The sequence below is a fragment of the Mangifera indica genome, chromosome 17, assembly GCF_011075055.1.
Source record: "Mangifera indica cultivar Alphonso chromosome 17, CATAS_Mindica_2.1, whole genome shotgun sequence".
Taxonomy (NCBI): Eukaryota; Viridiplantae; Streptophyta; class Magnoliopsida; order Sapindales; family Anacardiaceae; genus Mangifera; species Mangifera indica.
Window position 1 is genome coordinate 2,819,760 of NC_058153.1, and position 69,417 is coordinate 2,889,176.

The window sequence follows — 69,417 nt, forward strand, 5'->3', positions numbered from 1 at the left end:
CCCAATCAACACAAATTTAATTTATAATCAACAACCAATTAAGAATAGGTAGCACGCATAAACACCAAGTTCAGTTCATCAATCCATTCCAAATTCAATATAATAACATAATCATCGCCGAGAACAACACCTTCTTAATACAAAATTGGAAATATAAATTAAGTAAAATTGAACACACAAAAAGCTAATTTGAGCATAAAGTTAAAATCTTTTCCTTCTAACGAAACTATGAAACCAACATCAACCAGACCCATCAGATTTCCACCGCAAAAAAATTAGACGATCATCCGAACACAATAAAAAGCACAAACTTTACAATGATCAAGACTGGGAAATCCGGTATCATCACCAACACGAGAACACCAAAAGAAACCTAGTTAGATGTCAAAAAAATCATCACCTTTTCACTGATTTTTAAACGAAGCCCAGTAACCATAGAAGGCAAGATGACACTAGATAAACTTGCATATACACATCGAGCACATAACCTTAACAGATGGTACAAAAATCGAGACAATCAACAAGCTTTTCTATAATCTCCTTTCACTCACCGTAATGGATTGCTTTTTTATAGGAGAAATTCTGACGGTCGGTGACTCAGTAGTGTATTGTATTTGAGAAACAGGTCATGGGAGAGACGGCGCACGATAGCACGTTGACACGTGTCTGTTTTTAACTGAATGTGTGCATATTGCAGGCGTTACTGGGATCGCGTGGTGGGGGATAAGTGTGAGATTTCATACGCAAGGGGTGCTAGCACGCGGGGCCGCGTCACAAGGGGTTCTTTGGAATTTTCCACCACTGAAGTTTTTTAATTTGAGGGGCATAGTGTTTTTTTTTTTTTTTCTATCTTAAGAATTTTGGTTGGATTTTCTAAACAAGGCATGTATTATGAAAATTTTATTTTCTTTTAGAAAATGGCTTCAAAATATATTAGAAAGAGTTATGAATTTGAGTTGAATTGAATTATTAATTTGAATTGTAAATTCGAGTTAAATTAAACCAAAAATTTGAACTATTAATTCAATTTATAAATTTAAATTAAATCGAATCAAATATCACTTAGCTTAGGTTTGACTTAATTTAAAAAATAAAAAGAATCTTCTAACTTAAATTTGGCTTAAATTCAAATTAAACAAATTTGAGTCAAATGAAATAAAGTCGAGTTAGATTCAAGACTGAATCAATTTGATTCAGATTCAACTCTAATTGATAGACAAATTCTAAAATTTTATTAAATATAATAAGTAAAAAGATACTTTATAAATTCCGGTGTAAAATTTGAAAAATATCAATTTACTCAAATATAGTAAAATATCAACATACATGGACAACAAAAAACAATGCTTTTGACAAATATCAATTGACCCCCCATCCACAAGATAAATTTCAATAATCCCTATATAATTAAATATCAAATAACGTCATTTAGTATAATATCTGTTTGACCTTTACATAATCAAATATCTAATAATCTCGTATTATAAAATATCACTTTATCTTATATATGGTCAAATATCTAATAATATCTCAATATTGACAAATTTCAGTTGTGATATATTTTTGTTTATTGATGTAGGATTAGGGTTTATATATCAAGGTTGGGGGTAATTTTAATATTAAATTAGGGTTGGGTTATTTTTCTTTAACACCAACAAATATGATCAGTTTTCTTTTGGTATATAAAATATGGTTAATGTAATTAATTTCCCTCAAATAAATAAACTCATCAGTAACTTGCAACTAGATAGAGAGATATACTAGCCGCAACTTGACAAGGCTGGAGGCACGGCCCATGGTTTCTAAAGTGTGCTTTCATGAGCCCTTGGCGCCAACAAATTCATGTACGAAACCCAAAAAATTACGGTATGCATAATAAAATTATATTAACCCTTTATTAAGTTTAGTAAAATTATTTAACGACTATTATACATCAATAAAATTATATATAAAAATAATAAATATATTTTTTTATACTAAAAATGATATATTATTATATGATTAAATAATTTTAAATTACAAATATAATAGCATCCATTCATATAAAAATATGTTATTGTTTATATCTATTGTTTATGCACATAGTTGTAACATCCCCCCAACCCGCCCCCCACCCAAAAAGTGCTACCCTCTAGAGAAAAAAAGTTACAAATTAATATCTAAAACATTTATTTTAAAACAAATTTTAAAATAAATTCATCGCTAAAAAGGGTATGAAATTATTCTGAAAAAACTATAAATATGAAAACAAATAAAGATGTATATATCCCATATGAAAACTCATCTGAAAACATCTGAGATTATAGAGTAATCATGTACATGTCTCTAAATACAACTATACAACTATCTAAATAGGGCTAAAAGTTCACAATATCATATGCATGTAACAAAACCATAGATAACCTACCTCAGTGTGGATCTATCTTCGTTGACCTGACTCTGTCTCACAGCTACCTCGATCACCTGTACCTACAATCATGAAAGAAAAGGAAGTGAGAAATAAGAACAATCAGTAAAGGGAAAAAATTAAATAAACTATCTTCTTTCCTGTTATAAATCACTCTCGAGACTCAATCTCACATCATAATCTCCTCAAGAAATCGAAGAGATAATCTAGTTCATCCTTTACTATTTGAGTCACACTTTATCTCATCTGGTGTCCATTTGATATTTTCTGGAAGCTTAGTATAGGGATTTGACACTTTTTTAAGCTCGAGCTCTCTTCCTTTCTCTCACAACATTATTTTTGAATCTGAATTGGACTCTACTACAAATATGCTCTACTGCAAACAGACCCTACTACGGGTCTAGGTCTTACTACGGACGTGTCCTACTACGAACGTGCCCTACTACAGACGGTGTAGCGTAAAGTACCCATTCATAGTTCGTAGCATGCATGCGTGCGTTATTTCTTACTAATCTTGCTTTCATTTAAAACTATTCATAACCTACAAGACTATACTTTTAGGATGACCCTTGAATCCTGAGCCCCATATTCTTATTCTTATTTTTCTTTCTTTTCTTTTTCTCCCTTCATTTCCTTTCCTTTCTTTCTTTTCTTTCTTTTTCTTTTTCTCCTCCTTTTTTTTCTTTCTTTCTTTTCATAAACTATAAATTACTATTCATTAGACTGTTCATTTGGGTAGGGCAGTCATTTTGTTTATACAATTTAACAGTTTAAACAGTTTCTAATTCATACAAGCTATATATCATTAAAAAGGTGATTCAGAGAACTTTCTAACAAACTATAAAACAATCATGATTCATCAGATAAGACAATCAAAACATGAGACAAAATCAGTGACAAAACTATAAATATTATCTAACTCTCTATCATGAATAAAATCACACACATAAATACCCCAAATGGTAAAACAACATTTCTCAACTTTAAAATCATCATTTATAACATAGAGCCAAAGAACCAAAAGCATAAAATATGAAACATACTAAGAATAATTCCACTTACATTGTTTCAAGTCAATCTTTGTTAAGTTGGCTTCCTCCTTTTTGTCTTTCTTCTTTAATCACCAAAACCACCTTAAATCAACACCAAAACACACTAACATTTTCATATAACATGCATCCAATATATATAAACATAGGTAAAGGGAAAAGAAAAAAATTTTTTGGTTACCAAGACTCCCAAAGTGTTTCCTCTTCTTTTCTTTCAAAACCCTTCAAATCATTCACTTTCCTTCCAAAAACAAAGAAAAAACATGAAAAAGGTTGCTTTCTTCTGGAAGAGACGGGAGAAGATGATGGAAAAAGGCATAAGTTCTCCTTTTTTGTTTTTTATCTTTTTATATATACACATACTTTTTAATATATATATATATATATATATATATATATATATATATATATATATATATATATATATATATATATATATATATATATATATATATATATACACACACACACACACACACATTTGAACATATATATTTAAAATTAGAAATGTCTCTAAACGAGATTAAAAGACATAAATGTCCATGGAACATATATATTACAATAGCACTTTTTATTATACATTAAAAATCATTAACCCCCTCATGTACCATGAAATTACATTAACCCCCATTTCACATAGTTAAATAACATTAACAATTTAACACCTATTATCATAATGATTTTTTTCCTAATCCTGGGGGTTTTTGTAACTTTAATAAGTATGCATACAAGGAAATGATACGCATACTATTGAAATTCAATCGACAATTCACTGTGTTGCCCAATTTGCGTAAAATCAATTCAATCTCATACATATACATTCTATTTTCTTAAATTCCAACCACATTTACAACTAAATCGTAAAAACGATAATCAAATCCTTCAATTCAATCTATAAACCTAAAATCATAACTTTTTTAAAACCTTCAAACCTTAAATAATTTCATTAACATAACCAATTATCATAAATTTGTACTTTACCTTCAACCATATTGTAGAACAAAAATACTTTTGATGGTAAACAAAACCCTATTCACCATCCTCTTCAATCAAAAGTCTTGTTGGTTGCCAGCTTACATCTTCAATAAAAAATCTAGCAGCCAAATGCATATTTTGTAGACTCCATTTTTGTCTCTCAATCTTCACTTCATATGGACAAACCATAAACCAGAAGCGACAAACTACTATATTTAATGTATGTAGCATTTTGTGTTGAAAATGATTGTGAATTGGTCGATAAACCGTAATCGAGACCTTTGTTTTCTGGTTGAATCCATTGATTTTAACTAGAAAATACAAACTTTGTTTACTGATTACTCCCATATCAGGAGAAAAAAAAGTTAAATATGGCTTAAACTCATTTGTGTTACAAATATAACTGAATAAATTGTAAAATGAGTAAATTGCAAAATAAGAAATATAATTTCATTAAGCCAAGGATGGGGAAACAAAGAAGAAAGAAGCAAGAATCAAGAGGCAGGAAGCAGAAAGCAGGAATTTTTGGATGAAGAAGTGTGCGTATTACATGAAGAGAGGAGGGGGGTATTTATAAGAAATATTGTCGCCCCTCCAGTCAATAGAAATGGCTATCTTCAAAGCCAATTTTCCAAGGCATTTAATGCCTTCATATTATCTTTGGGCCAAAATTTCTTTCATGGGGTGGAAAATCCACCATTTATAACGGCTTGATCAATTGTTTAAAATATTGTTAAATAAATCTTTTGTTTAGCATTGATTCAACCAATCAACTTTTTCTAAGGGTTTATAACAGTCATATTGGGAGAATTTACAATATCTTTCAAAAATTATTTCAAAAATTGCCCATTTCTTTATAATATGTTGAAAAAAAAAAATTCATTTTGACTTAGATATGAGATTTTTTTCTATAATTCTATTTGAATTAGATTTTTCATTCAGGACTGAATCAACCACATCCGATCTATAAAATTTCGAAATGTCCCCCGCAATTAGATGTGAGATGTTAGTAGGTGCTAAAAGCATTCAAAAGTACTTCTTACAAATTACCCACCTCTCTTGAAGCCATAAAAAAAAGAATGGTGTATGAATTATAGTAATGAACTAATGATGGAGGCCAGTATATAAATTACATGGACAAGGAGAGGAATCGAGATACAAAAAGAATACAGTGATCATTTCATTTCTCCAACAAATCTAATGGAGGAGGTATGTAACTGCTAGAGCCACCATTAGAAGAGTGTAAGCAATTCCCTGATCGATCGCTGTACCTGTAATTATTAATAGTGTGAATTTCAACTCAGTAATCACCCCAGACCCAGATTCCATAAATAAACAAATGAAAGAATTCTAGGAAGATAGAACTCGAACATACCGTCGTTGGTTTGAGATGGGGCAGGTGAGGGAGATATGGTCTGTCCAAAGCCGAGTTGTAGCAGTGCCAAGAACATAAATCCGATAACAGGAAGGCCGTATGATTTCATGGCTGACTTCATTCTTGAGCTTGATGCAATCACGGGTCGATCAATTTGGGCGAGGAGAGTGCGTTATTAAGTTATTTATATGACCAAAAAAGCTAATGAATTGCGTGTGCAGTTTCCTGGAAATTTTGACAGAAAGGAAAAGTTGAGTGGAGTCGAAGGAGAAGGAACGCGTTGAGAATATGAACACGAGATTTTTGACTGGCTGGCTGGCGGCCATTGACTCACAAAGGCGTGCTTCTCTCATATCCTGCCACGTGGGGATAAAAACTTGACGTGGCATCGCATGCGAGTGTTTGGTGGAGCTAAAATTTCACTTTAGTACAAATTTTACTATTCAAAGCAAGAATCCAATTTGCTGTGTTGTCTGAAGGGATGGATTTAGAAACTTGTTACTCACGTTTAGTTTAGTTAATATTTTATTATTAAAATAAAAAAATTATTTTAAAGATATATTACTTAAAAAATTATTAAATATAAATGATTAATAGATATAAATAATTATTATGTTTATTAAAAGATAATAAAAAATTATTAATAAATTATTTTACTTAAATACACTTGAATATAATTATTTTTAAATATTTTTTATATTATTTATCATATTAATTAAAAATAAATTTATTTTTATCTCAAAAAATTAATAAATAATAATATAATTATAATAAAATTAAGATTACCTTAGTAATCTTTAAATATTTAAGGTAAATGTGGTAATCAGATTATCACATATATTATCTACCATGTCAATATTGATAATAGAAGATTATTGTAATCTTTTATTATTGACAAACTAAACAAAGAAATAAAACATAGATTACCAAGATAATCTTTAAAAACTAAAATCAAACGACCCCTAAGAGTCTATCAGTATTATTAACTTTCAGGTTTAGCACACGTAATATTACTCATTTATAAGTGTGTTATATTTAATTATTTTTATTATGAATAAAATTATATATACATATTTTTAAATATATAAATAATTATATATTTAAAATTTTAATTATAGGATAATATATTATTTATATATTTAAAATATATATATATATATATATATATATATATATAATATTACCATAATGTTATATATTCAAAGTCAAAACAGGAAAACACATGCCACCATAGACAAAAATAATTTAGAGCATAGTATAGACATTCTGGAAGCAAATTTTCTTAACTTCAAAGGGAGTAGATTTTTTTAATATAATAAAAATAATAATAATAATAATGCTGAGCGCATTGATATGCAAGCTTGGTTTGCTCCGTACGGTTGAAAAAAAAACTGTTATTATTTATATTCTTTTATAATGTATAAATATGATGTATAATATATACGATAATTTAGTTATTATTTTATTTTAAATATTAAAAAAATAATAATATAATTTATTTAAAATTAAAATATTTTTATTTTTAATTAATATAATAAGTAATATAAATATATTTTAAAATAATTATTTATATTTATCTATTTTTATCAAATTTTATTAAATATAATAATAATAATTTATACTTAATAATCTTTAAGATAATTTTTTTATTTTGATAATAAAATATTTTTCAAATTAAACATCGCTTAAAATAGTTCGATAGATTCATACGAGGGGATCACATAGCTTTAAACTAAAGCTCTTTTATGGTATGATGAATGATGGATCTAGATCTAGTTCTTGCCTAAGAGTAGGTACAAATTGAATTAAATCCAAATACTTTTAATTCGAATTTAATTTGAATGAAAAATTATCTCTCATAAGATTTTAAAGATCAATAAAATTGATAAAATTTTAAAATTTTAAAAAATCTAAATTAAAATTTATATTATATTTATAAAATTTTAATTTATCTAATATATTAATTATAAATTCAATTACTGTAACTCCATACCATAAAGTGAAAGTTGACCATTTGGGCGGGTGAAAGTGAAACCAATGAATAAGAAGATTAAGAATTGATATCTAATAAAAATCAGTCAAAGCTGGGTGGCAATTTAGACTGAAGATAGTCTCATAATTATTTGTCAGCATCAAAGCTTTAGTCATTAAAAAATGCAGATAAGATGGGATGAAAGAGTAGTCATGGACCTAAGGCTGGCTTTAATCGGTGAAAGGCAAGGGGTTATTTGAAAATATCTAAGATTCACTGACCCTAGTATAATGTATCATAATAAAGTTTAGACCAAAGAACTATTTTCCACTCAAAATATATTGATTTTCTAAAGTTTCTTCGGTTAACTTTACAAATCTTATTTACTTATCATGATCATTTAAATCTGTCAATTTTAAGGACAAAATCATCATATTATATTTAATATTAAAAACAAACTTAATATGATTTCATTTTTCCTCTCTAAATTTAAAAAATTAACTTTTCTCTCTAAATTAAGTTTGAAAAAATCACATTTCTCACATAGGGTTTAGTTTCAATATTCAATCACTCTCTCCAACGTTATCATCAGCCATCTCTCTCTCCCAATGATTCCCGTTCCTTCGGCGGCTTATCTCAACTTCATCCCAACCCTTTTGATGCCAAAGAGACGTTGCCTGGGAAGATAAATCATCTTCCCAGACGAAGACGAGTTGTTTTCCCTGAGAAAGACGAGTCGTTTCATCTTTGTCTGGTAAGACGACTCCTCTTCCCAGATGACATCTCTAGGGCATCAGAGGGGTTGAAATGGCATTAAAACAGGCCGTTAGTGGAATGGGAACCATTGGGAGGGAGAGACAGTCGATGATGGTGTCAGAGAGAGTGACGAGATATTGAAACTAACTCTAGGGGGGAAATATGATTTTTTAAAACTTGACTTAGGGGAGAAAATATTAGTTTTTAAACTTTTAGGAGGGAAATGAGATAAATTTTTCAGGAGTTAAGATTTCCTTAATTTTAATCGATCATGAGTGGGTAGATGAGATTTTCAAAGTTAATAAGATAAACTTGGGAAAACCAGCCACTTTGAGTGGAAAATAGTCTTTTGGCCTAAAGTTTATTTCTAATTTATCCAATTTATAGTATCGGTCTAAGTGGCTACGGACTCTCAGGGTTTATTGTAAGATTCCCCGGGTTAAAAAAGAAAAAAAACACACAAAAGAGTTGTCATGATCAACTGTTGCTGAGAGAAGAACATCAGACTAACCGGTGTGTCTGCCACATAGATACCCATGTTCAATCTGAATGAGATTAAGAATCGATTTGTTATCTAGAGAACTTTTGTATTATATTCTTTTTTTTCAAAAATATAAAAACTGAAAGACACTTTACTTGGCCACCTCTGTTTTGTCCTTCCTTTCTTTCCTGCTTCTGTAACCTTATAGAACACAGATTCTTTTCTTTTCTTTTCAACCACAATTTGGCAAAACAAAATAATAATACACGCAGAGGGAAAAGAGGTACAGATGTAAGAATGTGTTACCCGAGCGCACCTTTGATCAGCCAAAGGGGCTTGGTGCTGGTCCAAGGCCGATGGTTTGTTTTGCAAAGATCAAATATGGCAGTGCCAGCAGCGCCGGCTGAAGCGGTTGGGGAGGCTGGTGGTGGTTCTACCGGTGGCCCAATAAAGCAGTGCATTTGTTCACCAACGAGGCACCCGGGGTCTTTCCGATGCAGGCACCACCATGCTGAATACTCGTGGGGCGGTCGAACACCAAGAAACTAGTCGAGGAGTTAATTTGGAACGAGGCTATTTCCATGTCATGTCATGTCATGTAAGTGTTTATATTTAAAATAAGATGCTACGTCTAAAGTTCTCATTGATTGTATACCAAGTATCAGTCTCTTGTCTCAAACTGGTTAATCTCCACAATCAATTAATTGGTGTATTGAACGATTATACCAATCAATTTTGCAAAAATTTTGTCACATATGAGTAGATTCAAATCAAATCAAGCTAAATTTGGACTTGCCTAAATTCAAGTTTAGCTTTACTTAAAAGAAGCTTCTCTCAAAATTGTTTGAACTTAACTTATTTGAGAAAAATCGAGTTTGAATTTGACTTAAGTTCAAACCGAATTGAACTTTGAACTCGAATCGGTATTACAACTTAACAAAAAATGACTCAAAGACCTCATTTTGATATGTCTTAATCAAACAAACATCAAATGCAATATTCAGTAGAACTGGAGGATTTTCATCCTTTCAAAGGGCAACCCATTGGTAAGGTACTAAAATTTCCCGTCAACCTTGGACTCCAATATCAAATGCACAACTTGACAGAGGTCAAAGAGAGTGAGAAAAGTCACTGTTGGACATGCAACCAACATAATTACAACTAGCTCGTAAGTGAGTTTGGAAAGATGAAGCTGCGGAAATTCTCCTATGATATGCATAAAAATCTTTTAAAGGGGCATCTAGTCTCCGCAAATGGTACACCACATCTTACAGATCTGCTCATTTCCCCCTTAAAACAGATAAATTGGGGAGTTTCAACATGGCAAAGACTCTCTGAATCCTTCAATAAAAGGACAACTATGATACCTAAACCAAGAGAATGCCTGAAATTAACTTACTACCCATGTTCACGCAACAAAGGTCATTCTTACCATCTACAATTAAAAAAATAGATCACTTTTTCAAATACGCAATGGCTTCAACCTGAAGGACTGGGCTTAATGGTAAAAAATGCATAGTTTCAATCATGAATCTATTCATCAGTAACAAATTTACAATACTATCAAAGTTTATATTTGAAAACACAAACCTGGTGCACAATTTACCAAACATCTATCTTGGATAAACATACATTATGAACTTCTAAACGAATTAAAATTGTAAATAAGTAATATACATGCTTTCCCAGTGTGCCTGAAGAGTTCATAACATGTTGACACCAGCACACCAACTTATGAATATCTTACATGTAACTTCTGCACTACCTGTGAAGACTACAAGGACCGCCACAGAAATTATACCATATCTTCGGCAATTATCTCCATTTCCTTCCCGTGCTCAATGTAGGAACCAGAAAATTACCATTTTGGTGGTATACAGCACATCACTGCAAAAGCAAATAACAGTTCATGGGTTGAATTTCTAAGAGTTGATGCCTGGTGGAAGTTACTCTGCCAATCATGCAATGGCATCCAAGAGGACCAAGACAACATTGTACCATAAATATATATCTTAATTAACAGTTTAGCCAACACCTAGACAGAGATAACTACTTTGTGACACATCTCTATATTGTTCAATTAGATGAAGCAACAAGGCACCAGATTCAGTGAAACCATTCATGATTACATAAATAATTCAGAGAATTTTAGCATTTTAAAGGTGTTCATGGTACAAAAATTAATAATAGATTTGCATAGACTCTTAAAGTGAAAATTAGTATCTAATTTGCATGTAATTCACACATTCTCCTGAATAAGTTATACTAAATAAATGTTTCTCACCGCAGGGTAACAATCTTGCCGAACTACCGTCTGGTTGTTTGTATTTACATAAACCTCACAGGATATTCTTGCCTGAAAGATAAAAAATGGAGAATTAAAAATCTTGCCCAAGTGAACAAGTCAATAAAAGGCATTGATGTCTGTGTTTGCAATAACATACTGACGCAACAATGGTGCAATGTACTAGGTTATTCTAAATAATCCACAATTGAACTACGAAAGATAATGACCTAAGATGAATTTCCAAAAACAAGAGGCAAAAAGATAAAGAGTTAAAAGACCTTGAGAGGAATTTCGAAAAACAAAAGGCCGAGCTGGCCTTTCACCTCGGTATCAGTATCAAAGGGAATGACTCCCTTGGTCAAATCCTCAATCAAATAAAACGCATCATGAATAATCTCCAGGCCATCAAGCTCCAGCGTCGCATTAATGTACGAGCTCCCTCGAGCTCTCACTTTGCCTCCTTCGGACGTCGCCAACCCTAGTTCTCTGCCTCTGTAACCAACCAAAACGGCAAGAGAATCGTAGTTTAACGAGAAGAAATCCCTGTTGCGGACCTTGATAGTTAGAAAGAAAGAGAGGTCCAAGGTAGGTCTTGGCAAGGTGTTGACTCGGATGTGATTGACACGGATTCGGGCGAGTTGGAGGGTGGGATCGGAGGGATATAGTAGGAAGATCAAACAAGCAAGGACTATGACGAAAGCAGCAGAATAGAGGCAGCGGCGGAGAAAGCTATAGCGGTGGCGGTTGGGGCGGTAGAAGAGAGGGAGAACAACGACGTTTTCAGCTGGGATGGGAGCGTATGTCACGGATTCATACTTCGAAGACATTGTTGATTGGCCGTCCGGTTAGCTGAACTGGCGGTGACTTAAATTAGATGCGGCCAAACCTATTTATTGCGTGTACGATAGTTACGTCGTGATTTTTTTTTTTTTAAACAAAATTTTGTGAATATAAATTTAGGTGAATAGTTGATTATATTTTGTAAATACTCTATATTTTATTAGAGTATTTAATTATGTATTTAAAATTAGGTTTTTATATATATATGTATTTATTTTTTATTTATATTTTAATTTTAAACTAACAAATAATAATATTATATTATATATATAAACAAACAATTTATACAAATTTATGAATAAAAGTTAAGATAATAATATATAATCAAATAAAATAAAATTTTCAAAAATCAAGACAAGAGCAATAATTTTATTTTATAATCAATGTATCAAATAAGTTAAAAGTTTAATTTTCATATATTATCATAGAAAATTTGACTATATTTTTTTTATATATAAAATCTCTTATTTTATTATTTAAATTACCCTTTACGGGTTTAAAGTGATCAACATCACTATAGCAATCTATTAATAGGCCAATTCCCCTTGAGATAACATCAAATTGAGCCACAATTTTTCCATGGCCTTTAAAATTTTAATAAGAAATTCTTCACAAGAGTTGGTATTTGATACCATATTAAACAAACCTAACAGTGAGAACATAAGGCTTGTCTCTTAATTTTATTAAGGGGGTATCTCAACAGTTGAATTTGAATGCAAAAGCCAAAAGTCATTATCAGAGCTTGACAAATTGTGGAAAAAAGGTCCAATCTTTATCGACTCCTTCATTAATTGAATCCACCATTGATTGAATGTTTGGCTGAGACCAGAAAAATCAATTCCAATTAAGATGCAAAAGAATAATAATGAGTGAGCAGGAGATGGTATTTTTCTCCATAGAAGAAAGAAAGAACTTGAACAGTTGCAGTCTTGCAGATTTATATAAATCAAAGCCATAAAATCCCAAGCCAATACAGAATTTTCACCATAGTTTGCCTATACATTTTTTGCCGTTGGGTAAGCGATCGCTTCAGGTGGTCTCAACGGACTTAGGAGAAAAAGAAGCGTCGGACTTGTTGGTAGGCGGTGGCTTCATCTTCCAAGACGACGACCCTGAGGTGCGATGAAACCTGCAGCGGAAGGAGCCCTGGTGGGTTGTTGGTGAACACAAGCACTGGCCTTTTGGTGGACTGGTGGCTCCGCCTTCGGTATTTTTGCCACCTTGAGGAGAGGTGCTAACATTGAAGCCACCTTGAGAAGACATCTCTTATTGCTACAATAATCTCGAGTTTTTGTATTTATAAGGGAAGCCACTAAGTTAAATTCTAGAAGGAAATTCTTCTTAATTTGATTGATAATTTGGGGTTGAATTGAGTGACGATTACAAACTCAATCACTTTGTATAAGGAAAATTTATTAAATTAAGAACACTTATTAAAATAGAACACTTATTTAACTAAAATTACCGAATTACTTTTAGAGATGATAATGAGGAGAAGTGGGATTGAATATTCCATTATCTGTCTTTATCCCGTTATAGGGATAATAAAGATTTTTTGTCTTCTGTCTACAAAGAAAAATCTTCTTTCTATCTCTTCTTTGTGTTTGTTCTTATAAGAAAAATCTCTTTTGCATATCCTCTAAATACAATATAAATATATTATATAACAAAATTAACTACAATTAAAACTAATCCACAATTTTAAATATCACAAATATAATATATTAATCATTTTAATTTGTACAATAAAAATATAAATAATCTAAAACTATTAAATATATTAGTCTTTTAAATAAATATATAAATACAAATAGGGGGGGGGGGGGGGGGGGGGGGGGGTACAGGGACGGGGACAGAGGCCAAGTGGGGCGGAAAAGAAATATATACATCCTTATCCTCAATTACAAGGTATTTTTCATTCTCATTCTTGTTTTTATAGAAAAATCCTCTCACTATTAAAATTAAAAAAAAAAAAGATTTTAAATTCATATCAAAATTATTATTTTTAATTAATCCTCAATCTAAAAGAAACATGAACTTTAAATAAATATCATCAATAAAATTTAATAGAGTTTTCCTAAAACATAAATCTCTTAAAAACTTTTTATTGCATTAATTAATTTAAAATATAACTTTAAACTAGGGCTGGATTCGAGCCGAGCTAGCTCGAGCTCGAGCTCGGCTCGGCTCGGTTCGAGCCCGAAACGAGCCGGGTTCAACTCGACTCGATCGAGCTCGAGCTGGCTCGGATTGGCTCGGTATATTTTTTTAAAATTTTTTTATACAAAACGGCGTCGTTTTGATTTATATATAAATACAAAACGGTGTCGTTTTGATATAAAAAACGAGCCGAGCCGAGCCGTTACCGAGCTGAACTGAAAACGAGCCGAACTCGAGCCGGCCCTCAAAAAGCCGAGCCGAGCCCGAGCTGGCTGCGAGCCGAGCTCGGCTCGGCTCGAATCCAGCCCTACTTTAAACAACATTAATTAATATGGAACTGAAACTTTATAAAATTCCTTTAGTCCTTGAACTTTTAGAAAATCATGTTTAGTACTTAGATATAACTGTGATATGGCATTGATTTTTTTCATGGGTCATTGAGTTTCCACCCCATAAATATGGGAGATAATTGTGTCGTTGACAAATAAAGATAAAATATTGAGAGTATTTCTGGTTAGAAAGCAATTCAATCGAGTGGTGGGTCTACATTTTCAATGTAATTATAACTAGTATTATGTTATTAATTCATTTTTGTAGGGCCAAATGGTAATTTTCCATCCAAAGTTTGATAAAATAATAATGTTTCATCTTTAAATTTTTAAAAGTTTGTTTTCTCACCCATCATCCAATTTTATTAATTAATTTTTTTTTTTTTTTTTGGTTTAACTTAAGAGTTAATAAAAAGTCTAAAATGCCTCTCTTCTCCGGTCATCATCCAGTCCCCACGCTAGAACAAATTTTCTCCTTTTCTCCCTTTATGCTGTTAAGCCTAGCCTCACCCTTATTCGTACACATCTCCACCCAAAATCCTGCCTTCTCTCCTTGATTTCTATGAGTTGCACCACCACTATTACCACCATCATGTGCCCCATTGCACTATCTTTGCACTCCAAACTTCAATTCCAACCATAACCAATGGCTTATCGCCCCCTCCCAAAGACTCTATTATGTTTATAGTAATTCGTCGAAGTTGAACAAATCATTGATAGTTTGTAATCCATTGACTTGTTAGAACTTATTACATTGTTTTATTTGCACTTAGTATATTATTGGCTAACGTTCTCCTCAAATTAATCTTTTGATGAAATCGTAAAATTCGATTATAATGTCAGATTCTATGTACATGTATGATGTCAAATCATCACAGAGATGTCAACGAAAATCATTCATGTTATATTTGTTAAACTTGTCATGTTCAATGATAATGATACAATTGAAATTATCGATATCAAACTAAGTTTTTTAAGACATTCAATACCAACCTATGTTGTAGGATAAGTCCTTTCTTTATCTTGAGATTTGTCATTTACGAAGGGTGGAAAATGGGGCCCTTCAAGGGAATACATTTAAGAAATTTTATTTTTGAATTTGAACATTAATGTTGTGGAACCATAGAATGAAAGCAAAGGAAGCTTAGTTTAAAAACTTCTTCAACACCAACTTGAAAAATAAATGATATGCTAGTCTCCACTCATATATAAGAATGAGTCATTCACTATTGATCACAAATATATCATCACTAAAACAAGAAGTGTTTGCTCTTATTGGATTAGTTCTAAGATTTAACTTAGATTTACTTGAATGAAAGAAAATAGGGAGAATCTCAATCTATTTCTTTACAAATCCTATGTTCCTTCTTTAGTTAATAAAATCATTTTTTTACAATTTGAAGGATAATAAAATTATATTTATCTATTTTAAATATATAAATATATTTATTTGTCTATTTATTATCTACTTTCGAATAAAATATTTTTGGTACCCATATTGAAAGATTAAGTGAAACTAATAATTAAAAAAACATGTATGTTAATTCATCTGCCATCAAATGGTCCACATGGATAGTTACATTCACCAACAATGGCAACGCATTAATTGGAGCAACACTAGCTGCTTAATCATGACTTCAATAATGACACAACTAAAAGGGCGAAATCAAACGGAGAGTAACAACAGTGAAATAGAAAGAGTTGGGTACTTAGTGTTAGACACAGTATTGCCGCAAAGACTATAGTTGGTTGATGATAGAGATCAGGGGTTGTATATTGTTTGTAACAAGGTTAGAGAAAAACAACCGATGACTTAAGGAAGATGGAGAGTAGGGGTTGTGCACTGAGATAACATAAAGAGAAAACAACAAACAACTAGCGGATGATAGAGAACAAAGGCTGGCAGTGGCATAATTGGTTGGTGAAGTCAAAACATAGGTATTGTAGGAGCTTTAGATTTCACATGGCGACAAGAATCAAACAACTACTCCAAATAGATTGAAACAATAAAATGTAACCCAAACAAACAAAATCGCAAGTCGAGACAGTGTTATGAGGATATGGCAGCAGAATCAACGAGACAAGGTTCTTGCCCAACATCAATCAGTGAAGGCCTATAAGAGTCAAACAAATAAGGAAGAAGCAATTTAGTGAGATTGATATTTATGTCTGTCAAGTGGTGATGGCAGTTTTATGATTTTTAGTAAAAAGGACAAACTAAATAAGGATAGGTGAGAAAATGTGCTTTCAAATACAAACGGTGGGAAAAATATTTTAACAAAATTGTGGTGGAACATTGTGATTCTGCCATGGAAGAGTAACAAACAAATTAAACAAAGAAACAAACCACCAGTCTACCGAAAACCTACCAGTCTCCACTTCTCCCACTAAAACAGCTATAGCTTCCCCTGTTTCTGCTTCTTCCAAGACAAGTTGCCACGTGCATTTCTCCGTTGAACTGTTGGTGTTGCTCTCACTCTTACAATGCTTCCTTGGAAATAGCGATTTCATATCTGGCAACATCAATTTTCTTATCGTTATCTCTGAAGTACGTTCTTCTTGTCTTTGCTTGTTAAGCTTTTGCTTTCAAACTCAAAATCCTCTCTTCCTCAACTTCTAATCTGGGATTTTGATCCATAAAACTTCACGACACTCAAAGTATAAATTGAAGAAATTTGCTTGATTGGTAATGGCGAGGACTGGCAACAAGAATATACAAGCCAAGCTGGTGGGTATGTCTTCCCTTTTTAATTTTTTAGCTATTGATGTATACAGCTTCAATCAGTGACAGGGTTCTCTTTAGACTGTTGTGTTTGTTGTGTTTTGATAAATAAAATTCTTCTGCTTTGTTTATGCCAGGAATATCTTTTTACCTTATTGATTGGTTTAATCTTTGAACTTTTCTTCTACTTCTATAAGCTATTTCATGAACATATAACATCTGTGATACTCTGCTATGTACTGTTTTGTTACTAAGGGGAGAGAAGACCCTTTCTTGTGGAAATTTTGTGCCTTATTGTTGTTCTGTTGAATTATTTGACCTCCTTTTTGTATCTTATTTATTGAAACTTTTTAAGTATATTGTTTCCATTCTTACGAGCTTGAGCTCAATGGCTTCATGATTTCTTATAATTCCCTAATTTGTTTCGGTTTTTCTTCTGATGTTTGTATCTTATTGTTCATGATATTTACATGGATGATCCATGTAAAAGAAAGTACCTTTGTTTTTTCACACTTTTAAGCTTCCCCCAGGTACTTCTTGGAGACATGGGAACTGGGAAAACAAGTTTGGTACTGAGATTTGTCAAAGGCCAATTTTTTGATTTCCAGGTTTACTTTTCATATCTTTTGCCTTATCAAGTTTCTTCATATTTTCAACTTGCTCAAATCAACAACTGCATGAGCTCTAACATGAGGATTTGCTGCAGGAATCAACAATTGGAGCAGCATTCTTCACACAGGTTTTGTCATTAAATGAAGCCACTGTAAAGTTTGATATATGGGATACTGCTGGGCAGGAACGGTACCATAGCTTGGCTCCAATGTATTACCGTGGTGCAGCTGCAGCTGTTGTTGTTTATGACGTCACGAGCATGGTATTTATTCAGAAACTTTCTGATGGTTTTTGTCTTGTTGCTTCCTTGCATTATGCTACTAGAAGTTATCTAAGCTTAAAAGAAGTTGGTCTTGAATGAAGGCCTTACAGATAACTCAGTTTGCTTAATTCTAATGTAAGCATTTCATTTATCACTTTGAAATCATTAATACCCATGTCACCTGTGGTATTATTATTATATTCTTATATTATATTGGAGTGCAAATTAGAATTGTCATTGTCAGACAAGAAGGTGATGAGCAAGGAGTTCCGGGGTGTGACTTGTAGAATAATTTGTATTTGGTTGACATAGCTAATCTGATTGTATCATCTTTGTCTAGGTAGATCAATGTATCATAATAATGTAGGCCCCTATCTCTGATGTTTTTCTCTATTGTCTAGGTAGATGCTTTGGTTATATAGTACTTCATTGTTTGCCTTAAATACCAACTATTCCTTATGGTTGGGAGACTAGTTAGATAATGTTTGGAGTTAATCTATATAAACTTCAACATTAAACCTCATTTATGTTTTTTGTTAATGATGTCTTATCCTTGGAGACACTGACTTGTAAATAATTAAGTGACATGATAATGATACATAAGATGACACATCAATTAGGATGAGAAGTTTGGGTACTGTTTGGGGTAATTATATAATATTATTATCATTCTAATTTTCATATGAATGACATGCTATTCTAATTAGGAAGCTGTATGATCGGTTTGATGCCTGATGTTTCTACCTTTCAGGATTCATTTGAAAAAGCTAAGAAATGGGTTCAAGAATTGCAAAGACAGGGTAGGTGACATAGATCTGGTGATTTTTCCCTTTTTCTAGATAAGTTTGCAATTAGTCTACTATATGTTATGCACTTTAACTTTCATAAATACTTTCTTCTGCAGACCCCATACTCCATTACTTTAACAATAGGATTCATCTAGTAAATATACAAAGCATGCAAAAAAATCTCTCTTTCTTTATGTTATTCTAAAATATGTTTGCTTTGGCATATCGATGTGCTAAAAATGCTGGAGTTCTACTTTGAGTAAACTACAAACTCTGAATTTTTGGTAATTTGAAACCCATATTTAAGTTGTAACTCGAGTATCTAGTTTAACGGAATCATCTAACAGAGTTCGAAAGCAACTTGGTAACTTTAGGTGCTTGCATTTTGACTCGAAGCAGAATATCTTCACTTTGTTAAAACTTTAATTCAGAATGATGATTCTGAGAAGTATTGCTCATGTTATTTATTATACAAATACGAGTTGTTATTCAACATCTTATTTTTGGTATCATACTGCTTCAGGAAATCCAAATTTGATAATGTTTTTGGTGGCGAATAAGGTTGACTTGGAAGATAAGAGAAAAGTGGGATATGAGGTATTTCACAATCTGACATTCTTGCCATTTTTTGTATTTTTTTTCCCCTTTTTGGTGGTGGTGGAGGTTTCAGTGATGAAAATTATATCCTACCCCCAGACCCATCAACCTGAACTCTTGAAGTCTTTTGCTGCCACACTTTCAAATTATTGGCTGTAGATTTCTTATTTTATGTTGTTTATAGCAGGCATTATATTGAGAAAAACTAACCAAAAGTATATGTTTACCTGTAATAGTGGTGATTCTTACTGATCATCATCCTAGCCTCTTAAAACTAGAAACTCTTACGCAAAATAGGTTCTGTATGAATGCACTCCACAACTCCATAGATGTGATTTGATGGTACATAATATGTCAAATATGTTATATATTGGATTTGAATCTTTTCTAATAATTCTACAGGATGGTGAGCTATATGCTAAAGAAAATGGCCTATCTTTTCTTGAAACATCTGCAAAGACTGCACAAAATGTCAATGAACTCTTTTATGAAATAGGTAATTATACAATGTCTCTCACATTCTTGTATAGATATGCACACGTGTCTCATAAATGCGGTATCTCATTTTTGTGTCTGATGCAAATTGGTGGAGCCACAAGTCGTATCTCAGTATCCCATGAAATGCACAAAGTTTGCTTGTTTCTTTTTTATTTTTCATACTCCTGTATAGGACAACTCAAGTAACACCAGTAAAATGTCAAAAAGTTAAAAGAAGGATAAATCTCCTGAGTTGTACTGAAATTAACAGTTTCAGTGACACAGGAGATCAGCAGTAAGGTAAAACTGCGTATCTACATTCTACTGGTAACACAACTAAAATGCTTGATTATTTCTGAGGCAGTTTGGGCTGCTAAAAAAAGATACAGTTATTTCTTGTTTGAGGCAGTCTGATTCTGAGGGTTAGTAAGAATTTCCTTTCCTTGCTCATAAAGACATTCGTTTTGCAGCAAAAAGATTGGTAAAAGCTAACCCTTTTCGTCGAGCCGGAATGAAGTTACATACCGGACGCCAAGAAGGTGGAAGTAGAGGGTTTTGTTGCTCTTCATAATGCCTAGACTTGCTGCTTGAATTGTAAGTAATTTTCTGAATATCAATGACTTTTTATCTTCTAGTCATAACTTCTGAGAGAATAAAATGCAGGATCATGGTTTTTTAACCTGCTAGAGAGTCGTTTTCCAATTGGTTTACATTTGTTAATTCAAACTATGAAGTTAAATTGATGTCTATGGCCTCCCTCCTCCATCAATTGAGGGTTTGCTGGCTATTCTCTTGGATGATGTGATTATTAAGAATGTGTAAATTAAAGAGGTTTCAGAAAAAACACATGCAAGTGAGTTTGTTTTGATGGCTGATATCTGTTGACTGGTTCTTGATGTTATTTGGAAGGATATTGCAAATGAGACAGGAGCCGTTGGCAGGTGATCACAGTCAGAAGGCTGTGCTACTCTTTGGACAAACTGATTCTATTGCATACCCTGTAATATGTACATGTGGAGTTTTACTACAAAGGCTTTGTGAATATTTGGAAATGTTTTGAAGAAATTATTATGCAACTGAAATGAATAAAAATGTACTAATCACTGTGCTGCTAGGCAAGGATTTGAACTTGCATATGTTTGGAAGTACTCTGTGAAAAGCATTATCGGAAAGAAGAAAATATTTTTTAAAAAAGAAAAAGCATCTGAAAATCTCTTTGTTGAATGGCAAACCAGAAACACACAAAGCACATGGCGAATGCGTTCACTTGATAAGCTGAAAATGACAAGTCATTGTTTATATCTTATGCATTGACAGACAAAAAAGCGACAAGAATTGTAGCTTATCTCGTCTGCAAGATTACCATGATCCTTCCTGCAAGGATTCGTAACAAAGAAATCCATTGTATGCTACCAATCCCTTAAATTGATTAAGTTTAACTGGTTTTAATATGTCTAACAGGGTAAAAATTGATCTTTTGAAGTTTTTTTTTATTTTTTTTAACAAGGAAATTTTATTCGAATCAAATTGTTCTTTCATAATTGAATCGATTACATCAAACAAATAAAATTTTGAGTTCAAATGATCGACTCTACAATTAGATAAGTCAAAACTTTACTCTTAAAGTAAATTAAAAGTTTAGTGATGCTTGAAACTTCAACACAACTCTTTTATCATTCAAGTGATCCTTAAAAGCTTGAAGTTCATATTTTTCTGCCTTTTAGGCTGTCTTCAAATTTTCAAAATTAGAAAAATCTAGTTCTGACAAATTTTGCATGTAAAAAATAGGACGCAAGGTTAGAATGCGCTAATAACCATGTTATGATAAAAGGTCCTTTCCAAGGTTTCATTGCCCATCCCCTAAGCTGATGGTGACCTGGTTTTTAAGTTTTCACTTGTTTAGTGTGATAGATTTAATCTTGAAGGGACAAGTAAGATTTTCTTCTTATCAAAGAGAAAAATAAAAATTAATGAAGCTAACAGTAAGCCCTTCATCAACAATCAGTGACCAAAATCAGAACACTATGGACCCAGACACCGCGTAATTTTGTGTTTTCAATTTACCAGATTGAAATAAATGGCTGCCCAAGTCTTGCACTATTTCATTTCCATTAATATAGAAAGTTTGATAAATGCAGAGGCTGAAGCTTCTTGGTTCATGGAAAGCAACAACAGCCACAAGACTGTTATTATATTAAGTGGACAAAAGCCTCGCATTTGTTTCTTTGGCATAGAAAGACTCGAGGCCCAGGTTTTTTTAATCCTTCTTTTTATCTTAGTAAATATTTGGGACCTCTTCTCTTTTCACATGCATCTTAACAATCCCAAAACAAAACAGAGCTCGTTTCTATTGCTAGATAGAAAACGACAATAACTTTCCAAGAACTCCCATACAACCAAATAAAAACAGAAAAGGTAACCCTGCAAAGTCAAGTGAGAATTTCAGTTGGCATTGACGTGGCCTGGGTGAACCCGCCATGGTCACGCCTGAAAAAGAAAAGGCTGTGCTACCTCCACTGTATTCACGGTAAACCTCCCTCTCATGCCTCAACAACAAAAGAAATATTATGAATTTCTATTTTTAGTATATAAATAAAAAATACATTTATAATATTTCATCATGCATAATACGATTAAAAATTATTTTATATTTAATTTAAAATTATTTAATTAATTAATAATACATATAAAATGTACGACTATTTATTTACTCAAAATACATATGCATAAATTTAGGATATTAATTAAAATAGGTAAAATTTTATCCATTTAAACTTTTTTAGGCAAACTTACAGTTATTTTACCTTTATAAGCAAATTTATTTGTAATTCTAAAAATACTCTCTCAGCGCTGTAGGTGTCATATAGGGTAGACGTGGGAAGGAATGCTTAAATACGTATGGAATGCATGGGTGCATGCGAAGTGCGCGCACCCTCATATATATATATATATATATAAACAGAGTACGAGGATACGCGCACTCTTTCTTTTACATATATATATATATATATATATATATATATATATAAAAGAAAGAGTGTGCGTACTCTGTTTATATATGTATATATATGAGGGTACGTATATTCTGTATGTACTTGTACGCACCGCGTATTCCACATGCACTGCACGCACTCTGTATGCACCGTGCACTCCGCACGCACTCAAATATTCCTTTCTATATTTACACACCCTATATGACACCTACAGGGTTATGAGGGTTTTTTTGGAATTACAAATAAATTTGTTTATAAAAATAAAATGATTATAGGTTTGCTTGAAAAAGTTTAAGAGGGTAAAATTTTAATTAAATAATTAATATCCCATAAATTTATTGCATCAAGAAATAAAGAAATTAACACAGAACCCACAAAAGTACAGAGCTTGGTTTTGGAGACAATCACCAAGAAGGAGATGTGCATGGAGATCCTGAGGAGGAAGATGAGAGTCCATTGTTACTGACAGAGTCACTTCCTGAAGTTCCTAATGACCTGGCATCGCGCAAAGAGACTGAACAAGCTTCTGCCGGGAGTTTCTTCATGGGAGTCAATGGAGGTGTAATTGGCACAGAATGTTGACTAGATGGTGAAGGCTGAATAATTTCATCTTCCCCGGAAGAAGAAGAACTGCCTGTTTCTAAACGCGAGGGTGAAGTATCAGGAGTCTCAAATGGAGTATCCGCCCTGCTCAACCTGCTAGCATCATTGTCATAAATGGGATTGGAAATGTACACAAAATGCTCCCTTCCACCACCGCCTTCACCACCGTAAGCTTCTTCATGGGCACGGCAGACACTATTGGCTCCAACTTGAAGTGGGGTCTTTTGAGTTGGCTGAGGCGAAGCAATGAAGGAAGTAGGGGGTGAAGATGGAGATAATATCCCTATGTGATGTGGGCTTGTGTTTGCTTCCTGAGTAAGGACATCAAGCGCACTATAAAGTTGAAAACTTTGGCCTCTGTTTTCATTCTTGTTCTCTCTCAAAGAAACAGCAGGAAAGAGGAAGCTTCTAGGAGCATCAAGAACCCCCTGAGCATAGAAGCTGCTCAGAGGGCTGGCTGAAAGGTGCTGCGTTTGAACAGGCTGAGAAGGAAGATTGTTGATGGTTGTGGTGGTATTTGAATTGGTGTTTCTCAGGCGACGTCGACGGAGTAACAGAGAACAGTAGAGCTCAATCAAGAGCACTAGGATTAGAGCCAACACAATGGCGAGGCTCACCACCATCACCAGAGTGGCTCCTATTATTACCTTGGAAGTGCTCTTCATTGTTAACTCTCTTACTCTGGATTTTTTCTCTTTCTGTTTCTCCGCAAACTGGAATGGAGGCAGTAAAAGAGGGACAGTAATAAAGGAGTGAGAATATTTTTTGGCGGGAAACAGTCCTTTACCTTTGACACGGACAGGACCAAGCATTCGGTATCATGGTTAAAAGTATCCGCATAGGTATTCTCGTTGGGCAGGGTACAATACTTGTTAAAATGATATCCATCCTATTAGGGTTAGATTCGAATCGAGTTAAGTTTAAACTTAACTCGGTTCACATAGAACTGACTCGAGTTTGACCGAGCTTGGCTAAGACAGACTTCTTTTGAGTTCGACCGAGCCGAGCTCGGACTCCATTCGTTTTTCGTTATCAAAACGACATCGTTTTAATACATATTGATCAAAACGACATCGTTTTGTATCAAAAATTTTAATTAGAAAATCTGACGAGTAGCTCGAACTCGACTAAGACCTGCTTGTTTCAGGCTCGACCGAACTGAGCTCAAACTCAAGCTCAAACTAATTCGATTCGAATCTAACACTACATCTTATATTAGGTATATTCGATGACATTCAAAATTTAAAAAATATTTATAATATTTTTTAAAATAATAATATAATATTTAAAATTTTATAATTTTTTTAATAAAATATATCTTATAATATAATATACAATACAAAAGTGGTGAAGATATCCCAACAACAAAATAGATATAAATTATAAACTGTATCTAGTTGCGAGATTTGGGTTTAAAATTTTACTAATTTTGATATCATTTGATTTTAGGTAATATTTTATGATTACGGTAATCAAACTTTTAATATAATTAGTTTGTTAATTAATAAAATATTATAATATTTTTATATTATCAAAATGATATAATATGTGATAATATTTTATTAAAAAATATAAAATATTAACACCAAAATAGGTTAATTGAAATATTACTATGAATAAATTAATAATGTGTTTAGTAATATTAATTTGTATAAATAATTATTATATTTGATAATTAATCTTAATTTTATTATATTTTTATTTTTACCCATTAAATTTAATTTAACATATAAAATACGTTTCAATAAGATAATATATACAGACTAAATACATTAATTATTTATCCATATTAATTTTCTCTGAGGTCAATTGCATTATTATATTTACACCCAATACTATCATCACAACTGTGCTCAATGGCTGACCCAAAAAATAAAAAAAAAGAAACTTGGATCCTCCCAGCCCTCAGACTCACTAGTGACTTCAGTAACATTATCTATAAAAATAACATGAAATTCTCGGCAAATATCTAAAAGAACCCATATTGAACTAATACACACGAATTGTTAGGTAATAGCTTCCAAAATTAACAACAATGCCAACAACCTCAATCTCAATTTCTATCATTTTCAGTACATGCAACAATACAAGTATGATCAGTATACATGATGATGCAAGCCTGACTGTAAAAAAATATAATAAGGGCACATACACACACAAGACTATACTTACTATCACTGGATAGCTGATATTTCACAGGCCAACCCTCTGAAAGCACTTGCTCATCGGTGATGGAGATGAACGCCAGTCCTGTTATCTCTTCTCAATACAGAACCAAACTCAGGGAGACAAATGCAAGATTATTACATGAAATTCTATGCTGCAGATGATACTCATTTGCTTGAAGCTTTACCTCCCCTTCAGTGCTGCAAACCGGGCTGCTAGCTCGTCATAGTCTGGTAACTTTGGATGCACGTGTCTGGCTGCATTTGATCCCTCAGGTTGAAAGGAAGCAGCACGAGCAATCACTTTTTTAGTCTCTGATGAAGCTGGTTGTTCACGTGGAAGTGAAATTGATCTAACTGGAGCAACGACCTCTGACATATCATCAGACACATCCCTCCTATGAGCATTATTAGGTGTTTCACCAATATCATTGCTCCCGTTATGTGCCTGACGACTTTTGGACTTCCTTCTCACATACCCCTCTTCATAGGTTGAAGGTTTCTTACTATAATGCATTAACAGTTTGTCTATGATCCTTTCGTCTTCATTACTCTGATAATGCTCATCATCAAACAAGATTTGCAGGCCTCTTCTTGAGTCATCCCTTCTCCTGCTTCTTGATTTTCTTCTTGAAACTCCTACATCTCCAGCATTGTCAACATTATCAAGACCAGATGGTGGTTTCCGGTGTCTCCTCCGTGCAGATTTTGCTTTTCGTATTGGATCTCCTGCACCATCATCCTTATAATGACTATCTTTCTCATCATCAAGACCCTTAACTGCAGTGGATCCAACAATCTGCCTCTCATGTTCACAATGATGTGATCCTACTTGCATTCTCTCTGATATATCAGCACCATTACTTGTGATAGGTACTGAAGGATGTTTAGGGACTCCACTTCCATCGAAACAAAAGGGCGAAGAGTCTAAATTGGCTTCATATTTTCCATCCTTCTGTTTGGCATTGTGTTTAACATAGGGAGGGCGGAGGGCACTATTGTAATGGGTTTTCAACTTAACTATTTCTTCATCCTGAACTTTCTTTGATGAATTTGTATTATTGTGCCGTCCACCACGGCCATCAGAGTCAAGTAGGTCCTTTCCATTGCTTTTTGGATGCTGTTCCATATAACTAGGAGCACTATATGCCTTTCCATAAGGTAAATTGTCCTTGCTCTCTCTCTTAGGTACAGCATTCTCCCTACCACCATATGGCTTGAATGTACCATCAATATGTTCCATTCTTCTCCCATGAAATGAACTGCCTGCTCTCACTGTTTTTAGGGTGGTATCCTCCTTCATATCCCAGGTTTCATGCTTATCACCAATGACTTCTTGTCTACCATGGAGTGAAATGCCATGAACGTCCACTCTATGGACAGTTTCTTCCCTGCAACTGACTGGCTTATCTCCATCACTTGCAAAGGCCCAGCTGGGCTGAAGGATAGGCTCATTTTTTTTCAGTGCATTACTCTCTTTGCCATTGTGCAATGTGCGCCCATCTCTTGCCCGTTCAAGTGCATCTTTACATGAATTAACATCATGCTTCTTTTCACTTGAATTAGTCTCCTTTCCATTAACTGATTTGTATTTATCCTTGGGGACATTGGAGAATCCAAGATTTTTAGGCTGGTCCTGCAATAATAGATGCAGAGTGCAAAAGATATTAGCAATAGGGGTAAGTAAAGAGCAATTTTTTTAATTAAGCAAACATAATCATGAGCTTTACAATGTCTACTATTTGCTTTCACTTCCTATCTGACAACAGCATCAATCACAAACAGAAAATACAGAAGGCATACCTGTGGAGATTTAGACATCCTCTGTTGAAAAGCACTGGAGTCCCATTTTATTGAAAACTCTGATGCTATGTCTTGCATTAACTGTAACTTTTTATCCGTTGTGGCAGGCTTCTTAGCTGATTTATCCACAAACTATTAATGACAACTAAGATGGTCAGTCACTAGAATGGAGTGTTACATTTAGAAAATATCAGTTTAGCATATATCTACAGATTTACCTCTTGGTTCACAAAATATTCCAGGGAATTTCCAAATCTCTCTTGAAATAATTGCCTAAGGTCTCGTAACTCAGGGGGATCAGAAAATCTTGCAGCAGCAAACATCAGTGATGACACTGCCTCCCTGCAGTCTTCAGGGCAATAACTGCAAATGCAATAATGAAGTCCAAGATGTGTCAATAAAATCTTAAAATGCTAGTGCTTCAATTCAAAACACAAAGACAAGCATGGAAAATATAATCAAATCATAAATATGCAGAATCTGGTTCAGTTCAACTCCAAGGCAGTGATCTGTTAAAAGTGGAGTTCTTCAAGGACATGAGATTAACTCTATGCTTCTTATTGACTTGTGAATGGAAACGTGAAATCATAAACAGCATACTGATGCTTAACACTTCTAACAATATCATAAATAAAGAACTGCAGATGAGCGCCAAGCCAAAGTAGTATGCGAAGCACTTCTTGTGGAACAGGAGATCCACCAGAAACTTGTGATCACAAGATTAGCTTAATCGTAAGTTCAATTGTAAATTTATACAATATACCCTTCTTGCGAAGGTTAACTTTAATGAAATATAATTAATTAAAAATCATTGATCATATGGTATCCAACACTTGTTTTCAGGTTTCATCGTATTTATTTTCTTTTTCTGCTTAGGAAAATCACAAGCAAAATTATTTGCTTCCCATGTTCTTCAACTCCATTCAATGTTCCGTTTAACCATTGGCAGGGTATTAATGAGTTTAAAATTTATTTCCCAACACATTGCATTCTTCCCATCATAGTGGATCACCAAGCATAATAACAAGCAGATCAGAATTTGACTCCATTAGAGGCTAACTCTCACAACAATAAATTGTAAAGCATATCTGAATCCATGAACTGAAACCTACCAATTACAATGCCAAAAGTAATTTCTTAATCTGATAAAACTCAAAGCAATCCCTACAAGGTAAAATCAACGCACTTTAGGTAAATTTCTGTTAACAGCAGCTTAACTTAGCATATATAATAAATGTATTATCCAATAAATGTACTAGATATTATCCAAAATATAGCTATGCAAGTGTAACACATTAACAGACATGGTATATATAAGGAGAGTCATCGAGATTATTTTAAATAACATATAAGTATAGGCTAGAGCAATTCGTTGTACCTCAATTTTTGCAGGACTGAAAGATGCTTCAGTACAAAATCACAACATTGCTCAACGTAATCATAGCAATGGGACAGATTCAATTCATCAAGAAGCCCATCAGCCTGTCTCACCACATTGCAAAACATTAACTCCTCAATAAGATCTTCAATTCATGAAATCCCTAATTATGTATAATCACTACAACGACAAATTCAACAGCAGCATGCGATATTCCATTGAATTTAAAACTAAAAAAATTAAAAAAAAAAAAACAATAAACATAATGCAAATTACCCTGCCATAAGCATTAATATCGAGCCCATTAAGGAGCAGCTCAGCTATATCTTTCTCTAGAAACTTCTGCGTCGCATTCCTCTTTCTTCTTATGACATCGATCCGACTCTTGATTAGTTTTATCAACGATTTACTGTCAAGAAAACATTACATTAACACAAAAACAGAATAAATAAACACACTGACAGAATTAACGTATCCAGAAAGAGATCAGAGGTCCGTCAAACCATTTGGAAGCAAAACCTCGACCTAATAGCCCGTCCAGCATCTTGCTCGGCGAGCTTCAGTGACCACTGCTGATTAAAACAAAAAACGAAAAAGAGACGTTAAAGAAATGAAAAATCAAGATAATGTGAGATCCGTCATTAACGAAATGAGAAGAAAATTTGAAAGCGAAAACTCTTCGGACATTATCTCGTTTGTCTGTTTAAAACTTTACCAGTTGGTGACTGCGCTCAACCTTCCAACTGAAGTTTGTATGTTTTTACTTACCTGATAAAGGCCTTGCAATGTAGTGATGAATATAAACGTTGGGGAGGGTAGTTTGGTAATTTGATGATGTTATGATTGGTGTGCGGATGAGGCGGAGAAATTAGTTGGGTTAGAGGAGATGGTGCCCGGTAGCTGAGCGGACAAAGCATCGTGATTAGGAGGAATCTGATGTGCTGGACCGCACCGCATTTCTTGTTGACTATCAATTGCCTTAATTAGGTCAAAGTACTTTAATTATTTTAAAAGTACATCCATAATATTTGAAAAACCCAAACACTTATTTATAGACAAATTTTAGAGGTAAGAGTAAAACTGTTATTTTATCTTTCATATTAAAAATATATAATTTTATCTATTTTTTCCTCTAGATATTAAAAAGTTACATTTTACTATAACTTTAATTTTAAAAAAGTGACATCTCACCTTTAAACCTTTAAAGTTTTATTCTTCCCAACAATAGGAATGATGATGATTACCATTCTCCTCCCTTCTCTCTCTTCCATTGCCTATAATGTCTCATAATTAATGAAGTAGCATCAACGTGATAAATCGAAGAAAACAAGTTTAGCTTCTCCAGTAGTAGAGAGTTTTTCGTCGACTTCTCCAACACCAACTTCATTTTTCATTAATTCAGCTTCAAACGAAAATAAATTGCACAACGGAAGCTTTGTCTGGAGTTGATTTGATGAAAAACGCATTGAACTTTGTCATTAGTTCATGGAGAATGGTTGCATTAATTTTTTTTAATTCATCGTGCTAGTGTTTCTTCATCGGTTGTGGGACATCATTGGTGGTAGCAGAGAGAGGAGAGAAAAATGATGGTCGTCATCTTTGCCATCCTTGTTGTTGGGGATAATAAGGGTTTAGGGGTAAACTGTCACTTTTTCAAAGTTAAAGATATAGTGAAATATAATTTTTTAAATTTAAGAAAAATTAAGATAAAATTATATATTTTTTAATATAAAAATAAAATAACAATTTTACCCTTACCTATATCAAAACATTTTAATAAAAATTAATTTATAAATAAATATTTATATTTTTTATATATCACATATATATTTTCTAGAATGGGCTACAACTTGAGGGAAAAGTAGTTCTTTGGCCCCTTAATTTTAGGAAGAGACTCAGGGGTTGTTCAGGCGGTCATTGGACATGACGACTGTTGACTTTGAGTCAAAGTAAAACTATTAACGGGCACATTAATGATATTTTAACTATAACTGTTCCATGTGTTATAATTTTTTATGCTCTTGAGAGTCGAGACTAAATATTTTACACTAAAGTGAGATTCCATTTTTTTTCTTTTATACGTCAAAGCACTATTTCCCATCCAAAGGTTTGGCGGATTATATTTCTCCCCCATTAATTCTAAACAATTAAAATATATTATTAAAAATAAAAATATTTTTAAAAATTAAAAATTTATTATATTTTTTTAATTTTAAAAATTAATAATTTTCCATTAAAAATTTGAAAAGTGCCAAAATTCTGACACAGTAAGAGAGAAAAAATGGTCGGCCGACAAGATTTTTCACGTTACAACGTTAACGTTTACAGTCTGCTATTGTGCGTCAAGGAGACTTGCGTTCTGACAACAGGTTATTAAATTCAGAAACAAACAAAAATGTATGTGCATTTCCATGTCAGCTTGAGAGCAACCACCTTACTTTCTTACAACTTAATCTTGTAAAGCTTAAGGAATATTAATTAAAAATTTAATTACCAAAAAAAAAAGAAATATTAATTAAAATAATTAGATTTGAAGGCAGAGCTGGGCAAAAATCCCGATCCCCATGGCTCCAGCTAAAAGCTCAGGCCTGGTTGGGACAACCTCAGACTCTGCCCAGGGAAACACAAGCCCGAGTCAAGAGAGGAGGGCCCAAGCTCTGGCCTGTACTTGGCAGTGGCTCAAGTCGTGTCATTTTGGGTTAAAAAAAAATGGCAAGATCCACGTGCCACGGCTTTGGTCGGTCATGTTAGCCCACCAAATATGAAAATATGAGACCCAGCCCGTAGCAAGGTGGATGGTGTCTTTGTAGGCTTTTTAATAAGGTGGTGAAAGTCTACTTGTTTATTACACTTTTACCCTCAGGCATGGCACGGAATACACAATTCATGATAAATACACACTTTCAAACAAGTATATAAATAATATATTATTATATAATTAGATAATTTTAAATTAAAATAAAATAATATTCAATCATATGATAACATAATATTTATATATTTATTTTATATATTTAAAATATATATATAATTTTATTGATAATATTATTCTAAATGATAATTAAAAACAAAATAAAAAAAGTGATTAAGTGGTCGAGGAATCTGATTAGAATAATTGGTGGGTTCTTACAAAAGATTGTGACCCGGTTTACAATGTTAATTGTGCTATCTTGTCAGGATAAGAGTGATTAAATTGATTAACTGGTGGCCTATTTCCACATATAATAAAATTATGCGTGCATAATTTTAAATATCTAATTGATATATGATTGTATGATTAAATAATTTTAAATTAATGATAAAATATTTTTTAATAATACGATAATACGTCATCTTGAATATATATAATATTACTTGTCCAAACATTGGAATTATACCGGAAAATTAAATGTTCAAATTCAAAAAATATATTGGGATTAGCTGGTGGACCTTTTGTTAGAAAAATTTAAGAATATAAAATCTTATAAACCAACATAAAAAAAAAAAAAAATCGTTTTAGTTGGTAATAGATGACGGTGTTTTTATTAGGAAAGTAATGGTTCATATTTTCAATGCATTAGGCAAAAATGTAATATATGGTCTATGACTCTATGCCAAGGAAATGATGAAGAGTAACTCTTTAATTAGTTTTTTTCTTTTCTTTTTTTTAAAATTAGATATCCTATTCAAATTGGATTATTTTTTTCGAAATTAAATCAATCATTTCGATAGAATAAACATTAACTCTAGTAATCAACCCTACAATCATATAAATTAAGAATTTAATTTTAATATATTGTAAGAGAAAATTCATGAAATTTTCTCTTTTTGTTACATTAATTACTTACTAATAGCTACAATAAAATATTAAATCATATTCACTGCAATTGGAATTCATATTCATGATCCTCTCTTTTCTTCACTCAATCCACCCATTCGTTGAAATGTTCGAATTCAATTCATTGTTCATTATAATCAGTTCAATTAAGGACAGAATTACAATCACAAAAATTGTCAATCTACGAATAGCCTAGAAAAAAAAATTCAGAAATTGCCCATCTCTAGTCAGTTTACCTTACCAAGTTAAAGTCAGAAATGGCTGTATGCATGATTGTAAAGCTGATACATCAGTTGAAACCTTGGAAAGGAAATGAAGACTTCTACCAGAAACATCTCAAAAAACTGATGAGAAAGTGGAGAAGGTAATTTTCTCGGTCGAGTAATTCGTGTCTCTCCAGCTGACTATTCTGAGGTAGCAGCTCGCTGTAGTAGAGCAGCGTTGTGACAGCGGCAGCAGGCTGACTTACCAGGGACGTTAGAAGCCTCACCAATGCTCGGAACATCAAAGGCGTCAGAAACTGCAAATGGGTAAAAAAATTTATTAAGATGGAGTTAAGTAGAAAATCTGACTGACGCAAGCAATAAAACAGTGAAGGAGCTAGCATATATACCAACCATGGTTTTGGTGAATTAGGTGAAGAAGACCGAGAAAGATGTTGAAAATGGAGTTTTTGTCTTGAGAAGAAGAGAGGGCACTTGGGCATTTGTGTTGTGTCGCTGCAGATCTTCAGCCAACAGTCAGAGCTACCCGTCCTTACACTAGAAAACTTGGAAGGAGGCAGCTAGTTGAAACTATCAATAAAACCATTTGAAGTGCACATAGTATTTCCCAAAACTAACAATTAACCTGTGTGTGTTGGTTAGTTACTGTATAATTAAGGTAATTTTGGCTTAAAAATAAGGTCAAATGACTATTTCCCACCCAAAGTTAAAAAATAATAATTCTCACCTATCAAGTTTGAAAAAACTGATTTTCCATTCGTTATTGACAAGTATTTCTTTGATATTGATTTCATTTTTGCTTGTACGAAGTAAATTTCTTGAATATGCCTAATAAGAACCCAAAATGCATGACACACATAATGGGTTTGCACAAAATTTTACCTTGTGTGTTGCACAAGGTTTTTCATTTTTGTAATCTATGTGTAATCTATGTGGACCATAATGAAATTTTATCATACATGTTATGTCTAGGAGTTTATTAATATTACACCAAGCACAATGCGGGTCCAAGAGAAATTTTATATTATATAATACATAAGGGATTGATATATGTTTTATGTTTGGTTTTCTTTTTATTTTCCACCATCACCATGTGTAGCTTAAACAATATTTGTGAAATTTCAAGTTAGTTTTCATTTTAATTCTTAAAGGATTCATTTATATATTTTGTACTATCATTTTAACTCTTGGTTGGACATGAAGGGGAGGGAATGACCATGAAGGGTTACACAATGATTTACATTGGCAAGATAGAAAACACCAGTAAGAGTAATGTTATATGTACACATATTTGACACAGAATTTAAATATATAAATGATGTGTTATCATATGATTAGATATTATTTTATCTTTAATTTAAAATCATTTAATTATGTGATGACACATAATTTATATACTTAAATTATGTACTATAAATGTATATATATAATTTTATTAACACCGATAATATAACTAGATATGACACACAAGATATTAGTTTAGTTATTGGATAAACATCTACATATTGACCATAGGCTCAAACTTATTCATATAATTATGAAACTAGAAAATGCCGTAAATGGGATGTCTCACAACATCAAAGACGATGATGAAGTGACATATGTATCATTACTCTTTCTAAGATGTCCCACTCGGTTTGTGCTTTATGACCATTATTTTGAAGCCAATAAATATGCCTAGTAAAGTGTCTACCATAATTGGATCAACATGAAGAGGGTAATAGCAAACATGATATTAATGAGGATGATCTTGCGGAGGTGCCTGATACCGAGTTATTGTCAAATGCAAAAGATGGGCTTCCCTTGTGCAGGAGAAAACCATCCTCAGTATCATAATTCTCACAAATGAATTTATACTCTTATAAAACACTAATTTAGAAGTGAAACAGCTAGCAACATAATCAATCTTATGGTGATACACATATAGGTTCAGTTGATAATGTATATCTATCCATGTAGGGGAAAACAACAGCTAAGCAGGGAATATATCAGCCTAAATTTCATTTTAAATTCTCTCTCCAAAGTAAAACATCTTATGCTACTGAAAATTCTAGCAAAATGGAAATTAAAGCCTCTATAGAAGCCTGCATTAAGTTCCAAGAACGGGTTTGACATATCCTTTCAGCACGAAAGAGGACCATCACCATAAACATTCTACTGTGATGATTATGTCATCCACTTTCTACACACAGCACAGAAAGGAAGAAGTGATACCTCATGCTTATTGGCTACAATACCCAGCTCTGCCATCAAAAGAATACTACTATTGATTATCAGGCTTCTCTGTTTCTTCCTTCTCAGGATCTTCTTCTTCTTCTTCCTCTTCCTCTTTTTTCTCTTCCTCTTCTTCATCTTCTTCCGGAGGATCACATGGCAATGGAGGCGGTAAAGGTGTTTTCATAGGGCTAAACTGCGGAAATATATCAGGTCTACGACCAGGTTTGGGCCTCTCCCACTCCTGCGTTATAACCCATAACATACAGTAAACATGCATACCAGAAGTATAAATCCACTACAATCATTTTCAAACCATACAATCTTCTGGGAATTTCAAATCATTTTCATTTCATGATAGATAATCGTCTATTCTGAAGCACAAGAAACAAAAATCTATCATTACACCATTAAGTTCACATTATAATCTGCCTAATTCCACTTCAATTAACAAGTCCTGAAAAATAGTTTGGATCATGTAATTTTCAAATCATAAAACAAACCCAAGTGGATAAATCTCTATATATTTTACTTGAGACAAATTTAATAACCAAAGATTTAAAGAAACCAGGCCTATCTCTCATCAAGAATCATGTCTTCAAATTACTATTCTTGTATAAATTAAGCCATAAAAACAAAATCAAACTTGTCGCGCCAATTAACCAATCAAGAAGCAAATAAAAAGGAAGTAGGAATTTGAATAACAGAATTGAATAAAAAAACTTACGATAGGGAAATCGAGAGGGTTGCGGCGAGTCAATTTCTCCTCCTCAGGTGCCATTCTCACCACCTGCCTCCACGCCCTCCGACTATTCAAATTCAGGCCATTGGAACCGAACATAGGCATCGATACAAGAGAGCAACTGCAACTTTGGCTCATTGAAGCTGACGAGAAGGGTCTAAATGGAGGGGCAATAGCTAGGGTTTTAGATGTAGATGCTGTAGATAGGCAGCAGAAGGATGCCATGAGTTCTTTAGCCGCCTCTCATTCTATAACAAAACAAGAGATTTTATCATATCAGCATAAATTCTGGGCCAAGCCTAGTCCAACTTATCAAGCCCGTCTTCAAATGGGTTGTTGGATTAGGTCTTCTCTGGACCCAAGTACAAAAGAAATGCAGTGAGAGTCTTAAATAATTTTCTAATAGAAATTTGGTGAGTTTATGGTCAGAGAAAACTCACACGAAATAGTTTCAGTTATATTATAATGTGACCGTGACATAAGAGCAGTATGACGTTTCAAATTAGTAGAGAGAGGCTAAGTTCAAGTTCAAGTTTAGTTAAATTAAATTTTTAATTGGATTATTTTAATATATATTAATTAAAATCACAACATTTTAATTTATTTATATAAAAAATTTTTAAACTTTTATGTTTAAACTCAAAACTTGAAAATTAAAGTTTAATCTCGTTTAAATTAAATTTATTTTTAAATTAAAATAAATTCAATTTAAATCTAATTCTATTGCAGCCACCTTTACCAAGTTTGATCAAAAGGGATCAAAGCTTAATTTCCCTGTATCAACATTAACATATTGAGTGATTGGTGATCACCAGGCAGACAACTGTCGGTGTAACAGCGATTTCTATTGTTGTTTCCACGTTATCTCCAAAATGAAAAGCGCCATTGAATGCGCTGTAAAGTGCAGTCCAATCAACTAGCCAAATGACAACACACATGTTGATGGTCAGTTAAGAAGCAATCACATATTTACTCTGTACTTCCCCATGCGTTTTCGCCCTAGCAGCTTGGACCTCAAAACACCATCCCTCTCCTCCTCACTGTCTTCACTATCTAGCACAACAAGCACTTCAGATACTGGTGGTTCCACTGTTTTCTGTTGCTGAGTCTCCCCATGATCTTGATCTTTTTGCATCTCTTTTTCCTTTCTCGAGGACAAGAACTTAGATTTATCTGTGGAGAGGTTGTCCTTGAGTGAGAGTAAGCAGCTGTTATTATCATTCCTATCTTGCAACAGGGTCAGAGGACCAAGAGACAATTTTCTACCAATTCCACTCTTAGTAGAAGAGCAGTGAGGACTTAAAAGAGGTTGTTTCCGAGGTGGAGCCGCATTCTCCTCATTATCCTTTTCAGGTCCTTGTGATGGCCCCTTGAACCCCAAAGAAAGCCTCTTGCCAAATGAAGATATCTTCTTGTAGTTCACCTTAGTAGAGCTATTTCCCATAGCATCGGTAACATCCTTACTAGGCTGTAATGCTATAGGCTGTGATTGGGAGGGTAATACCTGTGGCTGGATAAGAATTTTCTCATTATTATGATCTGGTTGGAATGTTTCCAAAGATCTCAATGTCCTTTCTTGGTCAATCTTGCACAAATGCTTCGAGCTCGTATTTATGCAGTCACTCTTTAATTCACTGTTTCTATGATGATGAGGTTTTTCCTGACTAAAGTTGCTGGGCTGCAGCAAAGATGACCCTGAAGCAGTTGCAGAAACGGTTTGAGGACTGCACAGAGGAGATTGATTTTGCAATACATTCTCCATGACACAACCGTCTTGCTTCAGAATCTGACAAGAGGATTCCAGAGATAGCTTCCGCCTGGTTCCACATAGTCTCTCATGTCTCAAATTACAGTCATCAAGAGTGAAACTTATATCCTTCCTTTTTCCTTCAGCGCCTATCTGGATTTGCAAAGACACAGAGAAATGGGACACCGAAAGTAATATTAAAACTTCTTTAGCATCCATCTGGCTTTCCAAAGAAAGAGAAAAATATGGGTGGGTGCTAAAAATTTACCTCATTCAACTCAACATCATTGTCCCTAATTTGGCCTGAGCTTGAAGACTCCAGCGACAACTTCCAACTGATGCTATACGGATCGTTATGAGTTGAAACTAATTCATTGACTTCGAGCCTTGACTCTTCTAATCCTCTAAATTCAGCCTGAGGTACGATATTCCAATATCAAATAAAAATCATATTTCACAAAAGCAACATTAGACCAATTTCATGTCTATACCACACTTGAATTCAATTGTGTTTGAATGCCTTCAGTACCGCACTTATGCCCCGTCGCTCCTGCCCTTGCATACTTCTCAGTCATTAATTGTGCTTTTTGGTCAAAAGCCCGTCTGTTATATTTGTATTCCCTGCTCTGCGGATCCAGTCAAAACATATCATATGAAAAAGACCGTTCCACATTCAGAATTGTTGCCTATACAATCAATGGGTATAACACTAACTGCTTCACACATAAGCCCATCATCGGGATTTGGTTCACTCAGTAACAACCCTATGCTAGTGAGCACAGTTGAGATGTTCAGGGATGGCTGCCATGCCCCCTGTTTAGATAAAAATAGCTTATCAAAAGCCAGATTTAAGATAGAATCAAAATTTTATGATAAAAACAAATTGAACAGACAAAAAACATGCCCGAGAGTCTATGTGATTGAAAATTTTCAAATGACAATTAAAAAGTGACAACTCTAAACATTGTCAAGATATTGTCTGTTTATATGTATCTATCTTGATTTGAACTTAAGACTTTATTGAAAAGAAATCATAAGTACCAATTAGATTATTAGATTAATTGGATCTCATAATTCAAATCTAAGAATAAAGTTTTAGATCTGAATCAAATCACGAGAGGTACACATAAACAAATAATATCTTAATAGTGAGTCAAATTGTTACATAAAACCTCCCAATCCTGCAGATCATCAGTCAATTCAGTGGATGAATGTTGTCATAAGGAGAAATATTTTAATCTTCTGGTTACTTTTTAGTGCTAGTTCATCAAAAAGAAATATCAGTGACTCTTACAAAGAGACGGAACAACTGAACCAAATCTGCACAAGCTCACAAAAACATAAACCTAGAATTTAAACTCAGATATATAGGTGAACCAAATCTGTAATATGTAGGTCAGGCTTCCAGGGCCAAAACACAAACAGTATTTACAAAATTTAAGCATCCAACAGAAGCAATATGTCGAAGGTTGGGACTGCAGCAGTTAATTTTCCTTTTTGTTTGAATAAAACAACTTTGAATTCCATTTCAAGATACAACACTGAATTCTATGCTACCAAGTGCAAAAAAATGTTCACATAAGTATGGAAAGCCCTAGAAATTATAGCAAATTTAGTATTCCATTTTCCATTCCAACCGAGCACCTTGCTGCCTTTGAGTTACAAACACCATCAAAGTCACAAATTTACTCTTGATTTCTATGCTTATAACTAGATGAAAATAATTGAGCTTTCTTACACATGGCATGGCAAAATTAACCAGAGTATAACTCAAATATTAATAATTCGCAAAATAGTAATGGGATTCACTCACCTTTGGAGGAAGATTGAGAATATCAAGGCAAATTCGGCCACCATTGTCAATGTTAGGATGGTAAATAGGCGTAGCAAACGTCACACACGGAGGCTGAAACGGATACCTATTCATGATATTCATATCAGCAAACAATATTCATATCAAATTTCTATAAACTCCAAAATAAAAATCATAATTTAAGAATACCTTTCAGGAATTTGAATTTTGATTTCAAAAACCCCTTTAGCATATACGGTTCCTTGAGGACCTTCAATATCTGCGACAACAGAAACGAATAAACCACATTATAAATTGAATGCTACAAGTAAGGGTAATCTAGAGGACAAGAGAAAGGGAATCGAACGGGCATGAATGGTGGATAGCGAGGTGAGGTCAGAGTCGACGGAGAGAAACGGAAAGGAGCAGCCAGGAGGCGGATCGCTGAGGAGAAGTTTTAGTTCCTTTTGCATTCGCAGATTTAGCCTCGCGGCTTGCGCCATTTCGTAGGTTTTTTTCGCTTGTTCTTCGCAATTTACAGATTGGTTTGACGGTTGCTAAACTATTACAATGGGTTTTAAAAAGAGCGGGCGCTGGAAATTTCGAATTTCTTTAATCCCGCATCAGATTGCCCGGGAGTAGAGTTAACTTTATTATTATTATATTTTTGAAATGAAATTTTCCTGTGGACCTGGTTCAGGCCGAGTACCAATCCTTGGTACTGGTCTCTCAACCCAAGCTCCGTACACTTGACTCGGCCAGGCCTGGCCCAAACACCCCTACTTAAAAGCTGAACTAGTCTGGGCCCAGGCTTAGACCCGAACTTTTTCCCAAGTCTTAGATATAACAGGGGATTGTATTAAACTGACTCAAACACAGTCCACCATACTAAGGGTCGGGTCATGCTTAGGTTTGTCAATTAATGGGTTTAATGGGTTGGCCTGACCCACAGACATGTTAAGACTTGCAACACAGCTCAAGACCATTGAGTCAAGAGTTTATAGATCAATCGTGACGTTATATATTTTTAATTTTAAATTATTTTTTAATGAGTCGTATTAAATCAATCTGTGAGTTTTACCATACGACTCCAACACAACCCACTTGGCTGTGGGCTTGACACGGTCTTCAATTTTACAAACTATACTCTCATAGGCCGTGTTAAAAATAGGGTGTCTAGACCGATCTGATCCCCTGTAGGCAAGCATTATGGAGTGGCCATGCATTAAGCGACGTGAAGATCGACAATTCTGCCCACCCACGCATGGAGCACTTGACACCTTCAGACCCAGCACAGGATGGGCCTCAAGCGCGCTTGCAACCCTGCTGTTCTTTAATCACGTGGTCCGGCACTCCAGTTTTCTTACCAGAAATAAAGGATATTTGAAGACAAATATAATCTACTCTGTTCACTAATTCAAAAACAAGTAGGCCCAACCACGCGTCCTTTTCCCTCTATACTGACGGTACTGGCACGCGCCTATCCTCTTGTTACTCACTACTGTTTAAACAACCATGCCTCGAGTGTTGCCCCGGTATTCCTTTTCAAAGTTTCAAAATCATTTCGCTTTCAAAATATCATTACGCTAAATCTAAAGAAATCCATTACAGCTTCTATTCTTTCTTTTTGGTATGTTTTTAGCTTTGTAATTTTGTAATTGTTTATAATGAAGTTTTGAAAGCTTTGTTCTGTACTGTGCGGCCGGCAATTGTTGTGTGAGTTTAGGGAGAGAGATACGAGTTTGATCGAAACTACAAAGAGAGAAAATGAACGTGGTGGGAAAACATATGTCGAGATCTAATACGACGACGCATCACCACCGTCAGTACTCTGACAACGTCCTTGACTCATCCTTCAATGCGAAATGGCTTCAATCTTCAACCGTTACTCCTTCACAGGTGTTCGTTGATCTCTAAACTAGTTTTTTACTTCAATGTTTCGATTCTGATGGAAAATGCGTTTAACGTACAGGAGTGTGGTTTATACGGAGGAAGAGTGAGCAGAAAGTCGCTGGACACAATGGCGCCGCCGCCGCTTTCTACGCGGTCTACGAGTCTCGGGAGGACTTGGGATGACTACGTGTCGCACGGTGAGCTCAGCCCTGGCTTGCTGGATCTACACTCCTTTGATACTGAACTTTTACCAGAGGTCAGCTCTTTTCAGATTCTCATGGTTTTTTCTGGTAAAATAAAATATTTTATTATTTAGTTACATGTACTAAATGTTTGGATAATTTTCTTGAATTTAAGCCATAATCTATTATTAATTTTTGAGATAAAGTTAGGTTGCTTTGAAATGTATCAGTTTCAACTTTCCATTGAGAGTTTCATTGTGGGAGTTTTTTTTCCAATTTATTCATATCTTACATTATGATCATGATCACAATTCATATCAGACATTGAGTCCTCCCGTATGTTGTCTGATATATATTTCAGTCCTACAAGTTCAAGCCTTCAGAGCACGAGTAATTTCATCAGTTACATAACTTTTGCTCTCTTAATTCATTAAACATAATTTTTTCCCGATGGATTGGAATTGCATTTGCTGGCTACTGATGTCTTTTTATATTCCACAACTAGGTGCTGGCTACCCAAGTAAATGAAGGAAACTGCCTCCATCAGCCAATTTATGGTATAAGTTTGGGTGACTCTGAACCAAATTTCTCTACAAGCAAGATTGCAAATAGATCACAAGGTGTTTCTGAGAATAGCCTTCTTAAAAGTTTCTCTGCAGATAAAGAAAGATCCAACAATGTTGCTAAGATTAAAGTTGTGGTTGGTTTCTCATAAACCATTTCAATGCTTTTCTTATTTTTTTAGCTGGCTATATCAGTGTGGCATTTGCTTGATGATTTAGGAGAGCAAGCTCCTTAATTACAGCCTGTAACAAGTTTTTTTAACTTGTGGATGCTGGAATTTATTGCTAAATTTCTCAATATATAAAAAAGAAAAAAAATGGCAATTTGAGGTTCAGTATACAAGTAGGATATTAGTAGATCTAAAAGTTTCTGCTGTACCTTGCAACACTGATTCTAAACAATTAAACAGTTTTGATTATGTCAAATGCAGGTGCGGAAGAGACCATTAAATAAAAAGGAAATAGCTAAGAAAGAGGAAGACATCATTACCATAGAACCACATTCCAATTCTCTCGTGGTTCATGAAACAAAACTGAAGGTGGGAACCCACAAGGGATTATTTTGTAACAGTTTTTCAATATTTGGAGGGATTTTTTTTTCTCGTCATTGAACTGACTTGTGCCATAACTTTTTATAGATGCTAGGGTTTGTTGTGTGTGGGTTACTTGTAAATGAATTCATAACATTGGAGATGGAAAGTTAAAGTGAAGGGGACATAAGTTGCTGAATTTCATAGCTGTCATACTTTATTGTTGTCTACTCATTTCTAATACATTTTTCCTTTCTAACTACTTTTTTTTGAAAATAATACATTGACTATCTCCAGAATAGTTCTGTGATATTAGGAAGTTTGGACGGTTTAGTTCCTGTTTCTCCTCAAAAGTCCAATTTATTGTCTCTGCAGGTTGACTTGACAGAGTATGTAGAGAAACATGAATTTCTTTTTGATGCTGTGCTGAATGAAAATGTTTCAAATGGTGAGGTGAGTCTATTTGGCTTGGCAACTGTTGCTGGTATAATCAAGCTGAATTGACTGGATTTCTAGTCTAACTATTGCAGGTATATTCTGAGACAGTGGAACCCATTGTCCCTCTAATTTTCCAACGAACAAAAGCAGCTTGTTTTGCATATGGGCAAACTGGTGAGTGGTCTGGGTATGCTCAACCGGAAATAAGTGCTCTCAGATGTGATGTGTTCTTGCTGCTTGTACTGATATGAAGGATATTTTAATAAATTGCAATGATTGTAGTACATGAACATAGATATGTTATCTCTATTGTACAAGGAAATCCTGGACTATACCTTTTTATATATGGCTGTGGGTTCAAATATTCTTTTTTGTCTTCTTTTTTGGAAAATTTCATATTTACTTATAACCCCTTTATTAAGCATACTAGAATCTGTAGACATACTCTGGACAGTACTTGTTGAATATTTTTGGATTACTCCATATGCTTTGTCTTCCTAAAAAATTAATTGTGGTTTGTTAGGGATTGAAGTGTTTGTATGGTTTTCGAGTGTGGATGGTGTTTCAACATATTTGTAATTAAAGTGTCTATATCTTAAAACAAATGGCATTGTTGGCTAGAGTTGATATAGTTTGTCTTGTTCAGGGAGTGGAAAGACTTACACTATGCAACCACTTCCGCTTAAAGCATCCCAAGATATTCTAAGATTAATGCACCAGACACATTGGAACCAAGGATTCCAATTGCATGTCAGCTTCTTTGAGATTTATGGTGGGAAAGTTTTTGATCTCCTGAATGATCGAAAGTAAGTTATTTCAGTTTGTGTTTTAGTTGGCCACCAAAAAAAAAAAAAAAAAGCTGCAGTCATTATATTCCTGCTTGGAGTTTTAACTTTTGCAGGAAGCTCTGCATGAGGGAGGATGGGAAGCAGCAGGTGTGCATAGTGGGTTTGCAAGAATACAGAGTATCACATGTTGAGACTATTAGGGAGTTGATTGAGAAGGGCAATGCCACAAGAAGCACCGGCACCACTGGTGCAAACGAGGAGTCCTCCCGTTCACATGCTATACTTCAGCTTGCCATCAAAAGATCAGCTGACAGCAGTGAATCAAAGCCTGCCCGACTAGTAGGAAAATTGTCTTTCATAGATCTTGCTGGAAGTGAGCGAGGAGCTGATACTACTGATAACGATAAACAGACAAGGTATCTCTCAAGAGGTTTGATTATTATTTTTTCTGGATATTAAACCAGCCTGTTTTCATGGTTCTTAAAGCAATAGCACTATGCATTGCATGGAGCCCTGAGCCCTTATGCTTTGTGTTAGAGTATATTGTTCACATAACCTGTGGAATTCAATGAAATAATTAACTCTTCTTATCTGTTTGCAGAATGGAAGGTGCAGAAATAAATAAAAGTTTGCTTGCTTTGAAAGAATGCATTAGAGCTCTGGACAATGACCAGGGTCACATACCTTTTAGAGGGAGTAAACTGACTGAAGTTCTCAGAGATTCATTTATTGGTGATTCACGCACTGTAATGATATCATGTATCTCACCAAACTCTGGTTCATGCGAACATACTCTCAACACACTGCGATATGCTGACAGGTAATTAGTTCTTTGGACCCACACCCACCTACTTGCTTTCCCCAAAAAGGAGGGGGATGGTGGAAACCTTCTTCGTTTTTCACTCTAATTATTCTGATAGCTACAAGCATTCCAGGGTGAAGAGTCTCTCCAAAGGGAACAGCTCCAGAAGGGATGCACTATCTTCATCTTCAAATCTTAGAGAATCCACTGCATTGCCCTTATATTCAGCTTTACCTACTAAATTATTATCTGATGACAATGTAACTGATCTTCCCAGTGAAAAGAACAGATTTGGGTGGGCCAAACAGATTGACCGAGAACCATCCCCACATTCTAATTTGGATCGTGTTCCTAGTGGAAGGGCAGAGGGAAATTTTCCTCCATCTGTACATTCAGATTATTACAAGTCTAAAGGAGGTGATCAATACAATATTGCTGAAGATGATTATGATTACTCTGAAGAGACATATGAACAAGAGAAATCATCATATAATAAGACGTTTGAGAATAACCAAACTTTAGCTTTGGAAGAGAGGTGGAAAACTGATGCTGTGAAGAAGAGGAGGGATTCTTTAGCCTTTGAGGCAAACAACTCTCATTCAGACAATGATCTTAATGCCTTGTTGAAGGTGATTATATTGAAGACATCTATATATGTTTTACAATCTGTTATTCAATGGCCAAATGAAATTTATCTTCATGTGATTTAGGAAGAGGAAGATCTTGTGTCTGCTCATCGTAAACAAGTGGAGGAGACTATAGATATAGTTCGGGAGGTAAGTGAAATTCACTTGTCCTGTCACATTTAATTGTCTGCTATGGTCTGACCTTGTATATGTTCATATTTATGCAGGAGATGAATTTGCTAGTTGAAGCGGACCAACCAGGAAATCAACTAGATGTTTATGTCTCTAAATTAAACGCCATACTTTCACAAAAGGCTGCAGGAATTCTGCAACTGCAAACCCGATTGGCACAGTTTCAAAAGCATCTGAATGAATATAATGTTTTGGTATCTTCTTTAGGTGACTGATTTATGAAAACCCTAGATTATGTCAATTGACCAATTGGAAGTGCAATATGGTGGGAAGTTGAGATGAGGAATGGATTTCTTTTCTTGTGGATTTCTCCTTGTCACATGTGGAATGTTGACGTCTGCAGTGGATGTTTGGATTGAATTATTTTTTTCTTTTGATCCACATTACTGTTACCTCAAGTCATTTGCTATCTTGACTTGTGAGGTAAACAATATATAAATGCGTTTGCAGATTGGCATCTCTTTGTAAAAGCTCAGCCGCAATGTAATTTTTAATCTTGGGTGATGTTTTCTTTCCATAATAGGCTTTGTCCTTGAGCCATGCCTAAACTTCTTGATGCATTAGTTTGATGTTTATACAAACTGCTGCTCTGTATATTTAAGAAACAAAGCTCATTTCTTGTGCGGTTCTTTCATCTCCTCTGTACATAGCCCATGAACACCAGTGCATCGTAACTCTTACGTGACTTGTTTGCTGTTTTCTATCTGCTTATAATTGAATTTATTTTAATGGTTCCTAGGAAGCGGCAGGTCGTCAAGATTCAAGCTTCTCAGATTGGTCATGAAAGCTACTCAATTTTGTCGATTAGGCCAAGGTGTGCTGATAGACAAGTAAGTACAGACATTTATTTTGCCAATACAATGAAAGCATTTACACCCATCAATTCTGAACAAATATTTTATCATCATACGTACATAAAGTATTAGGCATTACTTAATATTGAAATTAATATAATTTTTATGCTAATTTGTGGACACGTGTTAACAAATTTATTGATAAAAATTAATAATATGATATTGAGTAGTGAGATTGAGTGCCAGCTGTTGCATAAAAAAACCATGAATAATTGTATTGTTACAATCTCGGCTAACCAATGAAATGGTTCCAAGAGTCTCCCTGCCTTGGTATTGGATTTTGATAGAAACATTGTTCTAACCTTGCGAGGCTGATGGCACAGAAAACACATGAACCTAAACATTTGTGGTCTCAGTTTTTTCAAAATTTACTTGATGCTTAAAGAGAGTTGTCTCTTTCTTTTATATTTCGGACATTTGTACATTTTTATTGAATGTCCGCAGAATATGCCAACCTCCCAAAAGCCCACTTCAAAACCCCTTTATTAGCTTGATGATTTCATACTTCCTTATTTTTCTTTTTTACATTGAACTTAGTAGTCTCATTGAATCACAAAGCTACTCAAATGTTTTGAGAGTCCAGAAGTATATTTCACATTGTTATTAGTTTCTTCGAAAGTTATCTGATTGTCTATATAAATTAATTATTTTACAGATATATATTTGTGTAATTAATATTATACATATCTATTTTGAGTATATAAATAATTATATATTTATGTATCTAATCATATGATTAGATATTATTATATTTTTAATTAAAAATTATTTAACTATATAATGATATATATAAATATGTATCAATTTATATATTTAAAGTTAATATATATAATTTTATTATATTAGTATATATCCCTGAATATTTTTCTGGGAAAAAAAAAAGAAAAAAGTGGTAAGAAACGCTCCACTCATTTTTCTTCTTGTATAGAAGGCCTCTTGTATTTGGTGTACCCAAAGCAATGATGAGTTCGCCTGCCTTAATTATTGGAAAATGTTAGTTGGAACCAGGAAGGGCTAGCTGGGGACCTCTTGGAGTTAAACAGTCTTTCCATTTACACATGGCATGACCTTATCAAATATTTGTATTGAGTCACGACAAATAATAGGATGATACGAAACTTTCTTTTTCATTAATCGTAAACTTGTTTATTGTAGATAGGCGGCCGAAATTCACACACCTCACCAACCCAATAGTTCTTCTAAAGGAAAAAATGGTGGAAAATAATTTCGTTTTCTTCTGTAAACACCTTACTCTAACTAATATTATATGTATTTATTTTAAATATTTAATTAGATATTTAAATAATATATTATTATATAATTAAATATTATTTTATTATTAATTTAAAATCAATCAATTATATAATAATACAGACTTTAAATATCTCATTGAGTATTCAAAATAGGACATATATGGTAGAAATCTACTCCACAACCTCTCAAAATAATTCAAACCAAACAACACTTCCTAACATCCTGAAAACCTTTAATGTGTCCTCACAAATTCGTCTGGAGCTTTAGGCAACAATACATACCTAACTTGGAGAGCTCAACTTACTGCCTTGCTTCATGGGTATGATTTGGTGGGATACATTGATGATCATATTCTTCTCCACCAGACTCAGTCACGCAAGATGACAACGAAATCCTATAATGCAAAGTAGTTACGAAAATGATATAACCTTTTAGAGTTTTGTTTATTGTAATCTTCCTTCATGATAGTTAATTGTGAGAATATGTTTGTGTTCTTAGACATCACATAGATATGGTCGATAAATGCTACCAAGTGGATGTACTTGTTGTAGCATACAAGTCTTGAAGCAGTTAGTATGAGGTGTATGGCACAACATGAAGGAGAGTGAGGATTCTTTAATTCAAATCTCTAACTCATCCTCTTAGGCGACGTGAGCATCAAGAACTTTCTTGAGCCTTTGTAGTGGGATATTTCCTAAGTATTTTTAGCCATGTTAAGGAGATTGTGAACACGATTGAATATGTCAAGTCTCACTCGTCTTACGTTTTATGTCTGGATAAAAAGTCTTTTATCCATATTTAAAGTAATTCTTTGTGCGGATAATATAACAAACATTAATTGTATAGCTTATCGCTTTCTTGACATTATATCCGTAAGTTTCAATTACAAAGATTTTACTCATAAAACAACGTATGTTGTCTTATGTTAATATTTTAGAATGAGTTGAGAGTGAGTTACTTATTTCATAAAATCGTGATAACATGTGTTCTTGTTTATAATTTTTTCCATGACTCAATTCTTTAGAACAAAAAAGAAGCACCATCCCACCTAAAGGAGGTACATTTAGGATGCAAATCAGAGTATAGATTTATATTTTTTTTTCCAGTTCAATCTTTATATATTTGTAAAGAAGGGTCTGGTAACTTATGATAGAACAAAGAAAACTTAATTATAAAATTAGTTAGTCTTAATCTTGTCCTAATCAAAGTCTTTGCAGTCCTTTTCTCCACCCAAACCTTGGACTCTGGCGAAAAAATTTTGAATTTTAGTATTCTTGTTTCAATAAAGTTACGTGTATTCACTTTTAATATATAAATAAGTATATAATTAATATGTATTATTGTATAATTGAGTAATTTTAGATTAAAGATAAAATAAAATTTAATTACGTATTGATACATAAATATATATTTATTTATATATTTAAAATTGATACGTATAATATTACTCTATACATAAATAGATATATATTTAATATATATTATTATATGATTAGATAATTTTAAATTAAAAATAAAATAATACATATTTATATAAATTATATATTCAAAATAGATTTATATTACTCTTCTTGATTACCTTAAAGTAATTATATTCAGAATCTAAATATATGACCCACAAATCCATGCAAATCTTGAGCATTCCACTTTAGTGGGGTTCTAAAGAGACTAAGATTGAGACAATTAACTGCATAAATATTATATACACTATATGAAGTCGGTTACCGTGAAAAAAAAATTATTGTAAAAGAAAAAAAAATCTGAGTCAACAAAATGATTAGTGGATTATCAATTGTATAAGTTGGAAGGTTATCAACCTTGGACCAACCAATCAGAGACTAACTTGGGGTCAAACATCAAAATGAAAGATCTAGATATAAGGCGTTTACTTGTGAATACGATGGCATTTGGCTAGAAGCAGCTGCTTAATTAGAAATAGATAAAGAGTATTTGATATTTCCTTAAGGAAAAGGACCATTTTTCACTTTAATCGAAATTTAAAATCATACTTATAATAGTTAAAAAATTTAAATATTTATTCATGAGTTAATTATCATTCAAATTTTTAATTAGAAATATAAATAAAATTGTCATTTTATCTATAAACTTTAAAACTTATAAAATTTATATCATTTATCCTTTTTAGTTTATAAAACTCATACTTACTATTTATGATTAAACTTTAAAAAATTTACTTTTTTCCCTTTTCAAGTTTTATCTCTGATGGTTTAGGGAAGGAGCGAAAGTCAAGGACGACGAAGGACGATGTTTCATCATCCTTTGTCTCTTTTTATCGATTTGGACTATAAAGGTTCGTTCTTCGTCATCAGATTTGTAAGATGGGTGAAAAACATTGATCGTCAATCGGAATGATGATGGCCGAAGAAAGAAACTAACCTTAAAGGGGAAATCTAAACTTTTTAAACTTTGAGAATATGTTAAAATGTTAGTTTTTAACATTTATATAAATTTTAAAGTTTTATGGTTTACACTTCTAACTAAAAATTTGAATAATAATTAATATATAATTAAATATTTGAGTTTTTTATTTATCGTAAATATGATTTTAAAATTAGACTAAAATTTACTTGGGAAATACTCCTTTTCCCTTTTCTTAATCAGTTAAAAAACGAAGGTTTTGATATGTAATCCAGGTCAAACCTTAGTAGGTTGGGAAGTAAAATTGGGTAGTTAGGTGACCTTGCTGACAGGAAACCATTACGCGGGATTTTTGTAAAGTTGTTTTTGTATAATTTAATTATATAATTTTAAAATAAGATATTATTTTTTGTTTGAATGAGTGTTGATATAAATATAAGATAAATGAACTCACATACAAATTGGAGAGTAGCAAGAAAAATGAATCCAAACAAAACTCATGTTTAACTCACAAATTAAGTACGACTTCTAACGTTAAAAAAAATTAAAAAGAATGATGTCGTTTAGAAGAGTTAAGCCAAATATTTCGTATAAACTTTAGTCAAGTCCAATCATTCCACACTAACCAAAACTAGGTACAAATCAATTACGAATTTTTAAATCACAAAATAAGTAAAATACGAATTGATATTTCTTTATGTTTGATAAATCTAAACCGAGTTCACTTAAAAATGTGCTAAAAAGGAATTTTACTTTATTTGGACTCAGTTTAGCTTAAATCTAAATTCATTGTCATCTCAGCTTATACAAATAAATATAATTTTATCTATTTATTAGATTGTGATGTTTAACAATACGATATATCCTGCTAGGTTATGGATCAGAATTCATCCCCTGAAAACACAGACAAACAGTATCCAGAAAAGAAATCTGTGAAATGAAAATGCTTCAATATCATTAACAGTTCCTTTAACGAGATTTCCCCTTCACTTTGACAAATACATATGCAATCCAAAAATAGCAGCAAACTTTGACTATTAAGACACCAAATCAGATTTTGCAAATATATATGATATGACTTCACCAGTAATCACCAGTAAAAGCTGATTACTGTATCATTTATCTCTTCTCAAATGACAAGAAGAGTGGGATCATGCTATAGTTGTATGGTTGATTCGGGAGAAGACTGGTGATGGAGTTGATCTATCTATAAGAGGGAAAAGAAGTTTCGTATGTGAGAGAAAATAGGAGAAGACATCGAAGTAAAAATTCGAAAATGTGAAAGAAAGTAAGCAAAAAAGGAAAAGAAACCTTGAAAAACGTTTCCAACTTTGTATATTTCTGAAACGTTTCGTACCCATTTTGGATCGATTTGGAAATAGAAATGTTTAGAAAATTCTGTGCCTCCTAGGTGATGGTCTCACAGCAATAAATATGTATATGTATGTTCCCCAGGCTGGAAACACTAACGGAAAACACTGAAAAGGGTAAGGCTTACACGTGGCGGAATAAGTGAACCACACATAGACCCATCCCTTAGTGCGCCAAACTCCCAAATCTCATGCCGATCGACCGAATCCAAGCCACTGTTTGACATTTCCAATTTTCTGTTTAAATCTATCTCACTCGCTTTATAGGCGCGTGCAATTGTTTTGCTCATTTTAATAGCAATTTAATTTTTTTTTAAAATTTAATTGTCATACACTGGACTAATTTCAATCAATAAAAACATAATTAATTAGACTTTGTGTTCCAATCCAAGCTTGATTGAAATAGAGCCAAAATCAAAGTAAGCTTGATTCGATGATTACCAATCCCCCAATCAGAATCAGCCAGACACCATGATTTTTATTTTATTTAATTAGAAGTAATCACAATCCAACTCCTTTTTATAATTTTTAAAACAAAAGTGGGAGACAAACCAACCAATCAAAACAAAACAGCACGCACTAAGATCATGTGCGCGTGGGCTCACTGAAAAATGATAAAAGGGCAGCAATGTGGGTCCTATCTCGTGACTCAAGAAATATCATAACCGTCAGGATTCGTGCCACGATGACTCAAGTTAATGTTACTGTACATGCGTCCACTTATAAATTACGGTGGTGCCTCCACCACTTGACCCTTCTTACTTCTCAAAAGCCGTTCCGTTTTATCACATCACAGGAGTAGAAAGAAGGCGGCAGCCAACTTTTCGTATGGGATGGATTCCAACGACGTAATCGCACCGTTCGTTATGAAGACTTACATGCTGGTCAATGATCCAACGTCTGATATGCTAATAACCTGGGGAAGAGCCAACAACAGCTTCATCGTCGTCGAGCCTTTGGATTTCTCACAGAGGATCTTACCGGCGTACTTCAAGCACAACAATTTCTCCAGCTTTGTTCGTCAGCTCAATACTTATGTAAGTTCTTTCTCAAAAGAAATATTTTTCATGATAATTGTTGTGAAAATCAAATCTTTATCTGTTTTTACTGTAATTATGATTTCAGGGTTTTAAAAAGGTCGATCCGGATAGATGGGAATTCGCCAACGAGTGGTTTCTTCGAGGCCAAAAGCACTTGCTAAAGAATATAGTAAGGAGAAAGCACAGTAAAAGTCCCTTCATGCTTGCTAAAAGTGAAGATTTTGACGAGGAAGAAATTGTCATGGAGATAGAAAGGTTAAAACAAGAACAGAAGTCGTTAGACGACGAGCTTCAGGGGATGAACAAACGATTAGAAGCCACGGAGAGACGCCCTCAGAAAATGATGGCTTTTCTTTACAAAGTTGTTGAAGACCCTGAGCTTCTTCCTCGCATGGTGCTTGAAAAAAAACGAAGCAGGAATCAACTGGGTGAAAAAAAGCGGCGGTTGATGATTTCTTCGCTGCCGTCTTCTTCTTCCGGCGGGGGTTTATCAAGCTCAATAAAATCTGAAGTGGAAGAAGTGGGAACATCATCACTATCACCATCGCCGGAAAATTCAGTAGAATGGGTAGGGAAAATGCAACTGAATTATGGGTGTGCCGGGTATCCGACGCCCATTTCGACGGTTCCGGCGAACGGCGGATTTGCAAATCCTATGGAGGTGTCGACGCCAGGGAATAAAATTTTTTATTTTGGAGAAATGGTGGAGGCAAGTCCACCACCACCTTATCCATTTTCGCTGTTAGATGGTGGCTTTTAGTTCCTTATCACAGGAATTATCTTGGATTCTACCTCTTGTATTAATTTTTTTTTTTAATTTGGCTTTTACTCTTTTATTTTCTATTTTCAATGTTTTTTTTTTTTGAAGAAAAGGGGAACAATTATGTGTTTAATATTTAGTTCACCATGCTTAGAATCGAGCGTCTATATACATATATTTGACAAGGTTGAAAAATTATAAAAATCATATTAATTTATTTAAAAAAATTCACGTTCTACATTGAATTTATTAATTTGAAGGTTAGGGTAAAAAAATAGTTTTGATTTGTTATGTCTAGGAAGTTTTTGTATAATTTGCAGCAAAAATGCTTTAACCACGTTGCCAATTTTGGGAGAATCATAGTATTGATTGGTTTTTAATGTTGGTAAAAGTAAAATATACGAGAAAAATTAAGAAAACGAAGAATAGAAACATATAGATGTTGTTGCCCCATCACATTTTTCTCAAGGAAAATGCACCAGAGTTACGTTGAAAAACTGATTAGTTATATAGACAATATGTAGTAATTAGACATTTTATATATATATAAATCAACTCAAAATATGGATAGAAGTTCTATTTAAAAATAGCAAGAAGAGAGAATTTTCAAAATTTCATATTTTGCTCAATTACATCTCATATTTATCTTCTACTTTTATGAAATAACCGTTATCGTAGATATTCATAAGATAATATGATCAACAATTTTTGTTTAGATTTTATGTTTTAATGTACTAGGATTGTATAAGGGTAATATGAGAGAAATTTGTATATCTAATACAATTAATCTAAGAAAAATTAATAAAATAACAATGGACGTAAATTTGCAAGTAATAAGTTAAACCACTATAAAAATCTTTCTTTGTTTACTATTACATGCATAGGAGCACACCTTTGATTTAATGTACCTTTCGTTGGTGAGATTTTCACCCTGAAAAATTTGGGGTTAGAAGATCATCCATCAATAACTTGTTATAGCAAACACATCTCTTTTTTTAATATAAGTCAAAACACTCTTCCCATGGCTCCCCAAGGGAAAAAAAATTAAAAATGCCCTAAGCAATTAGGCCACTAAAATTAGTCAGAGTGTCTTTCTATGGAAGATCTTGCCTTTCGATCAACCTTACAAGGTCACTAGCTTCACATGCTACGACCCCTCCTCTCTGCTAGTAGAGACATCAATAAAGTATTCCCAAATAGACGATCCAGAATCCTTTCCAAAATGTTTCATGTAACACCCAAAAGTATTAAGATAAGAAGGTAATTTTGATGGTTAGAACATTCGTTCTAATAGGAAGAACACCTGCTCCAAAGTGCAAATAATGGAAAGGTCATGGTTTCAAAATAGAGAAACTCAATTTAAATGGGATAAATATAAGGAATAACCCTTTAAAAGGAATAAAGGCATGCTCCTAGCGGTTAATTCTAAAAATTTATTTAATGAAGTTCAATTTTAGAATAAAGTTGTATACTTTTCATATTAAATTTTAGAGAAACAAGTTCAAAGAGAGAAGGGGTCAAATTCATACTAGTTGGAGGATCAAACATGGGAAATCAAAGTTTGAAGATTGAATTTTGATGGAAGAGAGGTAATTAGGTAAATCATCCCATTTGCTTTTGGATTAATTCAAAAATAAGGCATGTTAATGGTTCTATTGATTCTCTAGAGTAAGCTACATTATGCATGTAAAAGAAATAAGTTGAATTTAAGATTGATATTGAGTTTTTGACCAAAATAATGTAAGAAACTTATGAACATTGAAGTTTGAATAATGAGGTATGCCAATTGTGATGTATGTATGAGATGATTTGATAGTCTAGGTACCACAAAGACTTATTTTCATGTGACAGGGCATAGAAATGGTAGCTAAAAATATTATTATTTATTCTGAAACTTGATAGAACACTCATTCATTGATTACAAACAACTTTTCAATATTTAAGAAATATGAAGTAGGCAATCATTCATAATCTCATAGAAAATGAATGATTGTTAATGAGCATAATAGTGAAAAATCGGTATAAAAATATTGACTCTTGTTCACATCATAAAAATAAAGAACAATCATTCATAAACCATGAACAACTGTTCATGAAGTTGTTTCATAGGATATGGAACATTATATATGTAGTCTGAAGTTGTGTGAACTAATAAAACATATGAATGAATAAGTTACGTGAACTATAATATGAAATACAAACGTTATGAGATGGTGTAGTGATGATGAAGTCATCAGCTATGAAATATATGACTGAGCACATAGTATAGACTACTCGTTGTGTGATCTATGACAAGAATTTAAGAACGAATGAGTCATTGTTGTGTAATCTATGACTTAAAAGAGTATTAAATTATACTCATGTTGTACGATCTTTGGTATGAAATATAAAAAAAAAGTCACTGTTGTGTAATATGTGGTATGAGATTAAATTAAAATCTAGCCAAAAATCTTGCTCAAAGATCAAGTGAGTAAAGGAAAGCAAAATATAATATATGAAGTCAAAAAATTTACTTTGTGAGTAGAAGGTGAAGGGAATATTTTGGTCCTTATTGTAGGAAAATTGAAAATGTTAAGAATTCATGTAGGGACTAAGAAAATCCTTGATGGTGATTCTTGAAAGTTCAAAGAACCTTGAAAACTTGGTTTAGAGGGATTTCTAAGGTTTTTAAGAATTTGAAAGTCATCTGTAATTGCTAGGGTATAGAATTTGAATGATAAACTTTTAAGGGTTCTCATAGATAGTTTGGGTTGAGTGAGAATCAATCATTATTATCATTCAAATTGAATCAATGACATGTGTTGACAATCTAACAAGGTACTTGATATGATGCCAACTAATTAATCAGATGATTTGAATCATCTTCACAACTTATAATGCTTTGCATGTGAAACATTAAAAACAGATGTTAATTTTGCTTTTGTAATGTGTTGAAAGTAGAGGTCTTAATTGTTCATGAGTCATTCATACGTACAAAAAGCTAAAGAGTTTTTAAAATTTTATTCACACTTTAGAATTTGGGGGCAATTATCATGTGGTCAGATTTCTCCTTAAAATAATACACGAGTTGCACACTGAAGAAGTGGCTAGCTGTGTGGGGAACATACAGTAACTAAACACGTTCTCTACACACAAATCAACTCAGAATTAGGGAATGGGTCTTTCTACCCAAAAATAGTGAGAATGTTGAATCTTGGTAGTTGGATTATTCTCTTAATCACATCATATTTTCATAACCTACTTCCACGAGATAGCTATTATAGCCTATCTTCACATGATAAAATGATTTAACGTACTGTGATTCAAACATATCATTTTATGTAATTACAATATTAACCTTTTCAATTATCATGTAAATACATGACGGTGTAGAAACAATGAGAAAACAAGTTTTATCTTTAATATTCTTACCCTATCAAAATTTCATTAGAGAATTTAATAATATAATAATAGATATATTTTTAAACAGTTGATCGATTTATTTATTTATTTTTGTTTATTATTATTTGTATGGGATTAAACCTACACTTCTATATACCTCCCGTTACTGAGATTCTCACCATATCACATTCGACTATGGAGAAGATTTGTGATTTCTCTGTGATCTCCATGGCGGTGGCAGTGGCGAAATCAAGAATGAATAGTTAGGTTTTAAGAAAGTGAAGAGCAGAGAATCCATTTGTAACCCACGTGACGACGACCCTTTGGTGCCCATAAAGGCAGCGCCAGATTTCACGGTTGCATATGTAGACAAGCTTCCCTTAATAAATATGGTAGGTCCATTTACCTCTCTCTATCCATGCCATGCATCGGTTGCCACACTTTCTTTTGTCTTTCTGTCCACAAAAAACTGCACTCCTTTCTCTGTTATCATCGCATTTCCAATACCCATCTCTCTTCTAAATAAATCCTTTTCATTTGAATCTCATTCATCTCAAGTGTCAAACGCTTTAACCAATCATAAACTAAAGCTCTCTAAGTAAACCCTCACTCTTGCTTTTCAGCTTTCTTATTGTTGGGTCGTCAGGTGTGAAGGTTACGGCGGATAATTTTGACGCTTGCCAGCGTGGGTCGCAGAACTTGACAATAATGGAAGGGTTTGTGGGACCCGTCTATATATATATATATTTTATACAATAGGGACAAGGCATCTGTCTCTCTTTCTCTTAAGTAACTCCCCTTTTGACTTCTTGTGTGGGGACCAGGCCTCTTGGCTGATGCGTCCACGTGGGGTTGATGAGAGTGGGGGATTCGTGTTCACTTCCAAATGCATAATTTTTGCCCTAAATTTTACCTTACGATTACGAGCGCTAATGCGGTGCTCCTTGGCATACACAATCATGGTGGACGTTCAACCCATCCTTCAGCAGGCCCCACCACCTGTCCGACTGATGGTTAGCTTGCCTATTTAAGTACCGTTTGGATGCCTAGTATCATTATAAATTCACTAATCATCCTTCTTGGAATTTATAAATTCAAAAGAAAGGGTGACACCTGTCACTTGCCAGGGAAATCCGGATCATGTATTAGGCTGGTTTCTTTTGGTTTATTTACATTATTTTTTTGGTTACCGTACCACGCGACTTTTATTGAAATAACATTGTCCACATTTTAAGTCTGAAAATTTTATTTTTCATCCATTTGTCAAAGTTGAAATTAGTATTAATAAACGGAAGATATTTTTGTCATTTTTATATAATAAATAATATAATTAATATCACTTATACCCTTGTTATTATAAACAAATTAATTTTTACCTTAATTATTTTATATTTATATTTTTTCTATTTATCTTTTTTTTATTTTTCTCCTTTTACATTTTCAGGTTGCAAAAAAATAATAAATAGAAAACACGTGAGATCATAATATATTTCTAAACTTTAACCTATATTTGAGAAGTTAATCTCTTAAAACACAAAATCAATTCAAACAATAAATAAGATCCATGATTATGACATGAGAACATAAATCTATCAGTAAAAAAAAAAATGATTTAAAAGAAAAATGAAACATGAGTTCAAAATGGGGTAATATTGTGTCTTCAACCATGGCAACTTGTAATCATCGATCATAACTTTTTCTTATATGAGACAATTGTTCAAAATGGTGGAAAAGAAAGAGTCAAAGAGGCTTCTCTAAAACTTTGATTGGTAATTAAGGATCAGATGGGTATAATGAATATAGTATTATTAAGATTAGCATAAAAATTAGATGTTGGTGCTTACCTAGAATGAAGCACTTAGACCTCATGAGTCAAAGAAGTACAAACACATAAAGGGGATCAAAGCCAATAAGGGCTAAGAAGCTTTTCCAAAACAATTAAAAAAAAATGGTAACATATAAAAAAAGTTGAATTCATTTGAACTTTTAGCTTATATTAAGACAAGGCTCATGAGTGCTTTTTCCCATCTCTTAAAGCTTACACTCATCTTTTTATGAAGTACATTTTTTTTTTTCTTGTTGTGTGAGCGTGTGTAGGGAAACTCATAAGCCATTAGTCTCTTGTTATTTGACTTTGAAACTGATAATACTATGTTTTCAACCATGTCTCTTTGTAGTCGACAATCAAGGGAACATGAAGGACAAAGATTGAACATGAAGAGTGGAGGAAGACGAAGAAGTAGGGAGATATTTTATGGGAACTTCATTGCCATTTTCAATTTTTGTGACTAGGTGGGAGAAAAAGGGTTTTGATTTGATAGATTTTCACATGAAAAACACAAAAAGTGATGGGTTAATTATAATAACGAAAGAATATAAAGAAGAAAGGAGAGATTGGACAAAATCTTTACTACCATTTTTAATTTCCATTGTCAAGTGAGAGAAAAAGATTTTGATTTAAGAGACTTTTACACGAAGAACCTAAAGGATAATAAGTTAGGTAGTTGTAATTATATAAAAATAGTGACAATGAATAATAGTTCAATCTTAACGGTGATTTTTAAATATTTTTATTTTTATAATTATTAATCAAGGTGAATAAAAATCATATATATATATATATATTTTAGGGTAAACTATTATTAAACTTTCATAAATACAAATAAAATTTTTGCCTTTTCAATAATTTTATAAAAGGCAAATAAGTGAATCAACTGTTTAAACTTAAAAGAATGTTCATCAAAGTTTGGGTGGGACATGTGATTTTGCCTTTTTATTTTACTAAAGTAGAATTCTAGACTTAATATCCGTTGTGACATTTGTTATGTCTGTCTACGGTCTTTTACGTATTTGTCCTTAATAAATTCAGAAAAAAGATTAATTTAATTTAAAATTGAGCATAAATATTCCTAGGGAAACTGTTGATGCGAAATTTTATTTTGTTTATGTTTCAATTTACCTGGGTTTGGATTGTTACCTGAAATTAGCCACACCCAACTATATTTGGGCCCATTATTAGTTTTTATAATCAAATTAAATTATGTATACATTTATTTTAGTGCATAACTATGTAAATAATAAAGTGTTATATTCATATTAGTTGGATGAGATCAAGCCCATAAACTCTTTAAATGTCCAATCATTGAAGCCCAATCGAGCCCTTTATTGTGAGCAAAGTGAATATTTGTGCTGTGGTCATACTTTGGAGCACGCAAAAACATGGACATTCTTAATTCAATAAAACTATCTAAATAATTTTTATACATAATTTTATATATAAATAACGATATATTATTATGTGAATATGTGTTATTTTATATTTAATTTTTTTTCATCTAATCATATGATGATAAGTTGTTGTTTGTACATAAAGTTATATATAAAAATTATACACAAAACACTGCTCTTCTTAATTAGATTGTTCAATGTTTGGTCAAGATTCTTCTTCCCTTAGACTAACGGATACAATATTCTAAAAATAATTTAGTGGATAGATATCATACTAACTCGTAAGAGTAACACTCTACTAATACTTTAATATTGTGTATCTTTTTTTTTTTTTAAATCAACTAGATGATATTCCTATCGCGAATGTAAGCTCTTGGTTTTCTAACCGAACCACACTAAAAATCTTGTTCTTTGTTGATCTAATTTTGTCTCTTCATATTGTTGCACTAAAATCCATATTGGTTTAATGTATTTTTTGTTGATGCTAACCACATTACCAAAAATTTGATACATATTTCCCCCCAATGGAAGCTCATGGAAGAAAAGCATATAAACAACTTCCATGGTTGAGGGAAAAGCACATGAAAACTCAAAGGTGACAACTCAATTAGTTAGCTTGACGGGTGCGATTCAAACACTCATGCAACAACTCTACGATATTTTGTTATAAGAAATTTTATTCGAGTTAGATCATTCATTTGAGATTAAACAAATCATTTCAAACAAGTAAACCTATAACCCATAACTCAATTATATCGAATAGATAAACTTTAGAATTTAATTTGAAAAGATAAAATTTATCCCGTATGATTTTATTTTCAACTCATCTTTTCTAGTGGTTGGAATCTGATTATGAGTTCTTATTCCATCATCGCTATCATTATAACTTCCCTATTAAAAGTATTAATGACAGGAATAAAAGATTTTTTCCCCAGTTAAAGTTTCTTTTTTACTTTTAGTGAATGTAGGTTTTTTTTAATATAGTTTTTCCAATGATGATCAAGTCTAAACTTAAAAGTTTTAAGCTGAGATTCCGAGATGCCTTTGTATGAATATATTCACCGTTGAAACTACGTATGCTCAACTAAGAATAATTTATGCACAAAAGTAAATTATCAGAGGCTTAACTTTTAATTCCTCGAAGCACTTAGGAAGAAACTAATTAAGAAAGGAGAGTTATAGGATGGCATATGTTCTCCTCTTAAAAGAATTGGCCTTTAACATCTTCAATATACATAAAAGCAGAATCCTTGTTTTCATGTACCAGAAAGAGCACACAAATTATGGGTCTGCCATTTTTATTCGATAATACGGAATAAAATCCTGTAATACATGTCTTTGCTTGCAGGGACGGACTCAAGGAGGATCACTTGACCCTCTCTTAGTTTTAAAAAATATGAGTTATTCCCTTTGAATTTAAAAAATAAGTATTTAATAATTTTTTAGGTTTGAAAAATTACTAATTTAATATATTTAAAATCTTAATATAATTTCTAAATTTTCACATTGACCTTTCATAGATTTTATCATTTGTAATTTCCGGGTCTGTCACTGATTGCTTGTCTTTCCGCTGAAGTAAAAATGGATTTCTGTAATAGAATTGGTATCATATACCACATAACTTTTAACACTGCAATTATATTTCTCTGTCTTTCAACGTTTTAATGCAATGTGAGAGGGCCCAAAGCCGCAAAGGGGACGGCTTGCCCTTTCTAATTCTGATATTTCATGGTGCCCTCTTACCTTTCTAGCCGAAGTTTGTATTATATTAAACGACCATTACCTCTCTCTCTTTAAAAGAAGATGGATGCTTAATATATATATATAATTTAAAAAGACACAGATCATATGCCACCCATCAATCTTTTAGGGCCCTACAATTAACTCTCTTTCATCTTTATCTACAAAGATGTTAATCAGACCTAACTTTATGATTGGAATCAAACCGAGTTTGTTTGAAGTCTAACTCAAGTTTGACTCGAATGAACTCGAAACAAATTTAATTTAAGCAAACTTGAGTTTGAGTTTTAATTTGAGAGTTAATATTTTCAAACTTGAATTTTAAGGATGTTCGATTTGTCAAGTTCGTGAGCTTAAATATTTTCAATATAAATCAATTAAAACAACGTTGTTTTGATCAATATGTATCAAAATAATATTGTTTTAGTTATTTTTCATTTGTCTATAATATCCAGTTAAGCTTAAAGCTCATTTTTAAACTTGAATTTAAAGGGTGTTCGATTCTTCAAGTTCGTGAGCTTAAATATTTTCAGTGTAAATCGATTAAAACAATATTGTTTTGACTAATATGTATCAAAATAATATTGTTTTAGTTGTTTTTCATTTGTCTATAATATCTAGTTAAACTTAAAGCTCAGTTCAAGTTTGGATTCCCTCAAACGAGCTAAGTTCAATGAATAATTTTAAGACAAGTTCAAGTTTGACTCCACTAAAGTTTGAGTTTAAACTTGTCTTTGCTCAATTCCACTCCAATGTAACCTAGATTGATTTCTGTAATTTTTGATAATTCATTATCTAAAAGAACCTAGCTAGCTCATAAGCAACATATAAAGGTTAGCTGACTAGAAAAGTTAATTAAAATGGATTCAATAGTTTTCTTTTCTCCAGGGATTTTTTTATATTGTTCCTCAAAAAAATGGTGTTCCACATACCTGGCAGACGCCTTTCTAATATACAATATCTAAACTGAACTAGAGAGCTGACTCCTGAATAACACATAAAAAGGCTAGAGACGAAAGCATGGTTAGCCTTTTTTTATTTTAATGGGAATCTAGGTTTATTATTTTTACAAGATTATTATATATAAAATAACGTTACGTATATATATTTTTATTATATAATTTAAATATACAGATAATATTATTTAAAATAAGAGTTGCTCTGAACTGCAAAATGTATGATGTGGAGTTGTATTAAAACTAATCATATGAATTACCAACTCTTTTACTTTTAATTGGAAACGTATGTATCGGATTTTAATGATTGGTAAGTGTTGAAATTTAATGTATTGTTTTTCCAGTAAGTTGACTATGTAATACACCAAATCCCATCCATCATTAGGCCATCTATGTTAAAACTTTTCTTGATAAATGGGTTATATTAATTATATTTTTGTTTAATAAAATAAAATAATTGAATAGTTAAATATCAGTTTATGAATTAATGTAAGTGATTAATAAAAATAATATTATACATTTAAAAATTATGATTTGAGTATACAGAAGTCTAATAAACTATTATATATTCGTTAAGTCTCCTTTCTAATACATATATAATATAGTTTTACTTAATAAAAGATATATCACTTTAATACAAATAATTTCGGGAGATCCTAGCTAGTACTATAAACTTAAAAGAATTTTAAGTCAGTTGTACAAAAATTAGGGTTGAATCTCTTTGTTTAGGTCATATATATTATCGTGAAAATGGGGGAATTGAGGAAAATTCAGCATTACTTCACATGGGATAATCGTGAAAATCCGGAATTGGGGAAAATTCAGCATTACTTCACATGGGATAATCATGAAAATACCGAGTTGAAGGAAAATACTGCTCATTAGGAGGAAAGAAAGAATTTCGGGAAAAATTAGTAGGATACTGGTAAAAGATGCTAATTAAAAGGAAAAAATCTTAGAAGTAGTAAGACAGTAATTGATAAAAAGATGATTTTGCATTTGAAAAAGAAATAAAGAGTGGATGAAAAGAGCAAGATTCTGATCCATAATTGCAGGCAGCTAAACAGTTTCATTTAACACTCCGGTATTTACTGCGTCGATAATCCCTGAATTATTGCAGAAGTTGAAAAGAATTTTAGATTCATTGGATAACAAAAATTTTATGCTAAGTATGGATGGAGTTATAGATTCTAGAGAAAGCCCTTCAAAGTAGATGGTCAGCCACAGCTCTGTGGATCCAGTTAATAATTGAACAAGCAGCATTAAGTCATAGCATTAAAAATATCAACATGGTTGACCCAAGCTAATCGATTGTTATGTCAATGCGTCACTTGTCCTTGTAAATATTCGTTTTGTTCTGGTTTCTCTATTTGGGGTTGTTTCTGGTTAAAGGTAGTTTGTGTCTAATCTATACCAGTGTTCTCACTGAAGGACACTTGTAACTATGCGGTAATACTGAGTTTCAGCTTTGTACCCTTCTCCCTCTATCCATTAAACAGATAAGAGTCAATCTATATTTCCAAAAATCCGGGAGTTCGGTTCTATTAATTATGGATAAGATTAATACCATGTCTCAAATTTCAAGCTAATCTCTATCCATATATATATTACAGTTGGTGCCAAAGAGTGAGGTGTAGTGATTTTGAAGAAGCAATGATTATGGATTACCTAAGAGAAGCAGAAGGAAAAAGAATCCGTGACAAGAAGATGGGAGAATCAAGGTGTTTAATGGTCACTGGACCTGTGATAGTTGGTGCTGGCCCATCGGGAATGGCGACGGCTGCTTGCCTTAAAGAGAAAGGCATCCCTACCTTGATTCTCGAAAGGGCTAATTGCATAGCTTCCCTATGGCACCACAAAACCTACGATCGCCTTCGACTTCATCTCCCCAAGAATTTCTGTGAACTCCCGTTCATGCCTTTCCCGGAAAGTTTCCCCTCTTATCCAACCAAACAGCAGTTTTTATCCTACTTAGATGATTACGCTAACCGCTTTGGCTTGGAGCCAGTTTTCAACACGACTGTCGTCAATGCTGAATATGACCACCGCTGTAAGTTTTGGAGGGTTAAAACTTCGGGGCTCAAACAAGAGGAAACTGAGTATATAAGTCAGTGGCTGATTGTCGCCACCGGGGAGAATGCAGAGGAGGTGGTGCCGCATATCGACGGAATGGAAAATTTCGGCGGGCCTATTCTTCACTCTAGCTCCTACAGGTCTGGAGAAATATTTTATGAAAAGAGAGTAATGGTTGTTGGATGTGGGAATTCAGGCATGGAGGTTGCTTTGGATCTCTCCAACTACAACGCCCGTCCATCCCTCGTCGTCAGAAGTGCGGTGAGCCGCCATCTCTGTAAAAAATTCATTTAAATGACTTCTTCTCCACCATATTTGCTTAACATTAGTTTAACCTAAACTCCTCCGATATCTATGCACTGAGAAAGAGTAAAACCCTGATACCTAATAAGAATCTTAAAAGAATCACGTCTCAAAAGCCAAAAACCCAGGGATCCAAGTCTCATATCACCATGTTCCTTATGAATCTGGAGAGAATCACTTTTCAAAAATTAGTTATCGAGATTGAAAAACCTAAAACTATATAAAGTTTATTAAAAGCTTATACTTTCAAAGATCTAAGTGTCATACTTTGCATTTGGATCCTAACATAATTATAAATAACCCTAACTAATAATACACTGAGATTTACAAGTATCATCCTCTGAGAGCAATCAGTTGAGTTGTGTTGTTCACTTTTTACTTATGAGGCAACTCAGTCTGTCGCTTGTTATATACTTAATACGGTAAAAAATTTGTGGTCAAAGGTATATTTTTTCCCTCACTTTCTTCGAATTTGTTTGCATGCGCAACATTGGTCATCACCACGAAATCTATCCTTTTATGTTACAGTCAATGTTCTTTAGATAAAAATTTTCTCTCTTTCAGATTCTACCAGGTGAATGAACTGGAAAATGCATATGCTAAAATATTGGGTTTGATCTCATTACCATTTATTTTATTCAAGCTTTTGATTAAAGCAACTTTTTTGCAGGTGCACGTTTTGCCTCAAGAGATAATAGGGACATCAACTTTTGGAATATCTATGTTCTTGCTCAAGTGGCTTCCTCTACGCCTCGTGGATAAATTTTTACTTCTGATGTCGTGGTTCCTGCTTGGAGACACTGCAAGAATTGGAATCAATCGCCCGAAGCTTGGCCCTCTTGAACTGAAGAATTTGTCCGGCAAGACCCCTGTATTAGACGTCGGCACAATAGGAAAAATCAAAAGCGGGGATATTAAGGTTGGCTTCTCCTTCATATTAACTTTTATTTTAGAAGTTGAAACCTATAATATAAAATCACATCTTAAAAGTTCATTATTAACCATCAAAAGTTCATATACATTCTAACGTAGAGCGAATTAAGAGAACCACATTAAAATTGGATTTTCAATATAGAATCTAAATTTTATATCTTTTAGTTTCCAATATGATTGATATAAATTTTTGAAAAACCACACTGAGATTAGAGTATCTAAAACTATATAAATTCCACCTTAAAAACTCATATAAATAGCCCAAGACTATATAAATTTTATATTAAAAGTTCGTATTTTTCAACGTGGGGTCCCAACCCAATGCTTAAGATTTGACTTAATGCTCTGGTTTTTGATCTGAAAGGTAAACTTGGAGTTTCCTCCTTTAATATGTAGGTAATTAGCCAAGAAATCAAGAGACTTACAAAGGATAGTGTAGAGTTCGTTGATGGGAAAGAGGAGAAATTCGACGCCATCATTCTAGCGACGGGTTTCAAAAGCAATGTAGTATCTTGGTTGAAGGTACTTTTATTTATTTATATATTTATCATAGTAATCAAACAAATATAAGCAAAATATAGCAACTTAAAAGAGTCTGCCTTTGGGATTGCATTTTCAGGAGGCCGATATGTTTTCCCAGAAAAAAGGGATGCCTCGGAAGCCATTTCCAAATGGATGGAAAGGCCAGAATGGGCTATATGCAGTAGGGTTTACTTACCGTGGCCTGCTTGGTGCCTCCTTTACTGCAAGAAAAATTGCAGAAGATATTGAGCATGATTGGAAAGCTGAGGCCGCAAATTTCATGGCCTTTTCTCTGCAACAATCGGAACTAGAAGCGAAAGAGATCATCAAAACCAATAAAATCTTCTACCAATAGCCAACTACTAATGGACGTTAATGCTAAGAAATTTTCCTCCTCCTGCTTAATTTGATCGAATTGATTACAAGAAAGAGAGAAGTTTTCTAATTAATCTTTCAATTATGTTTAAGGTAACATTTTTTTTTCTGTTGTTTTGTTTGGGTGTAGCAAGTGTATATCTTGTACATAGATTTTGTTTTCTATAAAATTTGATATTTGAGCTATACATTTTGCTTGTCAGCTTCTTTTTTTTTTTGTTCAATCATAATTTTTTTATATAAATAAATATACATATGATGTATTATCATCACTTAAAAGTGAAAAGGGTATCGACATAATTTTATTATTTATTTATTAATTAAGTCAACATCAGCATGATTCCATCGCTATGACCTCCCTAATGAGGAGATAAATTTAATGGAATTAATATAAAGTTTGTAATTATCATATTTAAAGTTTCCTCGTTATTAAAGCTAAGCTGAAGATGATTTTAGGTTACCTTTCAAGCTTTTTAAATTCTCAAGAACAAATCACTATAAACCTTCAAAAAGCTATCTAGGGACCATGATGATACATGTTACTTTGTGGAAAAGAAAAATCAATTCAAATTACTGATAGAGAACGAAACAAGAGAAAATAAATAAATAAATAAATAAAAGTACAGGGACCATGTAGAAAGAGGTGACCCTCCACAAGTTCTGTTTTATGTACAATATTTTTCATCAGTTAATAAGACGCCTACTTAAATCTAAATTAGCTTTTAATGTAATAAGTACGTAATTGATGTATAATTATATGATTGAATAATTTTTAATTAAAGAAAAAATAATACTAAATCATATCATTACATATTAACTATATACTTAAAAGTGTATACACATATTATTTGCTTTAGTCTTCCCTATCCTCATAAGTAACTTGGACCACCATTTTCATGGAGACTCTATATAATATACATCATAATTTGTTCCCCGTCATAGCACGTATGGGGTATGAAATCTGGTATATATATATATATAAAAGAGAAAGTCGTGTGTTTCTTGAGAGGATATAGATAAAGTGAATGTAATTCTAACTTTATCCTTTAACAAATGTTAAGGCATGTAATGGAATGAATGAATGATTAAGAGATATATGTGTTGATACGATATCTTTATTAGTAATATATACTATTCAGAGTCTAGTGTAATAAAGGTTAAGATAACTACAATTCGAATTTGATAACAATCAAATAAGTTTGTTATGAGTATATGAGAGCATAAATTAAGATAAATGATGACACATGAGATTTTTTTATGTAATTTAGTTTGATGATCAAAATACCTATGCTACAGTATTTTTACTGGTCTGAGTATAGTATAAGAATAATACAAGCTGATAGTAACATTATCTTTGTATGTTATGTTGCTTGTTGTCCCCTTACTCTTTCTTTTTGGATGTAAAATATATTTGAAACTCTTTTAGTTTAGGTCCTTAATCCATGATTTGAATTTAAATATGAGAGAGTTATGTTTACGAGGAAGTTAATATCTAATTGGATGGTCATCATATAAGTGTTATGTCATAGAATTCGAATGCGTCCCTCTTGTGATAAGATTGCAACTGCAACCTTTTGTTTTGGAAATAATCTCCCATCTATGAATTGTAGATTTGATGTTGCATAGTTACTAGTCACTTGTTTAGATGTTTGAGCTTTCGATCCACTACAAGTTTCGTATTGGAAAATCGTTTATCACTGTTTATTGACTACTGCATCTCGTAACACTTTAAGAGTTGATTTCGAAGTGGGTAGTTTAACTGCATAACATTTGTCCCTATTTTTGGATTGCGAGGAGGACTTGAAACTTCTAAAATCTTTTATCACGTCAAAATTTTCATCATATCTTTTAGATTATATAAGTTGGCATTATCATGATCAAATACAAACTACAAATTATAGGATCAGGTCACCAAGTCGAGATAAAAGAATTATCTATATTTAATAAACGGAAATATGCAACTCTTCCTGTTCATACACAAAGGTATAAGGAAGACGGAAGAATCCCTCAAAGAGACAAATTTCTCACTAGGTATCTTTGGACATTTAAGTCCCCTTGGCGTATTTCTTTTACAATCATATTATTAATAATCATTATAATATTTTTCAAAAATAAATAATATAGCTGTGGATTTGGGTCAAACCATATTACAATGTATGAAAGATTTCACTTTAAGACCTTTTGTGCGACCCAAAAAATTAAACAAGTCAGCTTATTTATATTTCTAAGAATAAATGACCCCAATATTATTTATTAATCAAAATTATTTTTCCTTTCATCGAAGAACAGGACCCCGTTTCCACAGAACTTGTCAATGTGTTATATACACTTGGCGGGCCCTTTTTCAATTGCTGTCCAAGGTGCCGCCTAGCCAGACATGGTGCTCACAACCCTATTCATAATAGTTAAATCGCATATTGTATAATATATTGAAAACTAAATTTTTTATATGATGTATCAAGTATTATATCGAATTGTATGATACACATTTTATAAAATAATATAATAAAATAATAAAAATTTCTAATTGTTATGTTATATTTTTAAAAATATCATAAATACTTTTAACAATTTAAAATTTCTCATATACATCTCTATTATATCTTTATTTTCTCTAAAAAAGGTGTATCAATAATATATATCGTATCTATAAATTTATTGAGTTTGG

The 69,417-nt window shown here is 33.0% G+C and overlaps 10 protein-coding genes and 1 long non-coding RNA gene across 25 annotated transcripts in view; 4 read left to right on the forward strand and 7 right to left on the reverse strand.

Annotated features, from left to right (window-relative positions):
* LOC123200561 (casein kinase 1-like protein HD16) overlaps positions 1-689 on the reverse strand; it is an 8,604-nt gene extending 7,915 nt beyond the window's left edge. For 2 of the 4 annotated variants that reach the window (XM_044615789.1, XM_044615790.1), the window contains exon 1: positions 401-545. The gene's annotated coding sequence lies outside the window, so the exon portion shown is untranslated. Of the gene's footprint in view, positions 1-400 lie in introns of all 4 variants that reach the window. The other 2 variants (XM_044615788.1, XM_044615786.1) reach the window with 2 other exon arrangements.
* A 4,801-nt stretch (positions 690-5,490) lies between these two features.
* On the reverse strand, positions 5,491-6,215 carry LOC123200190. The gene is made up of 2 exons (XR_006498514.1): positions 5,807-6,215; positions 5,491-5,702 (listed from the first exon to the last, which is right to left on the reverse strand). It is a non-coding gene; the product is annotated as an uncharacterized LOC123200190 (long non-coding RNA).
* A 4,316-nt stretch (positions 6,216-10,531) lies between these two features.
* Positions 10,532-12,266, reverse strand: LOC123200047. The gene is made up of 3 exons (XM_044615133.1): positions 11,581-12,266; positions 11,300-11,371; positions 10,532-10,902 (listed from the first exon to the last, which is right to left on the reverse strand). The coding sequence occupies exons 1-3, from the start codon at positions 12,127-12,129 to the stop codon at positions 10,900-10,902; spliced, it is 624 nt and encodes a 207-aa protein (XP_044471068.1). The 5' UTR covers positions 12,130-12,266; the 3' UTR covers positions 10,532-10,899.
* Positions 12,267-17,052: 4,786 nt separating this feature from the next.
* Positions 17,053-21,289, forward strand: LOC123200822 (ras-related protein RHN1-like). 2 transcript variants are annotated; one of them, XM_044616214.1, is made up of 8 exons: positions 17,053-17,359; positions 17,884-17,961; positions 18,060-18,227; positions 18,979-19,027; positions 19,539-19,612; positions 20,015-20,108; positions 20,560-20,683; positions 20,999-21,289. In XM_044616214.1, the coding sequence occupies exons 1-7, from the start codon at positions 17,321-17,323 to the stop codon at positions 20,658-20,660; spliced, it is 603 nt and encodes a 200-aa protein (XP_044472149.1). In that variant the 5' UTR covers positions 17,053-17,320; the 3' UTR covers positions 20,661-20,683; positions 20,999-21,289. The 2 variants fall into 2 exon arrangements, with proteins under 2 accessions (XP_044472149.1, XP_044472150.1); XM_044616215.1 differs by having other exon boundaries at positions 17,062-17,363.
* A 1,119-nt stretch (positions 21,290-22,408) lies between these two features.
* LOC123201062 lies at positions 22,409-24,389 on the reverse strand. The gene is made up of 2 exons (XM_044616515.1): positions 23,491-24,389; positions 22,409-22,635 (listed from the first exon to the last, which is right to left on the reverse strand). Exons 1-2 carry the CDS (start codon positions 24,348-24,350, stop codon positions 22,443-22,445), a joined length of 1,053 nt encoding a protein of 350 aa, XP_044472450.1. The 5' UTR covers positions 24,351-24,389; the 3' UTR covers positions 22,409-22,442.
* Positions 24,390-25,688: 1,299 nt separating this feature from the next.
* LOC123200050 lies at positions 25,689-29,895 on the reverse strand. Of its 3 annotated transcripts, none has more exons than XM_044615138.1 (7): positions 29,747-29,895; positions 29,535-29,600; positions 29,308-29,440; positions 29,032-29,135; positions 27,872-28,016; positions 27,654-27,785; positions 25,689-27,486 (listed from the first exon to the last, which is right to left on the reverse strand). In XM_044615138.1, the coding sequence occupies exons 2-7, from the start codon at positions 29,573-29,575 to the stop codon at positions 26,035-26,037; spliced, it is 2,007 nt and encodes a 668-aa protein (XP_044471073.1). In that variant the 5' UTR covers positions 29,576-29,600; positions 29,747-29,895; the 3' UTR covers positions 25,689-26,034. The 3 variants fall into 3 exon arrangements, with proteins under 3 accessions (XP_044471073.1, XP_044471074.1, XP_044471075.1); XM_044615139.1 differs by having other exon boundaries at positions 29,535-29,603; positions 29,747-29,839; XM_044615140.1 differs by lacking the exon at positions 29,747-29,895 and adding an exon at positions 29,717-29,736.
* A 3,050-nt stretch (positions 29,896-32,945) lies between these two features.
* LOC123200051 (coiled-coil domain-containing protein 9-like) lies at positions 32,946-36,289 on the reverse strand. 7 transcript variants are annotated; one of them, XR_006498495.1, is made up of 4 exons: positions 36,014-36,289; positions 35,287-35,530; positions 33,466-33,575; positions 32,946-33,368 (listed from the first exon to the last, which is right to left on the reverse strand). XR_006498495.1 is itself a non-coding variant. In XM_044615143.1 (3 exons), exons 1-2 carry the CDS (start codon positions 36,251-36,253, stop codon positions 35,336-35,338), a joined length of 435 nt encoding a protein of 144 aa, XP_044471078.1. In that variant the 5' UTR covers positions 36,254-36,289; the 3' UTR covers positions 32,946-33,368; positions 35,287-35,335. The 7 variants fall into 7 exon arrangements, 3 of the variants coding, with proteins under 3 accessions (XP_044471078.1, XP_044471077.1, XP_044471076.1); XR_006498494.1 differs by having other exon boundaries at positions 33,466-33,609; XR_006498493.1 differs by having other exon boundaries at positions 33,466-33,617.
* Positions 36,290-36,771: 482 nt separating this feature from the next.
* LOC123200053 (probable ubiquitin-conjugating enzyme E2 37) lies at positions 36,772-40,126 on the reverse strand. Its single transcript, XM_044615144.1, has 7 exons — positions 39,935-40,126; positions 39,778-39,847; positions 39,589-39,694; positions 38,490-38,588; positions 38,267-38,401; positions 38,044-38,190; positions 36,772-37,928 (listed from the first exon to the last, which is right to left on the reverse strand). The coding sequence occupies exons 1-7, from the start codon at positions 40,068-40,070 to the stop codon at positions 36,990-36,992; spliced, it is 1,632 nt and encodes a 543-aa protein (XP_044471079.1). The 5' UTR covers positions 40,071-40,126; the 3' UTR covers positions 36,772-36,989.
* Positions 40,127-41,074: 948 nt separating this feature from the next.
* LOC123200035 (kinesin-like protein KIN-13B) lies at positions 41,075-46,215 on the forward strand. The gene is made up of 12 exons (XM_044615121.1): positions 41,075-41,466; positions 41,540-41,716; positions 42,148-42,342; positions 42,637-42,744; positions 43,111-43,188; positions 43,266-43,347; positions 43,820-43,979; positions 44,075-44,377; positions 44,563-44,781; positions 44,897-45,392; positions 45,474-45,539; positions 45,617-46,215. The coding sequence occupies exons 1-12, from the start codon at positions 41,335-41,337 to the stop codon at positions 45,794-45,796; spliced, it is 2,196 nt and encodes a 731-aa protein (XP_044471056.1). The 5' UTR covers positions 41,075-41,334; the 3' UTR covers positions 45,797-46,215.
* A 5,871-nt stretch (positions 46,216-52,086) lies between these two features.
* On the forward strand, positions 52,087-53,371 carry LOC123200216 (heat stress transcription factor C-1). Its single transcript, XM_044615368.1, has 2 exons — positions 52,087-52,475; positions 52,564-53,371. Exons 1-2 carry the CDS (start codon positions 52,272-52,274, stop codon positions 53,236-53,238), a joined length of 879 nt encoding a protein of 292 aa, XP_044471303.1. The 5' UTR covers positions 52,087-52,271; the 3' UTR covers positions 53,239-53,371.
* Positions 53,372-64,202: 10,831 nt separating this feature from the next.
* LOC123201100 (indole-3-pyruvate monooxygenase YUCCA2-like) lies at positions 64,203-67,355 on the forward strand. 3 transcript variants are annotated; one of them, XM_044616559.1, is made up of 5 exons: positions 64,203-64,877; positions 65,590-65,838; positions 66,249-66,374; positions 66,472-66,636; positions 67,332-67,355. In XM_044616559.1, the coding sequence occupies exons 1-5, from the start codon at positions 64,203-64,205 to the stop codon at positions 67,353-67,355; spliced, it is 1,239 nt and encodes a 412-aa protein (XP_044472494.1). The 3 variants fall into 3 exon arrangements, with proteins under 3 accessions (XP_044472494.1, XP_044472492.1, XP_044472493.1); XM_044616557.1 differs by lacking the exon at positions 67,332-67,355 and having other exon boundaries at positions 66,472-66,801; XM_044616558.1 differs by lacking the exon at positions 67,332-67,355 and having other exon boundaries at positions 66,475-66,801.
* The last annotated feature ends 2,062 nt before the right edge of the window (positions 67,356-69,417 follow it).

Coding starts and splice junctions, on each gene's coding strand:
- LOC123200047 (XM_044615133.1), bottom strand. CDS start 12,129: ATGTCTTCGAAGTATGAATCCGTGACATACGCTCCCATCCCAGCTGAA. Junction 11,372..11,580: donor TTTTCGAAATTCCTCTCAAG/GTCTTTTAACTC, acceptor TTTATCTTTCAG/GCAAGAATATCCTGTGAGGT.
- LOC123200822 (XM_044616214.1), top strand. CDS start 17,321: ATGGCGAGGACTGGCAACAAGAATATACAAGCCAAGCTG. Junction 18,228..18,978: donor TTTATGACGTCACGAGCATG/GTATTTATTCAG, acceptor TCTACCTTTCAG/GATTCATTTGAAAAAGCTAA. Junction 20,109..20,559: donor TGAACTCTTTTATGAAATAG/GTAATTATACAA, acceptor TTCGTTTTGCAG/CAAAAAGATTGGTAAAAGCT.
- LOC123201062 (XM_044616515.1), bottom strand. CDS start 24,350: ATGAAGAGCACTTCCAAGGTAATAATAGGAGCCACTCTGGTGATGGTG. Junction 22,636..23,490: donor CCATGCACATCTCCTTCTTG/GTGATTGTCTCC, acceptor TTTGTTGTTGAG/GCATGAGAGGGAGGTTTACC.
- LOC123200050 (XM_044615138.1), bottom strand. CDS start 29,575: ATGCTGGACGGGCTATTAGGTCGAGGTTTTGCTTCCAAATG. Junction 29,441..29,534: donor CGAGGTTTTGCTTCCAAATG/GTTTGACGGACC, acceptor TTTTCTTGACAG/TAAATCGTTGATAAAACTAA. Junction 28,017..29,031: donor TCAGTCCTGCAAAAATTGAG/GTACAACGAATT, acceptor TTGCATTTGCAG/TTATTGCCCTGAAGACTGCA.
- LOC123200051 (XM_044615143.1), bottom strand. CDS start 36,253: ATGGCATCCTTCTGCTGCCTATCTACAGCATCTACATCTAAAACCCTA. Junction 35,531..36,013: donor ACCCTCTCGATTTCCCTATC/GTAAGTTTTTTT, acceptor GTTATAACGCAG/GAGTGGGAGAGGCCCAAACC.
- LOC123200053 (XM_044615144.1), bottom strand. CDS start 40,070: ATGGCGCAAGCCGCGAGGCTAAATCTGCGAATGCAAAAGGAACTAAAA. Junction 39,848..39,934: donor GCTATCCACCATTCATGCCC/GTTCGATTCCCT, acceptor CTGTTGTCGCAG/ATATTGAAGGTCCTCAAGGA. Junction 38,589..39,588: donor TTCTCAATCTTCCTCCAAAG/GTGAGTGAATCC, acceptor TTATCTAAACAG/GGGGCATGGCAGCCATCCCT.
- LOC123200035 (XM_044615121.1), top strand. CDS start 41,335: ATGAACGTGGTGGGAAAACATATGTCGAGATCTAATACGACGACGCAT. Junction 43,980..44,074: donor GATCTCCTGAATGATCGAAA/GTAAGTTATTTC, acceptor TAACTTTTGCAG/GAAGCTCTGCATGAGGGAGG. Junction 44,782..44,896: donor ACACTGCGATATGCTGACAG/GTAATTAGTTCT, acceptor CAAGCATTCCAG/GGTGAAGAGTCTCTCCAAAG.
- LOC123200216 (XM_044615368.1), top strand. CDS start 52,272: ATGGATTCCAACGACGTAATCGCACCGTTCGTTATGAAGACTTACATG. Junction 52,476..52,563: donor TTCGTCAGCTCAATACTTAT/GTAAGTTCTTTC, acceptor TTATGATTTCAG/GGTTTTAAAAAGGTCGATCC.
- LOC123201100 (XM_044616557.1), top strand. CDS start 64,203: ATGGATTACCTAAGAGAAGCAGAAGGAAAAAGAATCCGTGACAAGAAG. Junction 64,878..65,589: donor CCCTCGTCGTCAGAAGTGCG/GTGAGCCGCCAT, acceptor ACTTTTTTGCAG/GTGCACGTTTTGCCTCAAGA. Junction 65,839..66,248: donor TCAAAAGCGGGGATATTAAG/GTTGGCTTCTCC, acceptor TTTAATATGTAG/GTAATTAGCCAAGAAATCAA.